General features: G+C 49.8%; 1 protein-coding gene and 1 long non-coding RNA gene across 32 annotated transcripts; both read left to right on the top strand.

Moving 5' to 3' along the window:
• Window positions 1–12,758: 12,758 nt before the first annotated feature.
• LOC135969976 (uncharacterized) lies at window positions 12,759–23,439 on the top strand. Its single transcript, XM_065541226.2, has 4 exons — window positions 12,759–18,564; window positions 18,668–18,736; window positions 19,449–19,523; window positions 22,576–23,439. Exons 1-4 carry the CDS (start codon window positions 18,335–18,337, stop codon window positions 23,051–23,053), a joined length of 852 nt encoding a protein of 283 aa, XP_065397298.1. The 5' UTR covers window positions 12,759–18,334; the 3' UTR covers window positions 23,054–23,439.
• A 535-nt stretch (window positions 23,440–23,974) lies between these two features.
• On the top strand, window positions 23,975–69,159 carry LOC107128705 (uncharacterized). 31 transcript variants are annotated; one of them, XR_012433115.1, is made up of 11 exons: window positions 23,975–26,758; window positions 27,054–27,246; window positions 34,584–34,775; window positions 36,235–36,597; window positions 40,093–40,196; window positions 40,446–40,779; window positions 47,558–55,258; window positions 57,062–57,210; window positions 57,891–58,619; window positions 59,404–59,619; window positions 68,527–69,159. It is a non-coding gene; the product is annotated as an uncharacterized lncRNA (long non-coding RNA). The 31 variants fall into 31 exon arrangements; XR_012433129.1 differs by adding an exon at window positions 37,695–37,773 and having other exon boundaries at window positions 27,054–36,597; window positions 47,558–47,742; window positions 50,538–55,258; window positions 57,894–58,619; XR_012433123.1 differs by adding an exon at window positions 37,695–37,773 and having other exon boundaries at window positions 27,054–36,597; window positions 47,558–47,742; window positions 50,538–55,258.
• Window positions 69,160–70,566: the final 1,407 nt, after the last annotated feature.

Below are 70,566 nucleotides of genomic sequence, written 5' to 3'. Positions count from 1 at the left end.
AACAACAGTTCCCTCCTCATTCTCTAACCCCAGCTTTGTATCAAGTCTAAAGTAGACAAAATTTTACATCAGCCTCTTCCAGCAGAAAATAGAATGGATCCAATTCAGCCTTCCACTGCTAAGTGCAAACCCAGCACTTTGGGTTGAAATTCTTCTGGATGTAAAGTTTTGATTTCTCTCATAGGAAAGTTACGAATGAGGTCACAATGGAGCCAGCTCTGGTGTCTACCGCAGCTCCTGTCCCCGTTCCTGTTGGTGGAGGCTCTGATCTCAGCCTGGGTAGAAAGATGAGAGGCCAGGGTTGGGGGTGGTGGAGATGTCATGAGATGAGGCATCAGGAGACCAGGCTGGGTCCTGATCTGCTGTCCTTTGCTGTGTGACTACAGAGAAACCCTTTTCCCCTCTGGCCAAGTTGCCTGTATTAGTCCGTTCTCACACATTTAATAAAGACATACCCAAGACTGGGTAATTTATAAAGGAAAGAGGTTTAATTGACATGTCTGGGGAGGCCTCACAATCATGGCAGAAGGCAAAGGAGAAGCAGGACCACCAGAAAGGAGTACTGGCTTCCTGGAAAGGAGCATGTCCACGCCTGGTTTGGCCAAGGAGAAAGCTGGACACTAGCCTCATGTTTCTCCAACCTCCAGCTGCCCCTCCCAGCTTCTGCTGTGACTGAACCCACCTAGAGGCCAGAGGATAGGGAAGCCCATATATGCCAGCCATAGAGGTCCGGGCCTTGGGGCACAGAGCTGGTGGAGGTGAGTGGACAGTGGAGCGGAGGGCAGTGGAGTGCACGCAGCCTCTGCCGCCACCAGCCAGGTTGCTTTCCTCCTGACACCTGTCCGTCACCTCATGCTTTCAACAGGGCTGCTGAACTCCAGCCATCAAGCACATGTTCCAGCCAGTGACAGGAGGGGAAGGCAGGGAGACAAAGGCCGCCAACAGACTTCCACTTCCAACTCACAAGCCAGAAATGGGTCCATAGCTTTTCCTCTTAGGGCAACAGCATGGGAGGCCATTGATTCCCAGGGATGTTTCCAATGTTAGGCCATCCACCAAGGGTCTAAGAAGCGAAAAGTTGGTCAGTCCTGCTCAGAGGAAGTGGATAATAAATCAACAATAAGGGAGTCTAAGCACGGGAACCTAGGCTTGTGTTGCTGTATTAGACACCACGAACATCGCAAAGTGAAACACAGAGACAACTTACAATCTTCAACTGCAGTCCAAACTGGATTTTACAAAGAGGAGGTTGTGATCGGTTGTCCTTGTTATTCCATAGGATCTGATAAGGAGACCGTTTGCGTTCAGAATCTGTCAAAGGACCATTTTTAAAGTAGAGCTTTAAGCGGCATCACTAGCAGGTCTCACGCAACACAGAAGTTCTGGGGTGGAGGCCTGGGCACAGTCTCTGCTCTCCATGAATTCAGTCGGCGAGGCTTTGCCTGCTCTTACCAGTGCCCTGGGGAGATGCAGCGGAACGGGCTGTCTCTCCTCGGTCTGTGGGAGCTCACAACCGTGTTTTGCACACGCAGGTCAGCCAGGGTGAAGGGTGAAGTGTGATCGGGAGGAGGAACACACCGAGGGCTGCAGGAGGAAGAAGAGGGCGGTCACTGAAAGGGCCATGGAGCTGTGCCCCAAGGTCCTGTCGGTTCTGAGTTCAGGCACTGCTGGCAACCAGTAGGGCGTACAGCCCTGGGGCACAGGGGCGAGGCAGCAATGTGACTGCCTGGCAGGTGCCTTGGGTGGAGACGAGTGCCCTCGTCTCAGTCATCACGACTTCTTTATTCACGAGTTCCAAATATTATTTTCCTGGCCAACCACAACTCCTGGTCAGGTTGGGGGTCCTTAACTTTCTTTTGCCTCATTTAAACGCACAGTGCTACTCTCCAAGCCAACAACCTCTCTTCAGACTCTGCAGTGAGTTTAAGGGGCATGTATGTGTGTGTGTGTGTGTGTGTGTGTGTGTGTGCAGAAGTGTATGCATGTATATGCGCGTGCTCACAGGTGTGTGCATGTTTACGCGTGTGTGCATGCACATGTGGGTGTGTGCATGTGTATATGTGTATGCATGTGGGGGTGTGTGCATGTAATGCTTGCATATACATATGTGTGCACACATAGCGTGTGTGTATGCATGCACATGTGGGTGTGTGCAAGTGTGTATATACATGTGGGGGTGTGTGCATGTAATGCTTGTATATACTTATGTGTGCACACATGGCATGTGCACACATGGCATGTGTGTGTGCATGTGTGAATGGATGTGTCCTGGACCGAGATGATTATCGTGCTTAGGTAATTGTACCTGAGCACAGAGTGACTAGAATTGGGAGATTTCTATGATCCCAATTGTATTCTGACTTATGATCCTAACACTAACTCCCATCCAGGGGAGCTGAGAAGGAAACTCAGAAGTCAGCTGCGTATTTAACCTGCCCCTACCCTGTGCCCCACCACTGCTGCGTTTAAAGCTGCCTCACCATCTTCCCAGCCCACACAGCTTTTCTGATTCTTTCCTGTGAACCTGCTGTTTCTCTCTGCTTGAAAAGCCTCCAGAGCCACAGAGAATGCATCTTTCTTCTTGCAGTGTGAGGTTCTTGAATAGCCAAAATGCCCAAGCATGATGCAGAGCCCTTTTAAGAGTTATTTATCATTAAACCTCACCTTGACCTTAAGAAACGGGAAGATATAGTTGTAGATACACGCTCAGAAAGGTTACGTGATTTGCCCAAGGTCACATGAAGGACTCGAATCAAGGTTTTCTGGCTCCAAATTCAGAGCATTCTGTTACACTCTCCTAGTTTTATTGATCACGGTACCGTGCAAGACTTTTCAGGAGAGTTTGGTCATCTCCCATGATGCCAACTCCAGGAGATTAGGAGTGGACCCCTGTGCGAACGGGAGATTTTTCCGGGTCCACGAGAGGCGGTCACACTTCCTGACACTTTCAGCCGACGCTGGTGCAAATAGGACAGAGGAGGGGCTCTCACCCCAAACATTCCAGTCGGGGGATGGAACTTGGTGTAAGTGAGGGGATGTGGGGGCAGCAGGGAGCCCAGCCTTGCCAGGAGAGCTCAGAAGAGGTCTCATGGTGCGTGTGTGTGTGTGTGTGTGTGTGTGTGTGAGCGATAGAGAGAGAGAGAAGAAAGTTGAAGAATGAAAGCCCATAGTTGCTTAAGGCAGCAGGAGAACTGAGAGAACTGAGATAACTGATTGGTGAACTTTGCTATTATTTGCTACACTCTGGGAAAGTATTTTATTCCTAGCCCATGCCTCTTCCCAGGGTGCACACACTCACACTCATATACTCACACACTAACATACACACACTCAGACACACCCTCACACTAACACTCAAACACCCACTCACACTCTCACGCACACACACAGTGAAACACACACACTAACCCTCAGACACACAATGCAGATACACACACACACACTCAGACACACTAACCCTCAGACACACAATGCAGATACACACACACACACTCAGACACACATACGCAGTCACACATACTCAGACACATACTCACACTCAGACACACAGACACATGCTAACACGCAGACACACACACTCACACTAACACTCAGACACCCACTCACACTCAGTCACATATACTCAAACTCAGACACACATACTTACACTCAGAAACACACACTCCCACACACTCACACTCACACACACACATACACTCAGACACACACACACTGACAGTCATACACCCACACACTCACACTCACACACTTGCTCACTTATACCCACTTCCCTCCCCGCTCTCACCTGCCTGGTTGAGGGGCACACAGCCACACAAGACCGCCCCACGCCACTGCAGGGTGCCAGGCCTCAGGTCAGCTTTCCCAGCCCTGAGTGGGGTCCTTCTTCTCCCCTCTGGCTTTTGGGCTTTGGTCCTAGAAATTTTCGGGGGCTGATGGGGGCCATCCTGTACCCTCCTCCTGGTCTGTTCACCAAGCTCAAGAGGGAAGACAAGTGATCAGAAATCAGCAGACGGTGGGCAACAGCGGGCAAGAACTCACCAGGAAGGAGATGGGAAGAAAAGCAGTGAGTGGGGAGGCCACACATGCCTGGGCGCACCCTGAGGGAAGGGCTCACCCCGAGGGAAGGGAGCACCCCGAGGGAAGGACGCACCCCGAGGGAAGGGCTCACCCCGAGGGAAGGGAGCACCCCAAGGGAAGGGCACACCCCGAGGGAAGGGAGCACCCCGAGGGAAGGGCACACCCCGAGGGAAGGGAGCACCCCGAGGGAAGGGCACACCCCGAGGGAAGGGAGCACCCCGAGGGAAGGGCTCACCCTGAGGAAGGGCGTGGCTGTGTGGCCCAGTCACCACCTTGATTAGAGGCCCCTCATCTGGACCTCTGCAGAGAAGGGGCACCGACGGTAAGCATTTTATTTCATTTATGATTTTTGTTTGTTTTGAGATAGGGTCCTTCTCTGCTGCCCAGGCTGGAGTGCGGTGGTGCAATCTTGGCTCACTGCAGTTTCAACCTCCCAGGTTCAAGCAATCCTCCCACCTCAACCTCGCAAGTAGCTGGGACCAGAGGCACACACCACCATGTTCAGCTAATTTTTTAATTTTTTTGTGGAGACAGGGTTTCACCGTGTTGCCAAGGCTGGTTTCGAACTCCTGAAATCAAACTGTCCACCTGCCTCAGCCTCCCAAAGTGCTGGGATTACAGGCGTGAGCCACCACACCAAGCTAAATTGTAAACATTTCAAGTGTGAGGAGATTCGTTTACGTTAAAGATGTTTCCTATGGTTGGCGATTTTGGAGGGTGATTTGGGCTAAGGCTGATGGGAAGGGAGGGCCATGAAAGCGGCACCTCCATTGACAGTCGGTGTTGGGAGGCTGGTGTGCAGGTCTTCTGGTTTCTGTCAAACACCCGCAGACAAGACAGAGCCGCATGGAGAGGTCGAGGCCCACATGGAGATGCATTTATCTAGCATTTTCTCCTTAAGCAGAAAAGATGAGCTTGAAAAAAAAAAAAAAAACCAAAACAGCACGTCATTGATCTTGAAATTCCATCATTATTGTAATTGATCACAGGTCAGCTGATCACTAGGCAACTCTGCTTTCATCACCGACGGTGTGAGGCCAGGAAATCCGCACGTGCCCTCCTTGTGTGGTAGACGGGTGCTGAGATCGCATTCTTTAGATCACGCAGAAAAATCTGTCGACATTTTCATGTCGAACAGGAGCGTGTACTGATGGAGGAAAGAACCACTTAAGGTTCTCAGTGGGAGGCGGCAGAACACAGCCCTGGGTAATTGAAGCAGAAAAGGAATTGTTAAAGGAATATTTAAATATTCCTTTAAATTATTAAAGGGATTATTAAAAGAATTACATATTGTCTAGCTCAAGGAATGGAGGCGGCGTAGGGAGAACGAGTTTCCTAGGCTACCCAAGTGAGAAAGATGCTGGGAAAAAAGACATTGGGACCCGTTCCAGAATTCTCTACCGCCAGCACCACTGGCTGCACACACAGATGGGACCTCAGGCTGGAGGCTGGAGGCTGCCACTGGACCTGCTGACACCTCTGCCCATGGGAATGGCATGGTCATCCAGGACGGTGTCTGAGTCATCTGTGTTCTGGGAGTCACTAGCTTCCCGGCAGGGCGGGCTTGCAGCTGGGTTCATGGGTGCAAGTGCCCCTGTGGGCAAAGCGAGGGCCAGCCTCTGCACTTTCTGAATGTAGTGTAGCTACATTCAGATCCTGTGTCCCGAGTTGGGGGATTCACCAAACACTGGGAAGGTTTTCAGATGCCTGGTGGCCAAAGAAAGGATGGTAATGTCCACTGTGGCAGAAAAGCTCTCTGAAAGTCCAAGAACCACTGCTGGAAAGCTGCTGCTTGGGAGCCGGGTCAGTGCAAGAATGGGAGGGTGCCCTGTGTGGCTGCAAGTGGCAAATTCAGGGCACAGCCAGGGAACACAGTTCAGCCAGATCAAGTGGCCTGGCCCAGAGCACCATTAAGTTCTACTATGGGATGGTGCTTGTGAAGTAAAGGGCATTCTAGACCATGTAGGGAATATGCATTGAACACAGAAGAATATGCTAAACTGAAATACTGTCGGCTGCTGTGACAAACCTGCCACATTGCATTCTGGGAATGTACAGAATGTACAGAACTTGAGACCTTAAAATGAGGGCCACTGATGCTCTCATCATCCTGGAAGCCAGAGTTTGAAGTCAAGGTGTTGGCAGGGCTGGCTCCCTCCGAGCGTGGGAGGGAGAGTCTATTCCAGGCCTCTCTCCTGGCATCCCGTGGTGGCTTGGCATCCTTGGTGTTCCTTGGCGGTGGATATGTCACCCCAAGCCCTGCCTCTGTCCTCTGGGGTCTTCTCCCTGAGAGTCTTTGTCTTCACAGTGTGTGGCGTCTTCTCTCTGGAAAACAGGTTATCTGCTTCCCAAATGCAATGGTGAGACAGGCAGAAGAAAGCCAGTCCCCTTCCAAAGGGGAGAAATTGGAGGGGAGATGCTGTCTCGGGTCCTAAGCAACACCCCAGCCCCACAGGGCAGGTTCTGTTGGGTTCAGGGCCTGCGGTGACTGTGTGGCGTGTGCTCTGTGCCCTGCGCCCCTGCACCAGGCTGGAGTCGAGGCTGAGATTCAAAGCAGGGCACAGCCTGAAAGAGCCACTAAGCCTTCTGCAAAGACACAGTGGTAAACAGTGGAACGGTCCGGGCCCGTCTCTGAGGAATAGAGACCGCAGCCTCCAGCCAGGAGGTGGGAGACTTGTTAACTCTGGCTCCTGCCACCGCATCCAGGGAAAAGGAGGCCGGCGGAAAGGATTCATCCCAATATTCTACAATCAAACTTTCTGACCACTCATGCATAGAGACGATGATGACACTTATGGTTTAGGCTGTGGCCGAGAGGACACAGGTCCTCACGATTTAGGGGAGTGGAGAGTAGGGACAGCAGATGAGTGTCCTGAGTGCCGAGCATCGGTCAGGATAAAGCTAAGTTGCTGCAACCTGAAATCATGGGTGCTGCTCTCTGAGAGGACAGCTCCTGGGGGCTGACCTGGGTCAGGGGTGCAGGCTGCCGTCCAGGGACCCAGGTCCTCCTGGGCTGAGATCTGTCACTTTCAGGGCAGAGTCCTCCTTGTGGCCCATTGTGGCTCCTGCTGGCTGGAGAGGGAGAGCAGAAGGAGGTGTAACTGCATGCAGGCTGCCCCTAACCTCATCTCCATGGGAGAGGGCAGGAGTCCGAGTGGAGAGCTCACAACCACTGTCATGCAAACCCTGCTGGCTGCCCTGCTGGTCCCACAGTAGGTGCTTGGTGAACACATGATTGCTCACAAATCAATGCACAGCAGAGGCCAGCCCTCAAGATGGAGCGGGCGGCCTCCTCCAGCCCACGCTCCACTTACTGCCTCTGGGAGGCTCTGTCCTGTGCTTCTGTGGAGCGGCAGTCGGCAGCTCAGCACTTCCTGCACTGGGCTTGCTGACCATGTGTCCCAAAAGCAGGGGCCCAAGCGTGTGAGCAGGAAGGACATTGAGGAAAATGCAAGGGACGTGAGAACAGGCTGGGGACACGGGTCACTGGGTGATTGCATTATCCTGAACCCAGTCCAGCGATGCTTCTTTTAGGTCAGAGAAGGTTCCCCAGGGCCAGGGAGCGTTTACGAGAAAACTCCCTTGGCAATGAGCCTGTACTGTAACTTGGGGATATGATTTTGGCACAGTGAACCCAAACCAAGCTACGAGTAGATGGGGATGTGGCAGGGCCCCACCGTTCACCTGACGGTTCAGATGAGCTCCTTGGTCATCATCCTGTAGATTGACGGCCTGGAAACAGATGGTGTTTCATCACTGAGAAAAATTAGCCTGGTTCTCATGAGGACCCAGGTCCATATGTATCACCAGTTGAGAGAACGGCTGATGGCCCTCGGACAGGGTGCCCATCCCCATGTGTCCTCACCCATCTCTCAGCCTCCACACGGCCCAGGTGTGACACCCTGAGTTTGCAATGAAACAAGCAAAGGAAAATCAAACAGTGACCTGGACACTCAGCTCTTGGAATATTGTCCTTTTAGTAGCTATATCTACACATACGTGTGCTGCGTGCATCTCCAGAGCTCTGTTGTGTGAGTACACACACATACACACACACACACACAGCGGGGAGAGAGAGAGAGAGAGAGAGAAAGAGAGAAAGAAGGAGGAGGAGGAGGAGGATGAGGAGAAGGAGGAGGAAGAAAAAGAAGTCCAGAAGCATATTCATGTAAATTTAGGCTGTATTTCTTCCTGGAGGTATATTGAAAGAACAAGTCTACAGAAATTATATATATATAGCTTTAATCCCTTACAATGCCACTGCATTACTTTTGTAATCAGAAAAAATATAATCGTGATATAAATCAAAGTTCAGGTTGAAATATTCATGTCATTGGGATGATTTTCCAGCTTGAATTTATCCACATGATTTCTTCCACTGGATCTTCACTCTCTGCAGGGCCAGTGTTACTCATGCGTGTGGTTGGAAGGAGCCCAAGGAATGTGCCTACTCTGAAATAGTTGCTACCACCAGGCCTGGTAAGGGCCTTAGGGACATTCACAGCCTTAGGGACTGTCCTTGAGATTAGGGCATAGTGTCTCCCTCCAAGATCATGACTGCAAAGCAAAGCCATGCCACATTTCCCCTGCAGGGACTGTTCCCTGGGGAGGCCTTGGGGGGACAGTGGCACAGTGAGATTGAGACAGACCTGGGGGTGACCTTGGGAGGGCAGGGGCTCGAGCCAGCGGGAGACTGTGGGGGTGGGTAGGAGAAAAGATGGGGACAGCCTGAGGCCAGATGGCCTCGAGTGCTCAGGCCAAGTGAGGACACGTCGGGAGGGAGGATCCAAGGAGGGCCTCATAGGACAAACTTCCTGTGTGTGGCTGAGTGTGGATGGCCCAGTCCCTTGGCCACCAGGCATGTGTGGGATCGGCCCAGCTGGCCGCTGGGTCTTGTCTGTGCATCTCAGTAGATCATTGCTGGGAGCTTTCTGGGGAGGCAAATGGGCTTTTCCGGGACAGCTCCGCCAGATTCCCCTACCGCCGAACAGCATCCCGTGGCTCGGCCTGCTCCTTCCAGCCTCACCCCAGCCCTGTGGCTGGATCCATGCTTGTGGCTAAGCCTCTTGGCAGCTCCCCCTGGATCACTTTCAAGTCTTCGCTGCCGCTCCTCGCCTCTGAGTCTGTGAACTTCTCAGGGGACCTTCCACACAGTTTATAATATTGTCCCTCCTCTAGGCTTACCCTGGTTGACTTTCCCCAAGTTGGCATGTGCCTACTTCCCCCAGAAGTTTACAGAAGCCGGAAGTCCCATCAGCATATTGGGAGGAAGCCTGCATGTGGTGGATTTAGCCTCCTGGCCTCCTTGCCCATGGTCAGGATCAGGTTTCCCATCTCCTGTGCCAAGGAAAATACAGGCTTTGGATATGAGAGATTTTAGATTGTGCTCAGCTTAGTCCCAGGCTTCTTTTTACTCAAAGACGTTTCCTGATACTTTGACCTTGCCAGGCACTTCCAATTACTTTGTTTAATCGTTTTCTTCTATTTTTCTGGGTCTAGGAGCATGGGAGTTCTTTGATGTGGCTTAACCTGGTCTGTACAAGCCACTGGTGCAATGGCTGATGATGCTTATTTGAGGCAAGTGTTTGCTAAATTCTCTAGGTTTCCTTTTTTCCACGCAAAATTCTGACCTTGAGGAAGTTGGGGACTTTTGTGTCATTTAGGCCAACACTGAGCAATTAACTTTTTAACAATCCCAGGGCTTTGCATCTTTGTTTTTTCACTTTGATTCTTTTATGTCTGACAGTGGGAAAAGGTAGCATCTGGAACAAATTAATATGTGGCCCAGGGGCAATTCGAAACAATTTGGGCAAAAGTAAAATCATATTAGCTGCAACATCAGAAGCCGGAGTGACCCTTGACTATGGACACAATTCCTGTTTGTACTGGGAGAGGCCTTTAAAAAAAAAAACCCTGAACCTTTTAGGTTTTCAGGAGTAGATAACAGTAGCAGTGGATTCTTTCCACCCTACTCCAAAGTCATTCCATTTCCATCTGGAATCCTTAGCACTTGTCTCCATCTCTTGGATACACGGGTGCTTTTTTGTGCTTTCTTGTCATTTTCCATGCACACAGAAAGTGGGTAAAGCAGTAACGCAGGCATAAACTGGAGTTATTGTCTTGTCCCTCATGACATGATAAGCCTCATGAACTCGGAGACTGTGGACATTTAATCTCTGCACACAACACCAAGCATAACAGCTCACCCAGAAACCCTGTGATGCTGGATATGGGGTCTGCTTGGGCTTCAGGGCTTCTCAGCCTCCTCCCCCTTGCCCCAGGTCTGCTAGGGACAGTTTGGCTTTGCTGGATCATCTGCAGGCTCTCGCCATGCAGAGCCAGTGTCTTAGTTCAGGCTGCCATGGAAAATACCACAAAACTGGGAGTTTCTACAACAGACAGTCATGTCCCCCAGTTCTGGAGTCTGAGATCGGGGTCCCAGCAGGTCAGGGTCTTCCTGGGCTGCAGACAGCCACCCTCTCGCTGTGTCCTCACATGGTCGGAGAGCAAGTCCTCTGGCCTCTTCTCATGAGGGCATTCATCCCAGCATGAGTGTCCCATCACCAGGATCGCACTGAACCCCGATTACCTCCCAATGTTCTTGTGTCCAAGCCCATCACACTGTGGGCGAGGACTTCAACATGCAAATTTGTGGGGGGGGGCGGCACTAACACTGAACTCATAACAACCAGTAGAATGGACTGGAGTTGTGTGGCCTTCGAGGTAGTCCTCAGCCACAGGTGGCTTTTGGGAATGTGGCCAGTCCAAACTGAGATATGCTTTCGAGTGGAAAAGGCACACTGCATTTCAAAGGCTTCTTAGAAAACAAAATGTAATATATCTTATAAGTAATTCATTGATATTTTGGATATACTGGGTTAAAGCATAATATTAAATTTCATCCTTCTTTTGCTTTTTACAAATGTGTCTATGAGATAATTTCAACTCATACATGAGGCTGGTGATGCATTTCTTTTTTAAGAAATGCATGTGTTTAAGGTGTGCACATGATTTTGAACATTTATGACCTGCTGTTTTGTTTTCCATAGACATGGTGATTACGACAGTCAGGCAAGTTCTCATATCCATCATCTCCTGGTCCTCCTCCTCCTCCTCTTCTTCCTCTTCCTCCCCTTCTCCCTCTCCCTCTCCTTCTCTTTCTCCTTCTTCTTCATTTTGGTGGTAAGAGAGTCTAAAACCTACTCTCCTGGTGAATTCCCGGGGTGTGCTGCAGTGCTATGAACTGGGATCCTCCTGCAAGCTGGCCTCTGGACTGATTCCTCCTACCTCACTGCGACTCTCTCCCCTTGACCTGCATCTCCCCATTTCTCTTTAGCCTCCCTGGTAACCCCCTTTCCATCTGCTTCTATATAGCTGGGAATGTTTTCCACTGGATGGGGAGGTAGAAGAGCCCAGAGGGACGGGGCTGGGGAGGAGCTGGGGGCCTTGCTTATGACTGGTTCAAGCAGGGTCACTGTGGGCACAGGGCGCTGGAAAGGTCGAGGCAGGGGTCCTAGAGAAATGCAGCTCCTGGTTAGAAGCACCAGAGGTTAGGATTCCTTTTCAATGATGTTTAGTTTCTGGACTTTGAGTCTATGAACGTGACCTGATGCAGAGAATGAGCCACAAGGAGCCGCTTTAACTTGGCTCCCACACGGGATTCTTGAAGATCTTCATACAGCACAGCATCCCTGCAGGAACAGGAAAACAAGGTTATCACAAAGGTGAAGGCACTGATGGTAAATTCAGTCCTTGCAGGCATAGAACTTTCTCAATCCATTGAGGCTCCCCAAAGATCGTGTTATGGAATAGAGGAGAGGAAGTTAAAATGAGACGTGACCTTCCAGGTCTCACGTTAACCCTGTAGAGCATCCAACTGTTGTCGAGGTCTGAGCGTTGGCCAGGGTTGGGGAGCGGAACCTCAGACCCACCATATTCTTGAGCCTGGCAGCTGGGAAAAGGGAATAGGAAGTCACAGCTGTCTCATCCTGCTCAATTTTACTGCCCTTTGTATTGGAGAAGGTGCAAATCATTTCAGAGCAGTCACTATCTTGCTTCTCTTCTTCATTTCTTTTCTGTCCTTTTCTTTCCATTTTTCTCCTTTTCTTTTTCCCCAAGGGAAGAGAAGAAAACTAAACAAAAGGGTTTGGGCCAGATAGTTCAAAATAGAAACAAGATGGCAGGGAACACATTCTTACAACTTTATTGCACTAGTGCAATGCATGAGGCCAGGATGAAACCACTGAGGTGTTAGGGTTAGACTAAGGAACCCTGCAACCAGCAACAGTGTTTCCTCAGGCGCTGGAGAGCAGAGGCGTGGCCTGTCTTTTCGGGAGCACAGCATGGATTGAAAACCCTGAACCTAGGCCAGGGCGGGCAGGACATTCAGCACAGGTGAGCGACTGACTCTTATATGAACCCCGAGAGGAAGCAGCATGATCCTCGTGTTTCCGGTGAGGAGACTGTGAGGAGACGTAGTCACCTCCTCAGGCCACCGTGCTAGTTGGCATTGAGGACAGGCTGGGCGCCTCCCGCCTCTGTCCGGCAGGTGTGCTCAGCCTTGCCAGGTGTGCTCAGCCTTGCCAGGTTGTTACACTCTTTCCAAGACATTGCAACATTATTGCTATCAAGTAACAGTGAGATAAAGAAGACAGCACTGCAAGCTACCACAACCAGGGGCTAGGTTCCTTCTAAATAATTCGGGAGCGAGAAGCTTGTGGGCCATGGAGCTCTGGGAAGCTTCCAGAGCGTCAGGCTTGAGGTGGGTCTCCATCAGCGTTGAGTGGGTGGGGAAGAGCCATGGGGAATGGCACAGACAAGGTATGGGGTGGGGGAGGCACAGGTGTTTTTGAGGGCTGAGGGTCTGTTCACATGGTGGAGACGTGGGGGATGTGGCTGGAAAGTGAGGCGCCAGGAACTTAGTCTGGCGGGAGGCAGTTTTCTGCAAGCAGAGGGGAGGGAGCCAGCGAAGGTTTCAGAAGGATGGTGAAAGCAGAGCAGGTGGCTTCCACACTCCAGTCGGGAAGTACAGACTGGGGGCTCCAGGGATGCCCCTGTCCAACCTCTCAGCCTCAGAGGAGGATGGAGCCGGAAAGGAGGAATGCTTCTCCAGGTCCCACAGCCAGGGAAGTGCTGTGGGCCCCATGCTCTCTTCAGCTCCCCACCAGGGGCCACTAGCCCTTTGTGGCTTTTTTGATTAACATTAATTAAAATGAAATGAAAATGTCTGTTTCTCAGTCACCCTGGCCACATTCACTTGTTCCACCATCACTTGTGCTGGTGACTACTGTCAGGATGTGCCAGGTCTAGGACATTCCCATCACTGCCGAAAGCTGCGCTGCTTCTCCTGTGGCTGCTTCTGCCACGTGGCCTTAAAGGAAACCCACGCTACAGGGAGGCTGGGCATTGCCTGCCCCAGGACCCTGGTCGGAGTCCCCCCTGGTGGCTCCCTGGGCCTCAGTCACGGCCCCTGAGCAGCTTCCAGCATCCCAAAGGCTCTGCCCTGGGTCCAAGGTCATTCCTCGGTTGCTCCCTGCTTCCTTTCCTCCTCTGCTCCCTGCCCCCTGCTTGTGCCCTTGGCAATGCCCTGCCCCAGTTCCTGCCCCGGAGCTGCTGGCCAGAAATGGCTGAGGCTTGCAGCTGGAGGAAGTGGGCCTGGGCTGATGAGGTGGCACCACTTTGTCCTGGAACGTCCCGCCCCTTGGCCTGGGTCCCTCTTGGGAAACAGGCGAGGTTCGAAAGGTGAGTTTTTAGAACTGTCCAATGGCAAGCTGTCACAGTTGTGTGTACCCTGGAGCTCATCCCACCATGGAAACCTCTGGAATGTCTGTCTCCGCAGTCCTCGGCGAGTGGCCCCAATAGTGGCGATGTTTCAAACTTTTGGAATATTGTTTTTGGGAAATAAAGTGACTGCTGCTCACTTAGCTGTGCCAAGTTACTTGTTTGTCTTATTCTTTTTGCTCAGCAGGTGGCATTTTTGTTCAGTGATTTTATTTGTATCCGCCTGTGTTCATCAACTATGACATATTAATCATGCAAATTAGGATATGATTAATGAAGGAAAAATTAATTCCGCCACCGCGTCTGGGTCTGCTGTGACAGCTTAGTGAATGCCCTCAATCTCTAATGCCATCAGCGACTTCTCCAGGGCTGCTGCCGATTGATACATTAATGTTCAGGGTAAAGGTTAGGGACTGCAACCCAAAGAGACTTTCCTCTCCAGGGTTGGTGATACAAGCACATATTTATTTGAGAGTGCACATTTTTGAGACAGTATATATTGCGAAACCCCGTCCTCCTTCGCACTGTGTTAGCAGTTTGTAGGAGGAGGGAGTTCGCTCTGTCTTTCAGTGTCTTCTAGACTGAAGCCCACTGTGACCAGGGCAAGCTCCCCGACCAACTCCGACTCTTTCTGTTTCCAAGGTTCCGGCTTCTTGTTTTCCAGATGCTATGTGCAGACCACGCAGTGACCCATTCGTCCTTGGTAAGTGCTCCTTCTCTTCAGGACTCTACTCTGGAAACATGAGCTAGGGCTACAATAAGTTTATCTTCATGATACAGAGTCCTACAGATAATTTAAATGAGCGCCCCACGTTGTTTTCTCCCATCGCCCTCTGGTTAACCCTGACTTCCACCCAGCACCTGTAGCTGAGCCGTGATCTGCTTACTCCTATTGGCTTTCACTCGTGTGCTCCGGTGAGCCAGGTCCACAAACAGAATGTTTTCTTGGAACTTGGATAACCTTGCCCTGTGCACCGTGGGAACACCCCCTGGGACAGATTGTGCCATTCTGGAGACTCTCTAGGTCACACCACCTCTGTCACAGGACTTGGCTGAACCTGAGAGAGTGAGTGGGCAGTGAAGGTAGGATACCAGGTGCCCCATCGGGGAGGGGACCGGGAGGGCATCTGGCCACCAGAGAACTTGGAATCGCAGCCTGTGTTCACCCTGGGCCAACTGTGGATCCAAGCCTGTCCAGGGACCGCAGTTTACCTCTGCCCCACCCTGAGGCCATGGAAGGGAGAGGCACAAGACCGGCAACTGAGAGTTTGCTAAATGACCTGCCTTCTCAAATCTCTTCACCCTTCCTTTGCTTGTTTTGTTTTTGTTTTTTCGAGATGGAGTCTCACTCTGTCACTTGGGCTGGAATGCAGTGTTATGATCTCGGCTCACGGCAACCTCCGCCTCCCAGGTTCAAGCGATTCTCTGCCTCAGCCTCCTGAGTAGCTGGGACTACAGGCCTGTGCCACCCACCATGCCCAGCTAATTTTTGTATTTTTAGTAGGTTTCACTATATTGGCCAGGCTGGTCTTGAACTCCTGACCTCAAGTGATCTACCCACCTCAGCCTCCAAAAATGCTGGGATTACAGGTGTGAGCCACCATGCCCAGCTTCTTCACCCTCCTTTTGATATTTTTGTGACTTCTATTGCTGAGATGCTCCGAGCCTGGGTCCCCACCTTGTGACCTCCCTCCTGTATAGACTCACCCTAATTCTTTCTTTCCCACTAGCATCCCACCCCTTCCCTCCCATTTCTATTTGTCCTGTGTCACCTGCCTTCAGGTGCCCCGAGACCTAACCCCAGACTGGGAGAGGGAGAGGATGCTGGGAGCTTGTCGTGGGCGCCGCAAAGCACCACAGACCAGCAGGTTAAACAACAGGAAGGACAACCCCACAGTTCTGGAGGCTGGAAGTCCGAGACGAGGTCAAGATCCGCAGTGTTGACTCCTTCGGAGGCGGTGAGGGAGAATTGGCCCCAGGCCTCTCTCCCTGGCAGACTGCTGGCCATCTTTGGTCCTTTGGCTTAGCAATGACCTTTTTCCGTGTCTTGTTCTTGGTCTTCCCTCCATAAGCACACCTTTCTCTCCACAGGGTATTCTTTTCATAAGGAGCAGTCAGATTAGGGGATGCATTCCTCCAGGATGACCTCTTCTTAGCTAATTACACCTGCATGGCCCTGTTTCCAAATAAGGTCACCTCCCGAGGTGCTGGAGGCCAGGGTTTCCTCATAAGAATGTGGAGAGGAGGAGACGCAATTCAGCCCCAAACAGGGCAAAGGTCAACAGGGGACAGCACCTGGTGACAGCAGCCCTCTGGCTCTGACAGCCCCCATTCCGCCCACCTGTAAGGGGCTCCTTCCATTGCGGGGTTGTGACTCTCGTGGCAGCCCCTCCTCCTGCTGGAAAAAACTGTACTTATGGGGCCTGCGGTGTCTCTGACTCATGACACCTCCCACTGCACTTCTTTATTGTTTGTTTGTTTGTTTGAGACAGAGTCTCGCTGTGTCACCCAGCCCGGAGTGCAGTGGCAGGATCTCCGCTCACTGCAACCTCACACAACCTCCACCTCCTGGGCTCAAGTGATCCTCCTGCCTCAGCTTCCCAAGTAGCTGGGATTACAGGCACCCGCCACCATGCCCAGCTAATTTTTGTATTTTTAGTAAAAACAGGGTTTCACTATGTTGACCAATTGGTCTCAAACTCCTGACCTCAGGTGATCTGCCCACCTTGGCCTTCAAAGTGCTGGGATTACAGGCGTGAGCCACCGTGCCCGGCCACCTCCCTGCTGCAGTTCTAAGGAGCTGGAAGGTTGGGTAGGGGTGGCCCCAGCTGCTACCCCCTCCCTGGAGAGTTTTGAGACTCTGGAAGACACAGGCCGTGGCTGCACAATGGAAATAAACCATGTCACAGTCATCTTACCTTTGTTACCTGGGAAAAGCGTGCATCAGCGAGTGTCCCTTCTTGGGTGTAAATAGAAGAAATCCAACCCAATTCATGTTGGTAGCAGGGGAAATTTATTGGAAAATTGATGCAACTCCAGGGAAGGCAGGGACACAGCTGCCTTCAGAAACAGCAGGGCCTCTCTTCCCCTCCCTATCCTTGCTGTCACCAGAGGTGGCTGGGGGACTCTTTAAGGAATCTTGAATCTTCAGGTTGAGTTCCTTCCATGTTCTTTAGGATAGAGACTGGAACAGCACCGAATTACCCCCCGGGTGTTAGAACAACACCCCGATATTTGCATCCATCTTGAGTGGAGGGGGCCTCTGCTGATCAACCTGCCCACTCAAGTTTTTCAGCTAGCCTCTCATGGAGCCGGACAGTGTTGCTAATGGGATCCTGACACCTGTTATGGATTGAATGTTTGTGTCCTCCCAAAGTTCTTTTGAAACCCACGGTGGTGGTGCTAGGAGGTGGGAACTCTGGGAAGTGATTGGGTCAAGAGGGTGGAGCTCTCACATTCTCCTCAGCACCTGGGAGACACTGAACGACCGGCTCCCAGGGCCCTTTACTCACCGCCTTTCAGGTTACTGCCGGGACATTCCAGCTGCTCTGGACGTGGAAGGAAAAGGTGTCATTAGGGAATCAGAGGTGACTCGGCCACTTCTGGCTGAGGGAATTAGGGTAAGATGCATCCCCTTCGACCCCTGGAGAGTCAAGCTTGAAGGTTTTGCAGGGTTTGTGGGTGGATTAAAACCATGTAACACCTGTTATGGGCTGAATCGCATCTCCTCAAATCCATCTGTGGAAATCCTAATCCCCAGGACCTCAGAATGTATTTGGAGATGGGGTCTTTCAAGAGGCAACTGAGTTAAGTTGGGGTCATACAGGTGGACCTTAGTGCAATATGGGAAGGGCAGGTTAGACACGGACACATGCAGTGGGAAGACCTGTGAGGAGGTAGGGAGAGGATGCCATCTACCAGCTGAAGAAGGAGGGGATACGGTTTGGCTGTATTGCCACCCAAATCTCCCCTTGAATTCTAAGAATCCCCACGTGTCAAGGGTGGGGCCAGGTGGAGGTAATTGAATCACTGGGGCAGTTTCCCCCATACTGTTCTCCTGGTAGTGAATAAGTCTGTCGAGATCTGATGGTTTTATAAAGGGGCGTTCCCCTGCACAAGCTCTCTCGCCTACCATCATGGAAGACATGACTTTGCCCCTCGTTCACCTTCTGCCATGATTGGGAGGCCTCCCCAGTCATGTGGAACTGTGAGTTCATTAAACCTCTTTCTTTTATAAATTACCCAGTCTCAGGAATGTCTTTATTGGCAGTGTGAAAACAGACTAATGAATACAGGAGGCCTCAGAGGGCAGCAACCCTGCTAGCCTTGGTCTTGAACTTCCAGCCTCCAGAACATGAGAGAATGAATTTCTTGTGTGAGTCCCCAGTCTGTGGGACATTGTTATGGAGACTGAGCTGATCTGTGCGACCCCCGAAGCCCTGTCCTCACCCCGAGCAGCACACGACAGGCTCGGGAGATGTCCACAGTAGGCCGGCCGTCCTCACGGAGCACCGCGCCTTGGGCATGGACACTGTGTCCCTGCTCCACCAGGTCTGCGAGAGACACAGAGCAGCTGTGCTCAGCGTCTCCAGCCTCATCGCTCACCACCTCTTCCAACCCCGGGCTCTGGTCAATTCGTCATCCTGGCCTAGATTCAATCATGTCCCCTCAGAGAAGCTGCCCCACGCACAGGGCCTCCAGAGCCAGGTGAGATGCCCTCAGGGACGCACATTCTCACTATGTCCGCAGTTCTGAGGCCTCACTGTGTGTTTCTTTTCTTTTCTGGTCTGTCTTCCCGCTACATGAGAAGCTGCCTGAAGGCAGGACCCTTCCCGACTGTCCTGTCCAGAGGATCCCCCATAAAGATGGCCCCGGGCAGGTAAGAGGAGCCAGGACATGCTTATGGATGGACACAGAGCCCAGGCCTGAGCTGAGGACATGTGGGGCCCTGGACTGCCAGTCACTTCTCTGGGTCTCCGATCCCTCCATCTGGAAACACGGAGTTCTTGGGGAGCTCTGTGAGGCCCCATGGGACAGAGATGTTGATGTCATCAGGCAGCACACGCTGCTGAGCCCCGAGAGTGAGCAGGTGAATGGTACCTGGGCCAGCCTGTGGGAGAGCCCCAGCATGGGGCAGCAGGCCAGGGGACCGCTGAGGAGACGGAGAGGAAGGGCCCCTGTCTAGGAGCCTTACCCCAGATTGGAGCTGGGCCTGGGGAGGGGTCCTGAGCCCCTCAGCCCCTCTCTGGGTGGCTGAGAAATCCACCGCTCATCTTTGGTTTCTGAGCAATTTACAGAGAATTGCTAATGGTTTTATGAATCATGGGAAACAGAGAATGCTGTTTTATTTTTCTCCTTCTGACCTCTCAAAAGAGATTTCCAGATGCCTCATACAAGTTGATTCCGTATAATCGAGTCAAGAATTTCATGACGTGACTCAGCATTTAAATCTCCTAAAGGCAGATATGTCACCCGAAGACAGAGAGTTACCGAACTCTGATTTTGCCATAGTTTGCGTACAGGTGAAACAGAAAAGAAGTGGTGCGTTGGGCGGGAAAGCTTTGAAACAACTTGACTCTTTCTTCTCCCAGTTCCCCTCTTTCCTGGAGACCTGGATCCTCGGGAGTCTGGAGGTGCTCCCTGCTGCATAGCCACATGGGCAGCGGGTGAGTGGGTGGGGAGAAGGGTTCGGGCAGGCTGGGCCCTCGAGAGGCTGGGCCGCAGGTGTGTCCCAGTAGGTCCAGAGCCCCTGCATCCTCAGTGCCCTTTAGGAAGCACTCAGCTGGCTTGGACGATTAGCAATTTGGAGTGTGTGAAGCTGGGAGTTCAGAAATGGGGGGCGTTTCGAAGCGGGCTCATCAAGCGCCTGACCTCCTTCATCTCCTCTTGAGGACCTGGGCCTGCCTGTCCCCCACTCTGTCCACAGCCTCAGCCTCCCTGCAGCCAGCTCCCTCTCCCTGGGAGAATGGCTCTGGTTTCCTTGTGGCAGACAGGATTTGCTTCCAGGAGAATGCCGTGTGCACAGGGGTCTAAATCCGGACTCTCCAACTAATCGTTGATGACAAAGAAGGCACCTCCACACTGGCTGAGAGTAGACTCAGGCCTAGAACTGGTCAGTCCCCTAAATGTCATTGCTAGTAAAGGACAGGGCAGGGAGGGAGAGGACGGACACTGAGCTTTCAGCCGTGCTGTGCACTGGAGTCACAGACGGGCCACTACGGCCACCACCAGCATCTCCTCCTGCATTTGGAAGGAATGCTGCCCGGGTTTACCGATGTGGTGAGTGCTGTGGGAGTGCTGAGCCCTTCTGTGCACAGTGGGCGTTTGAAGGATGTCAGAAATGTGGTCAGAAATGTGGTTTTGCACAAAAGTAAGGTACCCCTGGGAAGGCCCAGCAATTACAGGGGAGGAAACTGAGGCAAGGTCCTTGGCTAGGAGGTGGGGGCTGAGGAGCCAGGGAGCTCTGGATGGAGCTGTGGCATCGTATTGCTCCCCCACACTGGTGAGGCCTTGGATATTTGGGTCACGCTTGTATTAGTGGAGGTGCATTTTTCTCCTCTGTCCCACTCGGGTACAAGAGTGGGGACTCCTCTTCACACATACTATGGTTCCTTAGGTGTCTGGGCCCCACCCTTCCTCTGGGCTGGGGCAGGGGCAGGGTGGAGCCCTGAGGCAGCTCCTTGGGCAGACAGAGCCCATAACGTGATCCACCTGCCCACTCGGACGTTTCAGCTAGCCTCTCATGGAGCCAGACAGGATTGCTAATGGGATCCTGATACCTGTTATGGACCGAGTGTTTGTGTCCTCCCAGAGTTTTGATGTTGAAACCCACGGTGATGGTGCTAGGAGGTGGGGCCTCTGGGAAGTGACTGGGTCAAGAGGGTGGAGCCCTCAGGGATGGGATTAGTGCTCTTATGAAAGAGGCTGGGAGAGCTCCTTCATGCTACTGCCACTTGAGGACAAGCGGGAAGTCCTCTGTCCGCCAGCCTGGAGGAGGCCCTCACCAGAGCCTGAGCAGGTCGGCACCCTGTGTTGAGGCTTCAGTCTCCAGAACCGTGAGAAATAAACATGTGGTTTATAAACTGCACAGTCAATGGTATTTTGCAATAGCAGCCTGCTGCACAGGCTAAGATAGTCTCCTAGAATGCGAGATTCAGAAGGCGACTGTGTCGATGGGGAAAATGCCCTGGGGTGCACAGAGGGCAGCGGGGCCAGGGCAGCAAGACAGGCCCCACTTCTTGCTGCCTCGAACTTATCCTGAGGACGTGGGATGCGGCATGTGGGGATCGGGAGAATGTGTTCGGTGCCTGGGGTGATGCTGGTGAGGCCAGGCAGAGGCTGAACATCCCAGGGCCTTGCGGGGCACGAGGCTTTCCAGTGCTGAACTGGGATGGGAGCAGGATCTGCTTTGGGGCTCCCATGGGCCTGTCCCGGGGGGACTGCTCCCAGGGAACATGGCGTCTGCAGGAGCTCCATCCGCGCACCCTCTTCTGGCCTCTTCCCCGCTTCCTGCATTCTGTCTAGTCAGTAGCTTGAGTCGGTGGACGTAGGTGCACGTGGGCTGAAGTGGGATGACACAAAAACCCACTGCGCATTAATGAGAGCTGCAGCCCATGTCAGAGGCCGAGGGAGCCCCAGCTTCTCAGGGGAGTCCTGAAAACCCTGGGGACCTGTATCGTATCCTGAGATCTGCCCCTCAGTCCCCTCCGCTGGGTCATCGCAGGAGCTAGATGGTGTGTGCTGCTATGATGTAGATAAGGAGGGTGAAGAGTTCCTCATCCTGGCAGGAGTGGGAGGCCTGAGCCCCAAAGCTGAATGAGAACCCATGCCACTGATGGCTCCACAGTGACCAGGAATGCTGGTCACCAAAGCAGGCCTGGACTCAGGGACAGATGCCAAGCCACAGACACACCCTCAGTTCCATTTCATTTCAGAATCTAAATGTCACACCCGAGACCTGTCAAAGTACCGGGTAATTAGAAGTGAACAAGAGGCAGACGTGGACTACAGGTTAGAGACCGCGCGGTTCTGGGTGTGACACTGTATATAGCAGCTGAAGTCAGGGGCAGGCCACATTCAAGGCACTGTGTGGCACTCCTCTTGGGTTCTTTCCCTCTGTCTTTCCTGGGAGGCATAGGGCATCGTAACCCCATTTCACCCCTGAGGCACGGTGTGGGGAGAAACGTCACATTATTGGTCATAGGTGACGGAGCTGGGAGTGGAACCTGGTGCCTTGGAACCTAGAGTCTGGGCCCGGAGCCATCCACCACACAGGTCTGGTGTGTCCATGCTCACAAAGTGCTGCCCGTGTTTCACAGGATTTACACTATGCTGAAGATTCTGGGGTGTGTGGTACCTGTACTTGTGTGCATTCCTCTTTGAGCAAGAGTCAACATGTAACCGGCAATATTTGAACAAGATGCTAACAGGTCCACTACGTTCTTGTGTCAATTAAGAAACAAAACCAAAGATGTCCACTGGCTATGGAATCAAGGTGACACTCCCCAGGGTGGCATAAATCCCTTAGGTCTCTCCAGAACATTCCATTCCTGATAAGCTTCCAGATATTTTACACGTGGAGTATACATCTTATTCTTCCTCTCTCCGCTTAGCCTTCCATCTGCCTGCAGCACCCTGTCGCTCCTCCACTTCTAAAGATCTTGTGTTCTTCTCGACCCAGTTCCAATACTGTCGTTTCTGTGCATCTCCGACTGCCAGGGCCTGTGTTCCTCCGCCCTGTGGAAGGGTGCCCAGCGATCACACTCCCTCCACACGCTCTTGTCTCTTCCGAGCCTTCAATGCCATCTTTCGCAGCTTCTGCAGTCTACAAGCCTGGAACTCCGGACTTGACTGTGTAACTAATGGTGCATCTCCACTCGATATCCAAAGGCCTCTTCAACTGTACAGAACAGAAGCTCGACTTTCTCTAGGTTCTCACATCCAAGTAAATGGCACTGCCTTTTGCCCAGTTGTTCAGGCAGCACCTGAAAAGCATCCTTTATTCTTCAATGCCTCCCATGCTGCGTATCCACACCAAGCAGCAGGACTGTCTTTTTCTCCAAAACACACCTGGATGGGGCCTCTCCTGGCCGCACTAAGCCCCTGGGCATCACTGTCGCCTGGAGTGTGTGGACAGCCTCTGGTGGGCTCCCTGCTGCAGCTGTTCCCGTCCTCTATTGCACAGAGCAGCCAGTGAGCTTTGGAACACAAATCAGGGCCTGACACTGCCCTGCTCTAAGCCCCAAGCTCTCTCTTGGCCTCCCAGCTTCCCCAGAACAAATCCCAAAGTCTCGGCGTGGGCGACAGGCCCACACCGCACAGCCCCACCTACTCCCAGCAGGCCACATCTCTTCCTGCTCCCCAAATGTGACAAGGTTGGCATCGCCCATGCGTGTGGGTTTCCCTCTGCCTAGAGCCCTCGTTCCCTGCCATTAAAAATGCCTTTATCCACATCACTTGGTTCCAGCTCCAAAGCCATTTACTCAGTGAGGGTCTCCCACCCACTCACCCACTCACCTCACCTTATTTTTTTCTTCCACACCACTGGTTACCATCTGCAATTGAATGAAATTATTTACCGAATCTTATTTTTTTTTTTTTTTTTTTTTGAGACGGAGTCTCACGCTGTTGCCCAGGCTGCCGAATCTTATTTTATATTGTCCTATTTCCTTAGCGGACAAAAACTCAAAATTACGAAAGTAAGGACTTTGCCTCGAGTGTTGTTCTACACCCAGGTGATCAGAACACAGAAACCTTTGATAACCTTGTGCTGAAACAAGAAAGGCTGTTTCCCTTGTTGGATCATTTGTACCTGAAATCAGGAAACTGCCTGCCGGAGCCTCTGTTCCTGGCGTACACTTGGTGCTTAACACATGCTCGTTAAATACACGAACAGATACCTAAATAACATCATTCAATTTTTCCCTTCTCATTGATTGAGATGGTTTAGCGGAGTCCCCACCCAAATCTCATCTTGACCTCTAGTTCCCATAATCCCCATGCACGGTGGGAAGGACCCACTGGAAGGTAATTGATACCCCCATGCTGTTCTCATGATACTGAGTGAGTTCTCACGAGATCTGATGGTTTTATAAGGGGCTTTCCCCCCATTCGCTCTGCACTTCTTGCTGCCACCACGTGAAAGAAGGATGTGTTTGCTTCCCCTTCCGTCATGATCATGATCGTGTTTCCTGAGGCCTTCCCAGCCCTGCAGAACCATGAGTCAGTTAAGCCTCTCTCCTTTATAAACTACCCGATCTTGGGTATTTCTTCTTAGCAGTGTGAGAACGGACTAATGCATCAAGGTTTTCAAAAGAGCTCTACCCACAGATCTTTTAAATTCCATTCTTTTCCTTTGGCTTCATAAATGAGTGAGCTTTCTTAAGGCTTATTATCAAGAGTGGCTTTCAAGTTTTAGGAGCACATTAGGTCTCTGAAGCCTTGTAAATTTCTTTTAAGTCACATGAAAAAGATCTTTACTTCCAAGGAGACACCTGGCTATGCCGGGGCCTTTGGGTTTGCAGGGCTCATCCTGCACTTTTGGGGTGAGTGAGAAAATGATGCTCACCTCCTGGCTGCTTCAGCCTCCAAGTGTCCAATGCTTAAATGAACAGACAGGGTCCTCCCTCTCAGGCCTCATTATTGAGGGCAAACTAGCCCCGTGACAGAGGAGGGCAAAGGACATTATGAGCTATTCAGCCCTGCAGAGGCGACAGGCTGGGGATGTTCTCTTCCTAAGGCCAGAGATGCTTCTGAGGATGATGAGCTGATGCAGGCAGGGGTGGCTACTTTGCGCAGAGGGCAGAATAGTGCCAGCCCCCGGGATGGGCGAGAGGAGGGAGCATCCAGGAGCTGGGCCTGTAGAGGGAGGGACGGAGAGGCCCTGGGCCATGCTGAGGGTTTGAACTTGATCCTGAGGCCATCGGGGGCTGCAGGAGGGCTTTACACAGAACATAATTATATGGTAAGATGTAACCGTCAGAAAGTTATAGACGGCTGGGGCAACTACACGGATGGCAACAGACAAGAAGCTGGAAGCTGCTGGGAAGCTTTTGGGTGATCTGGGTGAGGAGGGAAGGGTGCTGTGCCAAGGATGGGGGAGGACAGCCGCCACTGGGGTGGAGATGCAGGACTTGGGACCGGCTGAGGGGCAGTGAGTCAGGATGGCCCACCCCTGGCCTGGCCACCAGGAGCACGGGGGTGCCATCCAGGAGTGAGACATGCAGACAAGGGGCAAGCCTGGAGGGAGAGATGAGTGCAGCTTTGTTTTTAAACATTTTTTGTAAAATACACGTAAGAAAATTTACCATCTGAATCATTTTTAGCTCCACAGTTGAGTCTACTCGCATTGTTCTGCACCGGCTCTCTAGGGCTTTCTTGTCGCGAAAGTAAGCCCTGTCCTCCTTCAACACTAACTCCCCATTCCCCTCTGCCAGCCCTGACACCCACCCTGACACCCACCCTTCTACTTCCTGTCTCCGTGGGTTTACTGTTCGGGGGGTATGCAGTGGGATCGCACAGTGCTTGTCCTGTGGCTGGGTCCCCCCACCCGGCGTAATAACTCCAAGCCTCTTCCGTGTTGTGACGTGCGTCCGAATTGCCTTCCTTTTTAAGGCTGAATAATCTGTTGTCCTGCATGGGTGGGGCACACTGCGTTTATCCCTCATTGGCTGACGGACACGTGGGTTGCCTCCACCCTTGGCTGTTGTGGGGTGCTGCTGTGATGTGGCTGTGCAAACTCCTCGAGTCCTTGCTTTCAGTCCTTTGGGGGAGAGACCCACAGTGGAACTGAGGGGTCACGTGGCACTTCTGTTTCTAAGTTTTGGGAAACCACCGCCCTGGGCCTAGTTTCTGACGTGTGAAGCTGAGGTCTCTGTGGATGCCATGTATGAATGTGGAGCTGAGAGACTGGCATGAGCAGGAAGAATGGGGGCAGGGCCTGGGTGATGTCACTGTTTATGGGGAGATCCCCCCTTGGCCCTGCCCTGGGCCCTTTCAGCCTTCACTTGTCTCCTGGACTCTTGGCCCCCCAAGTCACCCCAGACACCACCGAGGTGATCTGGTCTTGGGACCTCTGGGGCACAGCACACAGCTTGTGCCTCAGGCCCCAGGTGCTGGCTGCTTCTGCCCTGGGCTCGCTGCTGCTGCTGTGGATTTGGGACGCACCCAGCACCTAGTGCTGCTACAGAAGAGTCCTAGGAGCGGGCCTTGGACTGAGGATGGTGAGGAGCTCTCCTCCCTTTGTCCTCTTGATGGGCCACCTTGGGCCTCAGTAGCTCAGGGGCACTCTCAGCCCTGCGAGAGAGCACAGCCAACTGTGTTTGGAGCCCTCAGTGGCCAGGTGGGGACCTCGACTCTGCGTACTTGCCTAATCAGCCTCCTGGCCTTCCCCACCCCTCCTTGGGACTTCCCAGTAAGCAGCAGAGACAAGCTCGGGCTCAGGCTCTGCTTTCAGGGAACCAGTGAGGACAGAGCCAGGAGGAGAGCAGGTGGCAAAACAGGACAAGAAACCAGAGAGACTTGGTCACAGAGGAGACCGCCCTCACGGAGGGTGCCTGGCTGTGTCTCGTGCCACCGAGAAGGCACATTAGAGAGGTGCCCGGCAGCACCCTGGCTCCCTTGGGGGGAAGATTTGCAGGGTCAGGAAACCAGACACGGGAGGAAGCCAGCCCTCGGGGACAGTTTCTGGAGGATTGGCTGCCTGCTCTGGGAGGGAGTCACGGGGCCACGTTCAGGGTGATGCATTTCTAGGTTAGAATTTTTTCTTTTATTTTATTTTTAAGATTAGAGTCTTGGGAATATTTCTCTGCTTATTAAAAATAATAAATTGAAAGGGATAGGCTGGAGTTAAAAGAGAATCAATGGACCAAGGACCTGGAGGAAATGGGACAGGACCCAGCAGGTAGGAGGGGCTGGCTACAAACAGAAGAAGAGTGGGGCGCTGGGCCACTGAGGGGTGAGGGGCACAGATAGGGTGGGGTGGAGGGGTGTGTGTCAGAGACAGAAACAGAGAAACAGACACAAAGAGAGGCAGAGACAGAAACAGACACAGAGACAGAGAGACAGAGCAAGCAAGAGAGACAGAGACAGAGAGGGACAGACAGAGATAGAGACAGAGAGACAGAGGTAGACAAAGGGACAGAGAGACAGAGGCGTAGGAAGGCTGAATGCGGGCTTCACTCTGGCTTTCTCATTAGCTCTGTGCACCAGGGGAAGCCCTGTTGCTCCAACTGAAGAGGGCAGAGGCCTGGCAGCCTAGAGCAGGAGGACAGAACAACTCTCTGAGGATGGCAGCAGCACTGCTAGGCGCCGTGAGCCCTGGGCTGGAGCAGGGATGGCAGTGGCACCCATGTGACTGAAGCTTTCTCTAGGAGTTCTGGGAACACCAGGGTAAGGCGGTGGCAAACGGGCAAGTGCCGGAACAGACCTGCGTGGCAAGGAGGTGTGCACAGGGCAGGGTGCGGGAGAGCCCTCGGTGCTGGGCTGGGGACTCTGGGAGAGGCTGGAAAGGAAGCAAGGCTGGAGCGGGCTGAGGGGGTGCTGGGTGCCTCAGTGGGTCTAGAAGCACAGAGGTGAAGTTAGAGCTGATGGCTTCAGAGGTGGGATCGTTTGAGGTGGTGGTAGTCTGGGTGTCACCGCAGGAGTCACACTTGTGGGGATCCTCAGTGATGCTAGGCCCGGAGGTGATGGGGTGCAGTCGCTTTGCCTCCTTCAGAGGCTTGCATGGTGGCCTGGCATTCTCCATGCACAGTGCAATACCGAGCACGTGCCCACTGACGGTGGACAGGGAGCCTGATCTCAGTGCCCAATGCGTTTACTGTCCCTGCTGGGCTACCTAGCACGGCTGTTGAGAGAGACAGTGGGTACATTTGCAAAAGGCGTTGAGTTTGTGAAGTGCCTTCATCTCCAGTGACTCAGCTTACATGACAGGTGCCTCCTACATGGCTGACGAATGGAATTATGGTGGAGAAAAGGAATCCTGGGAACCTGCCCCGGTGGACCTCTTCCCATCACCACCCCGGGATCTCTTGCTCCTGCAGCGGCATCCTGATTTTCTCTCCTGTTCCCCAGCCTCGGCTGACAGAAGAGGGCACAGGCAAGGTGTGTCTGTCAGAATGAGTTATGACAGCAAGCAAAGAATAATTCCAACTAACAGCAGTGTGAAAAGGATAGAAGACTTCTCTGTCATAATCAGGACGCCCGGAAACATTCAATCCTCGGCTGAGACGTGCCCCTGGGGCGGGGACCTGGGTTCCTCCTTAGCCCTCTGTTCCACTGTGCTTGGCTTCTGTTCCTAAGGTTGCTTCATAGCCCAGGAGAGCTGCCAGGGTGCCAGCTCTTACATTCCTGCTCAAGCCAGCAGGGAGGAAGAAAGATTATGCCCTTCTCTTCTGGAGCCCTTCCAAGAAGGTACCCAGGCCAAGCTGACTTCCATCCCATGTTCTGAACTTTGACGTGGCCACAGTTCACTGCATGAGGGTCTGGGACACAGAATCTTGATTCCAGATGGCCACAGAGAGAGCTCAAACTTGGTGTTTCCTGACTGAGGAGGACAGGCAGAATGGATACTGGACACGGTTGACTGTGCCCCAAAGAGAGACTAAAGAGCTGCCTCTTAGGATGATAAAAGGTGACTCAGATGTGCTGTTGCTTCTTATTCTTTCAGGAAACAGGGTAATAATAAAAAGGAGAGTGCGGGACTTTGACCCTTAAAAGAATCAGCCTACTGGAGCCAACTGATGCAGGGGAAAAGCGTTTGCACTCATGGGGAAGAAGAACAGTAGCCTGATCTCTGGCCTTTGAGTTTTAATCCACAGCTGATAGTAAACCCTCTTCTGATGTTTATGACGGGCACGAGTCCAGTCCCTGACCAGATCAGCCAACGCCATTCCTCCAATGACACAAAGGAACGTCTTCCGAAAGCATGGCCGGCGCCCTCCCGCGACCTTCCACTGAAGCTCGCTCGTGTCAGCCTCAGGCTATGCTGTTGCCCTAGTTTAATCATTAATCACCTCGCTTTTGCTCTCTAAAGTTTCCAGGCTTTGAGAGTAGTCTGAACCACCTGCATCAGAAGTGCCTAGAAGCTTGCTAAAATGTGGATTTCAAGGTTTCATCTCAGAAATAGTCATCAAAACCCCTGGACGACCGGGTGCAGTGGCTCACGCCTGTAATCCCAGCACTTTGGGAGGCTGAGGCGGGCGGATCACAAGGTCAGGAGATCGAGACCATCCTGGCTAACACAATGAAACCCCATCTCCACTAAAAAATACAAAAAAATTAACCGGGCGTAGTGGCGTAGTGGCGGGAGCCTGTAGTCCCAGCTACTTGGGAGGCTGAGGCAGGAGAATGGCATGAACCTGGGAGGCAGAGCTTGCAGTAAGCTGAGATCGCGCCACTGCACTCCAGCCTGGGCGACAGAGCGAGACTCCGTCAAAAAACAAACAAGAAACAAAAAAACAAAACCCTGGACATAGGGTCTGGAGCGTTGCCTTTTAAAAAACATGCCATAAAACTTGAGAAGCAGTGTTCTCATGCTGTGTCTGCATCACCGCAGGCCCTCCGTGTATTTTACAGATAGGAGAACCCAGGTCTGGGGATGAAGGGACAGAGCAGGGACTTGGATTGAAGTCTCCCAGCTGTCATCCTCGTGTCATCCTACGGCCACCTTGCTGGAAGGTTGAGGCTCTGGCCTTGGTTCCTTGTGGTTCAGTGCCCTCCAGTGGAGCCCTGACTGATGCCCATGCCACAGCTGCCTCCTGGAATTGTTCTAAAAATCAAATGGGGTAACAGCTGCAAAAGGGCTCTCAGTCAAAAGGCCGTTCGGCTGAGAGCGCATTTGCCACGATTACCTTCTGGGTGTTTTGGGGTGAGGCCGTGTTTTTGTATACTTACATTTTTGTTTAAGGATCTAATTTACGACCAGGACGTACCACACTAGGCATCTGGTGGGCGCATGGTGCTGCTGCATTGGCTGAAGCTGCGCGTCTCTGTTGAGTGAGAAGTTGAGCACATGGGAGGGTGGAGGCCTGTCCTGGGTCAGGCTGAATGGTGGCTGAGAGGTCGTCGGGCTCAGAGACGCCAGCCCACCAGAACCCCAGCATTCCCAGCCTCCTTAATGTGCTGGTCATTTCCTCAAATTATCCACAATCCAGCACCACCCAGAGTCCAAACTGACGCAGCTGCGTGTCTCTGAGGGCCCAGGCAGAGCTGTCCTTTTGAAGCTTGGCTCTGGGCTGTGTCTGCACCAGAAACCGGCTCAGCTTGCCTGCCCTGCCCTGTCCTTGCTAACAGCTCCTATTTTCTTTGTTTAAGAAAGAGCATAAATATTATTAGTTGGCAATTTAGTTACAGAACCTAACAGGGATGTCTGGAGACAGATTTAGTGCAGAAGCCAACGAATTTGGATCTGTCTAGTGCCAAGTTTAAAGCTCCTTAAAGAAAGCTTTTTTGTTGTTTGTTTTCCTTTCTCTCTTCATTTGGTGACATGTCCAGGAAGTGTATGGCTGGCAGGTTGAAAAAGTCCTGGGAGAAAATAACTCGTGTTGGACGGCAGCAAAGTCCTTCCTACTGGAACTTCCTAGACAAGTCCTTTGGGTCACACATTACTTTTACTAGACAAATCTCTTTTCACTGGACGTCTCCAATTTCAGGATGTGTGATAACTCAGACACCAGTTTGTTGATCTGAAGTTGCCTTCATCACATTCCGTGATGGAGGATTTACCAAGCAAATGTCTGAATTATCAATGCTTTGAAGTTCTGTAAGGCCCATTTTGAACTGTGGGAACTGAACTGTTGGTTGATTAGAGGCACTGACGCTCTGGGTACGGCGTGACAGAGTATGAGAGCCATGTGCAGGGCCTGGGTTTGGAGCCTGGCTCTGCCCCTTGCAGGCCTTGGTCATGGGGTCCCTGTGAGCTGCTTATTCACCTGCCAGGGGAATGAGCGAGTCCTTCAAAGGAGGTATTGAGAGCTGATGACACAAAAGTACCTTAATATACCTTTGAAGATACTGCCTCGGACTCAACTCTACCACGAAGACTAAGGCATCTCCGTTTGTCTGCCCTGTGAAAGCATTTAAGGACATTGCTAATTTCTGCCATCAATAAATTTACTGGTCTTATTCTATTGGGTCACTATAAAACTGGCAAGAAGCAAACAGTCTTCAGAAAAGCACTTTGATGCTCATATTACCTTAAATCACTGTGATCGATAAGGATAGAAATCAACAAGGAACAATGAAATGTGCAGGCCCTAAAACAGAAAAGACGGAGGGTGCGAAGCCTCCTGCCTCCTTCCTCTCCCCAGCTTTGCAGAAGGTCCTCAAGTGAGGGAGGGCTGTGGGAGTTTTCTTTTGCTGCTATTACAGTAAATTACCACAAACTTAATGGCTGCAGACAACATAAATTTATCATCCGAGAGTTCTATAGTTCAAAAGTCCACTACAGGTCTCACTGGGCTACGACCAGGTGTCAGGACGCTGGATCCTTCTGGGGACTCCAGGAGAGCCCTGTTTTCTTGCCTTTTCCAGGTTGGAGTACTCCCACCTCCCTGGGCTCGGGCCTCTTTTGTCTTGCAGCCTGCAGCAGCATCTCTCTGACTGCGCCTTGCAGCACGGCCCTTCCTCCAACTCCTCTCCCGCCCTCCTCACCAGAAGCACCTGGGATGACATTCACCCACTGGATGATCCAGGAGAATCTCTGGTCTCAAGGACACCAATGAGCAACTGTCATCCTCTGCCATGGAACCTGACACATGCTCGCGTTCCAGGGATCCAGACGTGAATGTCTCTGGGGCCATCGTTCCCTCTGCCACGGGATGGTTTCCACTGGTCGAGGCAGAAATGCCGCATGGCTTTGGCCGAAGCAGCGGCAGTGGGTAGCCAGGGGTGGAGGCCTCTGTCCTCCACTTTTAGGCTCTGGTCAGGCATTTAATTCCTTGCTCTGGAGATATTCCCGGTGAGTCGGCTCTCGTTAAATCTCAGAAAATTCGGTGCTGTGAAGTGGACAAGACTGGTGTATCATTGTTTAGGCCTCATCTGAGCCCAAGGATTCTGTCTCAGCGATGGGGACCAGCCCAGGTTGCTGTTTCCACAAAAGAATGACTCTAACAGCAGAAACGCAGAAATGCGTGTGGAGTGAGAGACCTCTGGCCTGGCATGTTGGGGAGCTCACCGGCTCCAGCAGTGTTTCTTGGGCAGTCGCTAGGCCACCTGCGTCTGAATCCCAGGGAACTTGTTCAGGAAGAAACCTGCTCCCAGTCCGGTCCCTCGGAATCAGAGTCCCTGGTAGCAGGGGGCCAGGGAAGCTGCATTTTTCCCCTGTGATTTTTTACACACAATGAAGCTTCAGAACCACCAGTGCAGGGACATAGACACGGACGGACCAGCCAGACGGACGGCCGCTGCCAAGACAGACACCTGGGAGGCCTGGTCGGTCCGTCTCCTTCAGGGAGTGCTCAGGAGAGTCGAACGCACCTCATTCCTCGTGGCACTGATGGCCGCGCTCACCCTGAAACTTGAGCCAATGTGAGAAAGAGCAGCGCGTGGTGATCCGTGGGGCACTGCAGGCCACAGACCCCGAATGCAGTTTTTGTGATGGGAGTCCGAGGCGGAATAGCTGTTCTACAGCCATGAAGGCAGCCAGCACATTTCCAAAGCCCCTACTCTGCATAATGACCTTATAAAGTCCACGTTTTCTTTCTTTTGCTGGCAGATAGGATCTTTTCTAACCTTTTTCCCCTAAGATTCATATTCATACATATTTCCCTTCCTCGGCGTGATTTGTAATGGTTGCACAGTGGGCCGTCCCGTGGGAGGGCCATCATTCACTTCAACAGGCCCCTTTCTTGGGCCTGTAGGTAAATCTACATATTCTTTTTGACTGAGGCTTTTTGGCAAGCACACATGAAAGTGATGGTCTGGGCCGGGCGCGGTGGCTCACGCCTGTAATCCCAGCACTTTGGGAGACCGAGGTGTGTGGATCACCTGAGGTTAGGGGTTCGAGATCAGCCTGGACAACATGGCAAAACCCCGTCTTTAATAAAAATATGAAAATTAGCTGGGCGTGCTGGCGCATGTCTGTAATTCCAACTACTCGGGAGGCTGAGGCGGGAGAATTGCTTGAACCCAGGAGGCGGAGGTTGCAGTGAGCTAAGATTGTACCACTGCACTCCAGCCTGGGCCACACAAAGCAAGACTCCGTCTCAAAAAAAAAAAAAAAAAAAAAAAAAAAAAGAAAGTGATGGTCTGTAGCTGATGCAGTTATGTAACATGCCACACCTTCCATTTTATCATTTTTAATACGGAATAAAATCCGTCCACCAGCTTCTAGGAGACAACGTTCAAGGCTGATGTGGTGCAGGTTGTGTTTCTGCCTGGTGCAGGTACTGCCAAGATAACAAGAGTTTGACTGTTTTTATGAAGATCAATGACTCTGACCCCCACAAAGGATTCCTCTGTGAGTGAGGGATCAGATGACAGCCCGTGGACAGCTGGCATTCCTCAGCCTGTTGGTCAGATGATGCTCCCTCCTCTGAGAATGGCAGGGTTCCCTCAGGGGAGGAGGTGAGCTGATTGGGTCAGCTGGGAGCTAAGTGAGGTCACAGGGAGGGACGTCTACCCCGTGGAATCATGTCTTATTAAGGAGTGAAAGAGACACCATCTATCGCTGCCCAGGAATCAGCTCCGCGTGGCGGCGGGTTTGGGGCAGGGGCAGGTAAACGTCAGGAACGGACCAGACAGTGAACATTTTAGGATTTGTGACTGTGTAACTCTGCTGTTGTAGTGCAGAAGCAGCCGTGGGTGATACCTGGGCAAATGGGCCTGGCGTGTTCCCACGACAATGCGTTTACTGTAACAGATGCCAAGAGGATTAGGCCACCGACTTTTGCATGTGCTCTTCGGGCCTGCCGCCTGAGCAGAATGAGGATTCCAGTGGTGTTCACATCATCAGGCGTCTCGTGTTCTGCGTATAAAACAAGCTCTTGAAGTCAGGAGACAACGTGCAAGCTTAGCAGGCAGGTAGCTCGTGAAGCATCTCACCTCCCAGCATAACAAGTGCTTCTCCATCCGTGCGTACAGAATTCCACTCTGCAGGCGGCAATGTTGTGATGGAATATGCTCTGAGAGAGAGAGGAGTTGACTTCTGCCAGGAGTGATCAGGAGGACTTCTTGGAGGAGGCAGCACTTGAACTGGTCTTGAAAGATGATGAGATTTTAATGGGAAAAGAGACGATCGAGAAGAACCTTCCAGCAGGAGGGAGCTGCCTTAGCAAAGATAGGGAGGCTGGAAAACGTGAGAAGTGGGACAGGAAGATCAACACAGGACCTCTCCCTTCTGAGCCAAACTGACACTTACCTCTTGCCATGAAAGGTCGCTCTTCCGGAGATTATAAGCTGTTTATTTTTAATAGAGAAACTGCCTTAGTTTGAGTTCTGGCTGCCACTTATTTAGGTAAGAAACAACTTTTTGGGCCTCAGGTCCTCATCTGTAAAATGGGCTGAATAATAGGATTGTGCCTCTCTCCAGTGGGCTGTTAGAGGTTGGGCTGCGTACCCCCAGTACTCACATGCTGAGGCCTAACCCGGTGTGACTGTACATGGAGACAGGTGTATAGGGAGGGGATAAAGGCTAAGTGAGGCCACAGGGGAGGGGCCTCTACCCTCTAGAGTCGTGTCTTTATAAGGAGTGAAAGAGAAGCCATCGCTTGCTTCTCTCCTGTGTTCAGAGGAAAGGCCAGGTCAGGACACAGTGAGGAGGCGCCCCGCAGCCCCAGGCAGAGCCCTCACCACGCCAGCCCTGCTGACGCCTCGATCTCGGACTCCCGGGCATCTGCTGCATAAACCACCCCGTCCGATGTATTTTCCCATGGCAGCTTGAGCAGAATGAGGCTGGGGCTTTGGAAGAAGGAACTTCACATGTGAGGAACTTGGAGAGTGGGACGTGCCGTGTGTGCACATGTGCTGCTGGTGGCTGTTGTTATTGTTATGATCAGGAGTGGCGTATTCCCAGCCTCTGGAAGCTAACCTCATGGTTTTCTTTCTTCTTCCACTTTTCCTTTTTCAGATCATGTCTGCCCTTAGCCTGAATCCCCGCCATGTAGGGCTCCAGGACTGCTGTGGCCTCAGCAATTCTGGGCTCCCGGAGGCCCTGGTTCATCGTTCTGCCCTTTCCCCTTGGCTGGCCTAGATGCCATGTCCTCTTTCTTGGGATGGTCCTCACTGACGGGTCCCATGGGAGGAGGGAGACAGGGCCAGCTGCCATGTGGGCACAGCTGTCATGGCATCCCCTCCTCCAGACATTGCTCACCAGCCCTGGCTTCCCTGAGCTTCTCGTCAGCCCTGGTGGAAGTGAGCAGACATGATGACTTAGTCTTGTTTTCCCCATCAGGAGGCCAGGGCAGGGGAAAGGCAGTGTGCCGCTGAGTGGTTGGTCGTCTGACTTAGTGCCAGTCACGCGCATGTGATCTAGGGTCTCGGGGCACGGTGCTGGGACAGCTCAGCTGGCAGACCTAGGACAGGGCTGGAGGGTGGGGGGCAGGACTGGGGCCAGAACTCTTCTCCCTCCCTCCCTCCGGACTCAGGGGGGTCCCTTGGGCGAATTCCTTGTCCAGACAGAGATGTGCGGGGCGAGAGACCCCCAGTCTCCCTAGGAGAAGTGAGCAGGTGGGGCCCAAGACAACAGCCCCCTGTGGCAACCTCCAGCCCTGGGACAGTGGCCTGAACCCTGGGTCACCACGCTTACTCCACCCAGTGCAGAATTCTCCAGCGCCCAGCCTTGCAGAGGCAACGCGGCTCTGACAGGACCTGTAGCCTCTTCCTGCCACTTCTTTGTCATGCAACCAGCCCTTGCCTTCAAATCTCTCAAAATCCTCTTCCCCAGAGGTCGCTGCCCTGGTCCTCGGAGCAGGCTGTGGACATGGACTCACTCTGCCGAGCTCTTCCTCCTCTGTGTACCGAGGCCACAGCCCCCACTCCCATCCCCAATGCAGGCTCTGCCTGTGCTACTGTCCCTTGTCCTTCCCCTTATCAAGCCCAGGGGACCCCGTAACCACACGCCCTCCTCAGGGCCTTTTCATTGGAATTCCCACACTCTGCATTTCTAAAGGACTGGTGGAAACCGCAGGGTTCTTCTGAGCAGTGAGCTACTCGAGTGAATCGAAATCACACTTGCTTCCTCCAAATCCCACCTGCAGCCACATTTGTCAGGAGCGCAGCTGCTGCAGAAAGCGTCTCTGGAGCTTGGGAAGCAGGCGCGGGGCCGCTCTGAACTCCCCTGTGCTAATCACACCCCATTTCTGCATCCTGCGGGCACTTTGGTCGGACCCTTTCGATATCAAACACTGATCAATTGTAATGAACGGCACTGTTCCCACACAGGACCTCTAATGACTACTGAGTTCTTATGAGGAGTGCCTCGTGCTTTGCAGCATCTAACGTCTCGACAGTGACCTGCTAGTTCCTATCCAGCCCGTCAGCAGATCACGGTCACACACCCTGGGAGAGGTGGGCTTGCCATGCCGCTGCCCCTGCTGATTCTCCATCCAGCTGCCGCCTCCTACTGCAGGGCACCGCCGCTCCTTTCTTGGGTCCTGGCATGGCTCGTGGCAATTATCTCCCCTACCCCACCCCCACAACTGACGACATGTTTCCTGTGTGAGACTCTTTGTCTCCCGAGAAGCAGACACCAAGACAGGATGAGAGACGGATTTTATTGGGAAAAACACCTGCAGGAGAAAACGGGTGAGCACTGGCGGCAGCTGGGAGCACACACTGCCCCGCGGTCCGGTCTGAGCCTGCAGGAGGCGGGTGCATCCTGGGGGCTGCAGGTGGGGGCATCAGCTGGGAGGTGCTGGGGCCACTCGGGTGGCTCACACAGCTCAGCAGGGCAGGCCTGCAAACGGTCCACGTGTGAGCCACTGGTGACGTGAGGTCGGCTGTGCTGCCCCCCATGGAAGCTGGCCAGCCCAGGCGGGGGGGCACTTTACTTCCCAGAACCGGCCACCGTTACTCCTGCCAAACCAGCCCTCAGCAGGCTCCCATGCCTCCCAGGACAGGGCCTGCCTTGGTGCCCCCTGCACCCAGGACTGGTAGGAAGTCTGTGGGAAGCGTGGGTGATTCCCGCAGCAGCAGCAGGGCCGTCGATGAGGCTGCCATGGTGGCTGGGGGTGCGTGAGGCTCAGTTTCATGGCCTCCACTCACACTCTCAAAACAAAGCCCCAGTTCCTCCCCTAGGTGCCCTCTGTGGCGGGGCCCCACCACCTCTGACCTTGTCTCCTGAGCTTCCGTCCCCTGCACAGGGCTGTCCTGGCCGTGCCATGCACCTTGTCACCCCAGGCCTGATGCCAGCTGACTGTGTCACCGGCTCCCATCTGCAGCTTCCTCAGTCCTCGCTGCAGGTGTGAGGGGCACTGTGGCTCCCAGGAGGTGATGCTCAGCACATGGCTTGGCGGAGACGGCCCGTGATGGGAGAAGGGCTCTCTGGGCACCGGGGGCAAGACTGCAGCCAGGCCTGGCACTGGGCGGGATGGCGGCCTGGGAGACACACGTGTCTCTATTTCTGTCTCTGTCTCTTTGTCTCTCTCTCTTTCTCTTTCTGGGTCTCTGCCTTGGTCTCTCTGTCTCACTCTGATTCTGTCTCTGTCTCTGTATTTTTTTCTCTCTTGGTCTGTCTCTGCTTCTATCTCTGTCTCTCTGTATTTTTTTTCTCTCTCTCTCTATTGGTCTGTCTGTCTCTGCTTCTCTCTGTTTCTCTGTGTCTCTGTTTCTCTTGGACTCTGTCTGTCTGTCTGACAGGGTCATCAGAGCCTGAACAAGCCCCTCTCCCAATGACTTTCCAGGTGGTGAAAGGCCTGCAGCAGGCACCCTGGATGGGATCAGCTGCTCCGCTCCATGAGGCTCCCAGTGCCATCTCAGCAGGTAGCTGATGTGGCCTCTCTGTCACCTCCAGGGCAGCCAGTGCCCCTCACTGGAGGCCTCTGGATGCGAGAGAATTCCCTGCTCTTTGTTCCTGGCGTTCTTCTTGCGGGGACACGCCTCCTCTGTGCTTCTGGATGGCAGGGAGGTCCCACGTGCTCCACAAACGCCCTGGACGAGGCTCGAGTGGATCATAGCGTCGGCTGCGGAGTTCACTTTGTCTTCCGTAGTCGCTCATACTTACGCAGTGGCACAGGCTTCTGGCAGGCTATGTGTGTGAATCCTGTTTTTCTGAGAATTTATTCCTTCAGAGAGGCTGGAGATGAAGGCCCCCAAGGTCTAGGAAGAAGGAAATCCCTGGGAGGGAAATCCATGCACTTAAATGGTGCTTGTGGAAACTCTGACTTCCAAACGCCACTGCTCCCCATCCCGCTCCTTCCTTCCTGCAGCAGCTGTGGAGCAGCCCGTGGAGCATCACACGGCATCCAGCCAGGGGTCCGAGCCCAAGGTCCAGGCCAGGGTCTGCTGCCCACCAGCTGTGGGCCTGGGCAAGAGCGCGGTCCCTGCCCGTCTGTGTGCTCTCAGGTTCCTCCTCTCTTTCTGGGAGCTGCCCTGCTGTGGGAAGCCTGACTGAACCCTGATGCCTCTAAGCCCCTCACACAGGTTCCATGGGAAAATGAGGCTAACCTGGTTTATTTGTTTTATAGCCTGTAAATACTGACTGGTCCTTGTGTCTCAGGAATTCTTTTTAAAAATGCAGTGCACTTTTATTTTTTAAGAAAAACCACAGCAAAATTTAGGGTGGGCCTCAGGGGCCTACAGTTGCCTTCAATTTATGGCTGTGGGGACAGCAGGAGGGGCTTGACTCTTACTGAATTAAGGCAGAAGAGAGAGGTTCTTCATAAACCCCAAAGAATTCATCTTCTTAGGAGGAGGCACAGGCACCCCAGAGCAGTGGGACGGGGCTCCCTGCCTCCCAGCCCCTCCCTGGATGGCCTCCTGCTCCTGTCTGCCCAGCAGCCCTCCGCCTTCTCAGGCGATGTTTATTCATGGCCACGCTTGCCTCCGCACAGGCTTATTCCTGCAAACCCTGCCAGGGTTGTTAAGGAACATCTAAAAGGCGTGAGGCCCTGAGCTTTGATCCGGCTGCTTAATTGCCTTTACTAATCACACCAAGATCAAGAGGATAAAAATAGCCTCCAGGGTCGGGCGGAGAGAGTCACCTTGATGGGGTTTTGAAGAACAGCGAGGAGACAGTTCTGATTCACTCCCGGTGGCGGCCTGAAATCATCACTTTAATTAAATAAACTCACCTTAGCTACTAGAGCTATGCAAACAACTTGACATGAGGCTTTAGATTATTTACTTAGAGAGAAGCAGAAAGAAAATAGGAAGGCACTTCCTGGACAGATTTCAATTGTTTTCATAAGTGCTCTGTCCCCAAGCAAAATGAAGCATTTCTCCCTCCTCTTCTCTCTCCCTGCTTGCTCTTACTCTCCCTATCTTTTCTCCTCCTTTCTGCTCTCCTCTGTGTCTATTTCTCTCCCTTCCTCTCCCCCTCCCTTTCTTTCTGTCCCTCTCTGGTTCTGTCTCTCTGTCCCCCTCCACCAGCGTTTTATCTTAAAACAGAATTTTTGATTGAGAGGCTTGTGTTTTCTGAGTATTTGCCTTCTCGTTTAGGGATATTCTCCTGGTCACCTCTCATGGTCTTTAAAGCCTGGCTTGAGTATCCCCCACTGCAGGAAGGCTTCCAGAATGACTACCATGGCTTTCCAATAAATTTCTTGTCATTTATCTCAGCCCTTGTGCAGTCACCCTTTATAGTTGTAAACCAAAAAGTGCCGGAGACAGGCCTCAATCAACTCCGGGGTTTATTCTGCCAGCATTCAGGATGTGCCTGGGGAAAAGGAACATGAAACCTTAGGAACAACCTGAGATCTGATTTTTCCAAAGAGGATTTTGATTTAGTACTGAAAGGGGAAAAGCAGGCAGGAGGGGAAGGGGAGGGGGTGTGGTCACATGTCTGAATCCACACGTCGCCTTGGAAAGCAGGGGTACAGGAATCATCCATCATGTATTTGTCTGGTGCTCAGCACATCTTTGCATAAGATAAAGTCAGCAGAAGAGCAGCTCCCCGTGGAGACCCCCGGCCTGTTCTCTGCAGCGATTTGCTCTGGAGCAGAAGGAAAGGCAGAGGCTTGCATGCCTCAGCTCCCAGCTTAGCTTTTCCCTTTGGCAGAATGAACTGGGTCCTGAGATTTTATTTTCCTTTCACCTGACTGATTTTAGGGCTTCATCTGTGTATTTCCTCTTTCCAAATAGGTCTGCGCTGCCTCAGGTCTGAAATGATGTCTTCTCTCTCCTGTTTTGTGAGCGGCTCGTTCTGCTGTCAAATAGGCCCTTTCCCCAGGACCCTTGGGGTCCAGGTGAGTGGAGCAGCCTCCCACACGGGAAGCCCTGAGTTTTCCCCATCTGGGCCTTTCTTTCTGTCCCTGACATCCAGCTGGTCACCAGATCCTGGCGGCTGAAAGTCATTCTCAAGTCCAGCCTCCTTGACCCACCGCTGCACCTCGGTCCACGTTCCTGGATGTCAGTCTCTCACTGAGCGTGACGTGTGGCTTGCGTCTGCGGCTGAGAAATCCTTTCAAACGCATGCCTTCCCCTGTTATATCCAGCATAGGATCTGACCCGGCAGGACCTCAGCAAAGACTCGTGGCTGCTTTCAGAGTGGACACCTGCCGTCACGTTTTCCTGAGCATTTCCCTATGCTGCCGGCGCACTGGGGAGCTCTACTCAACCCACAACGGACTGCAGATCTTTTGGCCGCTGCATTCACAACTTTGTCCCGAGCCGCTCCGTGGGAGGCATCCTGGAAGCCTATCGGTCTTCCCACGAGCGTTCCAGACTCCCAGATCCCCACGGGCCCTGATACCATCTCTGTCTGAGCAGCTGCCCGTGTGTGCGGGAGCACCCTGCCTGAGGCGGAGGGAGCACAGCATCCGTTCGGAGGTGGGTGAGCCTTACGTGTTCTGCACAGGGCTTGAGGTAGCTCTTGGAGAGCAGCCCTGGCCCCTCACCAGGGGACAGTAGGTGGCGTTCTAAATTCTGAGTCATTCATCTCCTCTTCATATGTCTGAATTATTCATATATTCCTTGTGGTTTGGATGCTAGTCTATGAATATGTAGGCAAATTGTTTATTATGGCATTTACAGGGATTTTGCAAAAAAGTTATCCAGAAACCCTTTAGATTCAGTGGTTGAATTTAACAAATATCTACTGTGCACCCACTCTGTGACAAAAATTGTGATTGGTGTTAAGGATATAATGATGAATAAGATAATAAGCACCTGCCTTCAGTGTGCTCTGGGGTTAGCAGGGAGAATACACAATCCAGCTGGTCTACAGAGACTGACTTATTATCAACGTTTATCACAGCGTGTGGGAAATATGAGCTAATCGTATGTCAGATAATAACATGACCACGCCAAAACCAAACCAAATCAAAACAGGTCAAGAAGCCAAACCAACAAACCAACCCCAGCACCACAACAGAAACTAACTCAAGTAACATTGAACGTGGAACCTTGACCACAACCCTTGACCTGCAGACAAAATACCTGCAAACAAATATCTGCAAACTCGACTTGTGGATTTGCTTTCACTTTGGTGCAGGGCAGCAATTCTGTAATGATTTTCTGTCTTGTAGGATTGAGCAAATACAAGATTCCATCAGTGCTGTTGGAAGCCAGGATTCTCGTTTTTGGAAAAGGGAGATTTTCTTTCTTTCTTTTTTTCCTTTTTCCCTCCCTCCCCCTCTGCCTTCCTCCCTCCCTCCTTCCCTTCTTTCCTTCTTTCCTTCCTTCCTTCCTTCCTTCCTTCCTTCCTTCCTTCCTTCCTTCCTTCCTTCCTTCCCTCCTCCCTTCCTTCCCTCCTCCCTTCCTTCTTCTTTTCTGTCGAAGCACTTACAATCTCCTCACATACTATATAATTTACTTGTTTATCATGTTCCCCATTTGGTGTCTGTCTTCCCCCCGGGGGCAGGGCTGTTTGCTGCTTCATCCAATATGTGCTCATGATCTGAGTACCTGCAATCGTAGGCGTGTGCATATCTAGTGAATGATGGGCAATGATGGTGGAGATGCAGATTAGGACCAGGTCACGGGGAGTACTGGATCATGAGAGTGACCACATTTGGATTTCAGCCTGTTGGAAAATGAGATGATGCTGAAAGTGGTGAATGGGCTGCAAGGTGATGAGAGCTGTAGGCTGGGGCAGTGCACAGGACCTGAGGCAGGGGTGTGGTCGGAGGCTTGGGAATCCAGGGGATTTGTTACAAGTGATGGGAACCTGACTCAAACCAGCCTGAGCAATGAAGACAGTGACCTGTCCAAGGGCACCTTTGGTTTGGGTGTGGCTGTGCCCAGGACCTGCTCACCTGGGAGGAAAGGAGAGGGAGAGCGTTAGGACAAATACCTAATGTATGTCATGTTGGCGACTCCGTGAACTCGAGGGCCAAGCCCAGGTCTCCTTGTCTCTAAGAAGGGGTTCAGAAGCTTGACCTTGGTGGGGGTGAGCAGCGAGAGAGCGGGCGTGTGCTGGGCCCAACACATGACTAGTGAGAGGGTTGGTGTGCCCTTGAGCTCACATGTGCCTCCTGCCCTGCACAGGACACTCCCTCCTAGAGCCCAGCCAGCCCGGCAGGAGGGCAGGGCATGTTCAGAGAGACAGGGGCTGAGTGGATTGAGGGCTGGCCCAAGTCACAGCCAGGGGTGCTCACTGAGGCCTGGTGGGCTGGACTTGGGGCAGAGCACCTAGCCGCTGTCCCTTCCTGGGGTTTGCAAAGCCCATCGGCCCACAGTGCATCACGCTGTGCTCTGCACCATGTGTGTCTGCACTCAGCTGTGGCCAACACTCAGCCGTGTCCTGGCATCCCCCGGGCAGCACCCAGCAAGACCCAGGCTCTGGGTGGATCTGGATAACCCAAGGGCACACTGGGGAAAGGCTGCCTTCCTTGCTATGGTTCCAAAGCCCAGAGGATGAGTGAGCTCAGCTGTGATTACACAGGACAGGCCACAAAGCCAGTAGAATTTTCAATCAAAAAATTAACATCAATGTATGCTTACCATGGAAAATTTGGAAAACACAGGAAAGAAGAAAAAAAAATGAAAATCACCTTTAGTCTTACCAGAGATAACCGCTATTAACACATTGGCATATTTCCTTCTCATCATTTCTCAGAAGCCTATGTATGCCTGTGTGTTTTCGAAAATCGGGGATATGCTGTAGATGCTTTCGGGGTTTGCATTTTAGACGTTTTTATATTTCAGGTATTATTCCATCATTTTAAATGGCTGCATTATATTTTGTCACACATCAGGGTCTATCAGAATTGATTTCACCTTCACCTACGGGCTTTCCAATCTTTCATTGTTTTTCACATTACTAAATGTGGGAGTGTTTGGGGGAATGGAATGCGTGGCTCAGAGAGGAAGGCAATGAGAAAACATTCTCTGTGTTCTTTTAGCAAAATTCCTGTCAGCTTAAGCAAGAGTTCTAAATATGGCACACAGCAAGAGGCAGAGATTCGTCAGTAAGATGGCTTCCTATCACTCTTTTGAGGGTTTCTGAGACTCCCTTGGAGCGGAGTGAACAGAGGGCAGTTGGCGCAGGGCTCAGGAATGTTCTCTGGAGGGGCCTAGAGTCCTCACCTGAAGGTTGCCTGAACCTTCTCCGGGGCAGCGCGCGGCAGTGCACACACGTTCTGGGCTTCAGGGGATTAGGACACCTGCTGTCACTTCCCCAAATTTTCTCATCCACAGACCTGTCTTTGGTCTTGGGATTCTATGGGGGCTCCCTAAATCCCGAATTTTTATGCAAATTGTAGCTCTTATGTTCATTTTTCTGTGTAGGCAGCACAATAACAGTCAGCAGATTCTGAAATCAGCCCATGACCCCCGCATAGAAGAACCCCCATTCAGGCCCTCTTTTACCATGGAGGCAGGGTCACTGGGATGGTGGGTCCAAGCGCTCACATCATGGGGGTAAGTGGGGTGGGGCTGGAGAAGCTTCGAGAAGCATTAAGCTGCTTCTCCCTGAAGCAGTGGAGTTGGGGAGCCGTTCCCAAGAGGGACCCATGGGTGAGCCAAGGAATGCAGGAGGGGGTGCTGTGGGGAGGGGTTATGAGCCAGGGCATCCAGTACGGGACGTGGGCAGAGCCAGCAGGCCGAGACCCCAGTGGCTTCGAGGACAACCACTGTACTACATCCAGGGACAGATGGGGACCTTGGGGTCCTCACGGGGTATGGGCATTGCGGGAGTTCCGTGCCACGCTGTTCCACACCTGTGTGGCTTCACAAGGGCCTCCTTGTTTCTGGAATTTTCCTCCTGTGCCTTCATGGGTAGGTAGGTACTGGGGTGCCGGATCTCCACTGCAGCCTTTGTAGGGACTGACCAAGCTCCTCCTCCACTGGCTGAGAGACAGGACACAGGGCTGTGCCCAGCTCCTTCCCTCAGCTGGGGGTGCTCGGAGGCTGTCTGGCTCCAGAGCTCCCTGCGGGGTGGCTCCAGGCCTGGCAGGCCCAGGGCAGCTTTATTCCTCCCTCCCTGCACACCTGTTTCCTACTCTTCCCTTTATGGGCTGACTTGACTTCCATGGACCAACATTTATTAAGAACCTACTGTGTGCGTTGAGGTAGGTGGTTCCCTGACCTCCATGGATTAGGCGAGTGGAGGAACAGGAATTCAGACAAAATCCCCGTGAGACGCGCTCACTGCTACAGACACCCCAGCGTTTGGTGTGGTGGCGCCGCCCTTTTATTACATTTTATGCACCAAGCACTGGACCGAGGATGCTCCGGGAATGGCATAGCTGGAGAAAGTTAGATGAGGTCAAATTTTGAAAATTGCAGCTCATTTTTATACTCCGACTACAGCAAAAACCCCCTTTCTCTGGCTCGTTGGCCGATGAATAGAAAAGTTGTAAAGGTTGGAATGATTTAATAAAAATACATCTCTCTTACTTAAATTTCAAACATAAAAAGCACAGTTTCACTTTTCTTTTGAGCGTAGGGTGATTTTGGAGTTGGGGTCACTACTGACTAGGGCTTTCTGCCCCTTCTTGTGTAAATCTCACTCCTGATTATGATCTGGGACTTCTGCCAGGGTCTCTAAGTGGAATGACTGTGCCAGGGGAGTCCAAATGACTGTGACATCCTTGGGGTTGACAGACACCAACCGACGAGGGCACTAGGATGCTTTCTGAGTGCTGGAATGTTCTCTGTGTTGAACTGTATGGCCACAGGATCAGAATTCATCAAGTTGTACAATAAAGACTAGTCGTATGTCTTTTATGGCTCATTAAAAGATTTTAAAACAAGGTAGATTGAGAGTTAAAGATAATCTTAGGTGGAATTCCGCCTGACTTTTATGATTGTTTCCATCTTTTACTGGTGTCTCGCCCACACATAATACTGTATCTGGATGTGCATATTTTACGTATTTTTTAGAGACAGAGTCTTGCTCTGTCACCCAGGGTGGCACAATTGCAGCTCGCTGCAGCCTTGAACTCCTGGGCTGGAGTGATCCTCTCATCTCAGCTTCCAGAGCAGCTGGGACCATAGGCAGGTGCCGTCACACCCAACTGATTTTTTTTTTTTTTTTTTTTTTTGTAGAGACAGGGTCTTGCTATGTTGCCCAGGCTGGTTTCAACTTCCTGGCCTCAAACCACCTTCCCACCTTAGCCTCCCAAAGCACTGGGGTGACAGGTTTGAACCACTGCTCCTAGCCCCAGTATATATATTTAGGCATGCTCTTTATTGAATCTTTCCAAAGTAGTTCATCTAAGTTTTCATAGAAACAGTCACTCATTCTTTTTGCACTGTTTCTGCAGTTGCTGTGTTGTTTAATTAGATTCCTCGATTGCAATAGGTTTTAGGAGCAAACATGACTAACTCCTGGGAAACACGTGGGACATGCTGCTCCCAGCCCCTAGCGCTCAGAATCCCCTGCGTATGGGTCAGCCAGCTCTAGGGGGAGCAAGAAGTTCTCTCCCCAGGCCCTGCTGGTCAGTAGCATCTCAGCCCCAAGTGAAGAACCACTGGGGGAGATCTGTTGACTGGTAAATAGCCCCTCATGCTCACTTCTGTAAATCTGGATCTTTACTGTGTGTGTGTTTTAATTTTATGAAACAGTTTTATGGAAGGGACCAGCATGTCACCTCCTCACCGTTGACATGGGTCTCTGACGTCCTCTGCCACCAGAGTGTAGATCACAGACATAGAAGCCGCCAGCTCTCATCCTGGCTTCCCCATTAAACTGCGGTGTGGCCTCAGCTGAGTCACTATATCTTGCCTCAGTTTATTCATCTATTAAATGGGAATATGAGCATTACACTCCCACAAATGATTGTGGTGAATATTGATAATAAAACAGGCCTCACCCAGATGGAGCCTGGGCCCGAGGGCTGCCCACTCTGGGCTCCTTAGCATCAGGAGGTCACAGGTGTCTCCAGTGGACCACTGGAGAGCATGAGGGTGCTGACGGAAATAGGCTCCTCTTGTCACTGCACTGCTCCCACCGGGGCCTTCCCCAGGAATGAGCGTCAAGGTCAACCAAAGCGGAGAAAGAGGAGAGGGAATGAGGAAGAACGTAGAGGACTGTGAGGCAGATCCAGGGACCAATGAGGCACCCAATGCGTCCTCCCCACTGACTGCCTTGGGTGGCGTTGTCCAGTTTCTGAAGGATTCTCTGCAAGGCCTGGCCCCAAAAGGAGGCTTTCTGAATACATTCACAGATGCTTTCACTGGAAAAAACAGTACTACAGGCAGAGACGCAGCTGTCATATGCGGTATTGTCAGGAGCTGGATTACGTCCCCTCCAATTCGGGTGTTGCAGCCCTAACTACCAGGACCTCAGAATGTAACTGTATTTGAAGATAAGGTCTTTGCAGAGATGATCAAGTTAAAATCTCTGAGTCTGGTGGGGAGGAGAACCTGGGGAAATGAACGGTGATATCTGGATGAGGAAGTTTGTACTGGACAGATGAGGGGGCCCTAGGCCTTGAGAAGTCCCCGTCCAGGAGCTGGGAGCCCCCTTAGGAGGCTCATATGAGAGCGGGGATCCAAGGTCCCAGCTTCACAGGGCCACTTGGGGCAGAAACAGCCCAGCAACATCATTCCTCACCTGTCAATGCTGGGGGGCAAATGAATATTTAAGGGAACATTTACATTAATCTGTAAAGGACAGCTGTGAGGTGGGTAGCGGCTGCCAGGGAAAGTAGGGGATTTGGAGGCTGCTGAGTCAGATGTGATGATGGAGGTCACAGGATCGTTTCTACAAGGCAGTTTGCCTCTGATAAATATTATATAATAAATAATATAAATATATGTATATATTATATTTATAATATGATAAAATATAATGTATAATATAATAATATATATTACAAAATATAATATATACTATATTATACTATATATTATATATAATATATATTATCTCTATAAAATATAATATATACAATATAATATAGAATATAGAATATGTTATATATAATATATGTATTATGTATTAGAGATGATCAAGTTAAAATCTATTATATATGTATTATATAAGATATACCTATATAAATATATTATTATAAGTAATATATAATATATTATATAATACATTATAACAACATATTATATTATATATTATGTTATATTATATTATGTTATATATAAATAATATATTATGTATAATTATTAATATTCTCATCCGCGGTATATTCTTTCTTATCTCCCTCAGATGTTTGAGGACAATACATAAAAATGCACGATTTCAAACCACTGCTGCATTTTTTTTTTTGAGACGATGTCCTGCTCTGTCGCCCAGGCTGGAATGTAGTGGCACAATCTCGGCTCATTGCAACCTCCTCCTCCCAGGTTTAAGTGATTCTCCCGCCTCAGCCTCCCAAGTAGCTGGGATTACAGGTACGCACCACCATGCCCAGCTAATTTTTTTTATTTTTAGTAGAGACGGAGTTTTGCCATGTTGGCCAGGCTGGTCTCGAACTCCTGACCTCAGGTGATCTGCTCGCCTTGTCCTCCGAACACTGCTACTTTTAAAATCTTTTCTATTTTCAAGCAGCAGCAGCTGCTGGCAGGTTTTTCTCCAAATGACCTTTATTTTGCGTCTAACAAAGTGGATGACTTTCTGGGAAAATTCCTGACGTGGGTGCGGGGGAACCAGTCGGGCAGGTCCCTTCTTCCCGCAGGGTCCTTGTTTCTCCCTGCAGTTTGGACTCCGCCTGGGAACCAGGCAGTGCCCCCACTGGACACCAGATCCACTTTTCTTGGAAGCCCTTGGGCTTACAGCCTGAACTTGATTTTGTCAGTATTACGCTGGCAAAGCTGTTTTATTGACTGACAACGTGGAATGCAATAAATGTTCAAGACATCCGCACCCAGTAATCGTTTCCTCTGTAGGCAGGTTCCCAGGAAGCCCATGACCGCTCAAGGTCCTCTCGTGACGAGGACGCCACCTGAAACAGTCGGCTGCAGTCGCCGCCGTCCTCCGGCTCCCACTCTGCTGGGGTCTCTCTGCTGACCCGGCTTCCCCAGCACCTCTGGTTCTTCCGGTGTCTCTCCACTGCCTCTCCCTGTCTCTCCACCGTCGTCCTCAGTGCCAGCCTGTCTCCCACGCCAGCTTGTAAACTCCAGGGTGGCGACTTTGTCTCATTTTCTTTTGTGTTCTCAGCACCTGACCTGGGCAGCCCGGGAGGCAGCTGTGTGAGGGTGAGGTCTGCTCACGTGCCTACCCTGTGATGAGGTGTCCTGCTCACCTGTGGGGTCATGCAGGGCCGCTGCTCCCCTAATGGGATCCCATAAACGGTGCAGAGGTTGTCTCGGGGCCCTCGCAGCCGCAATGTGGTGCCTCCGCTGAGCGTCACCCAGAGGGCAGCAGTGAAGGAGGGGCCGAGCTCTCTACCTCCTGCTCCCACTCCTCGCTCTCTAACTTTTCCTGCTGCCGTTCTCTTCCTGGGGCTGGGCCTGAAGCCTGAAACCCCGGCATCATTATCCCTGCAAACTCATCTCTGTAAACGCCCAGGCAGGCGTTCTCCCTCCTCCCACCCACGGACTCCCACTTAGTCCAGCTCTTACCTGGGTTCTTGCAGAAACTTCCTAACCAGTGTGTCCAGGAAGCACTTCAGATGTTTTCTCTGCTGCTTCCGGTTATCTTTTAGATCAGAGATAGGGGGAGTCAGGCCCCATTTAAACATCTCCTGGAGCCGAGTGGGAGGGCAGCTCTTGGGCGTTGCCCGGGCTGTTGGCTGAGGGAGCAGGGAGGGGCAGAGACACGAGCTGGAGCCCGGGACTCAAACATTGGGTCTAAAGAGCTATGGAGGCCCTGACGGAGCATGTGTTTATGGGGGTTGAATGCAGCCACGATGCCACATTAGAAATCACCAACGAGAAACACTAGACATTAGAAATCACCAACGAGAAACACTAGACATCAAAACTAAGAGCATTTAAAATACCCATTAATTCATTAAAACAATCATAAACCTGTTATATGTCAACGTAAATACCTTATGACAAACAGCTGTATTTTCCAAAACAAAAAGCATTTAGGGGGCGGCGTGGCATTGTCTTCGTGTCTGCAGAGCTCTCGAGTGTCTGACTCGGAAGAGTTGGATTTTCCTGCCTGCTCCTGCATTCCACCTGCTTGCAGAGCAAGGAGACAGTTCCGTGCGACACAGACATGCAGCTGGCAAAGTGGGTCCCTCAGGGGGTTTCGGGGATGCCAGGGTCCAGGAGCCTCGCTGAGAGCTTCCAATATGGTCTCGAAGGTGCTCAGCAGAGCCAGGGCAGTCAGGGAGCTGGGGAGCCGGACTTGGGGGCTGGGTGCCCCCTCCCTCATCCAGAACAGCCCCATTTGTATCAGATACATGTCTCGGGCTCCGAGTCAAACGCTGTGTGTACAATAAGGTGGACACGCCTGCTCTAGGGCCTGGGGCTACACTGGAAAGGTGAAGCTTTGGGATGGGATGGTGGAGGGGAACCACTAGGGCCCTGGGAGATAAGGGCAAGAGGCCTCAGGTGTGCCCAGGTGGGTGAGCCAGGGCGTCTGCAATGCTGCTGGTCCAGTCCCAAAGCCAGCACAGAGGCCCTGCTACCTCCACCTGCTGACCCCAGCTGGACTCCAGGAATCGCTCCTGGCAGCAGCAGGGAGTCCTGTGGAGCCAGGGCACAGAGCCACGTGGTGCAAGGGTGGCTGCTGCCAGGAGTGGAGAGGTGGCATGCACACGGGTGACCTTGGGTGCACAGGTGCCGTGTGCACACACAAGAGATGGTTGGCCCACGGGATGTTGCTATTCCTCCACCTCCCCAGCGCACTTGGTCCACATACCTGCCCTGCTGCACCTGGTGCCACACCCTTGGGAGCACTGCCGAGGCCCAGAAGTCCTGGGCATGAGTGTGGCCTCCTGACAGGTGGGGCTCTGGCTCTCATCTGGGAGCACAGCAGAAGCTCTTGTCTGGGAGCATGGCTGTCCAAGCCTGTGGAGAGTTGTCCTCCAGAGCCACCTCTTGCTGGAGGCAGAGCGCCTGCAGCAGGATGTGGGCCTCACATCTCAGGGCCTTGGCCTCCCTCGTGCTTACCCCTCCCACAGGCTCCTCTGCCCTTGCCGTCCTCACCTGGACCCTCTCCGAGATCCCCGAGTGTGCATCCCTTCAGGAGCCACTGGCACAGTGTCTGTTTCTTGCCTTGCTTTCCTCTCCAGGGTATCCCCTGCTGCCCTGCATGAGGCTTCTTTACCTGCTGTCTGTTCACCCCAAGGCGGGAGCTTCCTGAAAGCTGGAGCACCGATGGCGCGGTCCCTGCAGAGTCCCCAGCACCCAGTCAAGCCGCTGCGAGGAGGACTTGGGCCTCAGGATGCACGTGCAGCCATGGAGACCCCACGGGGCGGCCACTCGGATGATCCTGGCCTTCTGGGTGGTCCCTGAGGGTTTGTTTCTTTCTGGGACTTTCTAACAGGAGGCCTTGTTCCTTGCCTCCGACTCAGCTGTGCCTGTGGCTTCCCCAGTGGGTCGGAAGTCACCGCTCATCCGATGCTGGGCGTCCTCCTCCCCCACCTGCACAGCCCCCGGGGCTCCAGAAAATTCCACCTCAGCCTGACAGGGCTCTCCCTCCCCCACCTGCACAGCCCCCAGGGCTCAGCCTGACAGGGCTCTCTCCAGGCTGGTGCGGGTGGGGATAGGCCTGAGAAAGTCTTTTCCGGGTCACAGGCAGCCCTGAGCACACGCTGCGCAATGCACCCACCCCACCCACTGACCTCAACCCTTGACCCCCGACCCCTGACTCTGGGGACACGGGACCCTCCCTTCAGGAGGTCTGGCCTCACCTCACTGGCTAGTGGCCCCCAAAAGCAGGAGGAGCCAATGTTCACTCCACAAAGCCCTAGGCCAGAGGCCAGGAAAGGCACCCATAGGGCCTGGGGTGAGCAGGGAGAGGGGGAACTCCATGGTGAGTTTGGGGATTAACCACCCTCTCCGTGGTGGGTGTGGTGGCTGCCACAGTCCAAGCACAGGAAAGCAGGAGAGGGAAGCCCGGCCCCTCATCTGAGTGAGGCAGCCAGGGCCCGAACTGGGCTGAGCCAGCAGCAGGATCGCCCACCAACAGCAGAACCCTGATCCCAGACTTGGACACCAAACCTCAAGGGCAACCCCCAGCCTTCCACCCTGTGTCTCCTCCCCACTCCGCTGGGCGGTCCCCCTTCCCTCCTTATCCCTTCCCCTCCCCTCCCTGTCCCTTCCCCTCCCCCTCTCCCCCCAAATCCCCTCCTCTGTCTCCTGCTCCTCCCAGAAGCCTCTTCTCACCCGAGGGCCCTCCTTCAGGCTCTCAGCCCCACAGCCCTCACCCGAAGACCATCCCTGGTTCAAGGCCAGCGCTGGAACACTGGGGTGCTCAAGGGCCCTGGGCCCTGGTGAGGGTGGTATGTGCCAGCACACCCGGAGCCACCTGTGCAGAATCCCCCCAACCTCTGGCCACTGAGTCTACCTGGCGTCCTCTGGGGAAGGTGATGCTGCGTTCCACGGGGTGCTGAGAGAGGGGAAGCCTCCGGGGCCCTCTGCCATCAAGGGGCACATGCAGATTCCCTTAGTTGCACTGACTCCAACCTGAGCACCTACCCTCCCTCACCTGTACCATGAGGTCCCGGAGGGCGGGGGCTGAGGGTCATCCCTGTCCCTCCAGGATCTGCGCTCAGTGCTGCGTGCTCGGCTGTGACTCCTCAGCCATACTCACCGTGCCCAGCTCACCGGACAGACAGGACCCTGGGCTGGGCTTCTTTGCAGCCCTTGTGCTTTGAGCCTAGAGCACAGCCCGCAGGGGAAGCTGCCTGCGTACATAACACCCTGGATACCCCGACCTTTGCAGCCATCTGAGAGCCTCAGGCTCACACTCACCCAGGAGATGTCACCACTGTATCTTCTGCAGAGCTGGAGTCAGCAGCAGTAGCAGCTTAGAGCTTTAGACCAGCGAGCCACAGTCAGTCCTCCTCAAGGGCCTCTCACCTTGCGTGTTGTTCTAGGGGTCCCCAGAGAAATAGAACCGAAAGGATATATAGGATATATGCATAGAGAGATTGATGATGAGGAATTTTTCATGCTGCTGTGGAGGTGGAGGCTGTCAAGTCCAAAAATCAGCAGTCGGCAAGCTGGAGGCCTGGGCGAGCCACTGGTGTAAGTTCCAGTCTGAGTGCAGAAGACCGACAGCCCGGCTTGAAAACAGGCCGAGAGAGCCTTCTCCCTCGCCAATGCTTTTTGTTCTCTTCAGGCCCCCAACTGCTTGGAAGAGGCCCAGCCACACAGGGAGGGCCATCTGCTTTGCTCAGTCCACTGATTCAAACGCTAATCTCATCCAGACACACCCAGAATAATGTTTAACCAAATATCTGGGCACCCTGTGGCCCAGTCGAGCTGACATGTTAGAATGAACGCACACGCTGGTAAAGGCTGCCTGGGCTCCTCCCATTCCCGGGCATCAGGCCTCGTGTACTCGGTTTTACTGACTCCATTTCACTGATTTTACTGTCTCGAGGACAGTCCTCCGTGGAAGTTCTGTCACTGTGGGTTCTCCGTGAAATTGCCAGCATTTGGCCTGAGTGACCTCCTAGCTCTCTGCTAGCCAATGCTGGTCCCACGGTGCCTCTGAGCATGGCAGGCATGGTGGGGCTGTCCCTCTGCAGCTGCCGGCCAGAGTGTCGGGTCTGAGAGGCCTTGGGCTGCAGGCTGGGAGACGTTGCAGGGAGCTTACCTCCGCTGAGCCTCACCCACAGGATTCTTTGATGGGACCCCACCTCCATGGTCCCAGTTTTAAGGTCATCTGATTGTTTTTATGACTTTACTTTCCCCAGAAATTTGCTTCCAAGCAGGTCCAGCTGAAATCAGCACCTTTTAAAAAGTCAATCCGAATGAAAAACGGTGTTTTATTTTTTAGGTTTTACCACTTGCAAACCTGAGGCCACCCCCTGCTCTGTCCTTCCGGATATGCAACAGCGGAGCCATGAGATGGCCGCAGCAAAGGGGTCTCCGAAACGACCTAGGGATCCAGGAGTTAAGAAGGAATTACTTAGGCAGATAGCAAGGGTATGGGAGTCCTCCGTCAGGCCTTCCTTTTTAATGAAAAGCAGCCCCAAATCATTTTCTAACAAAGAGCAGCCTGCGAGCTGGGAGCTTGCATGGGTGAACAGCGGCCGGAACTAAAGACTAGACATTTTCATTTATTTATTTTTTTATTTAGAGACAGAGTCTCACTCTGTTGCCCAGGCTGGAGTTCAGTGGTGTGATCTTGGCTCACTGCGACCTCCACCTCCTGGGTTCAAGCAATTCTCCTGCCTCAGCCTCCTGAGTAGCTGGGATTACAGGCATCTGCCACCACGCCCTGCTAAATTTTGTATTTTTAGTAGAGATGGGGTTTCACCATGTTGGCCAGGCTGGTCTTGAACTGCTGACCTCAGGTGATCCACCCGCCTCAGCCTCCCAAAGTGCTGGGATTACAGGCATGAGCCACCGAGCCCAGCCAGGGCTAGATATTTTCCAGATGGCAGTTCCATCTTCACTTCTCTGCCAGCCATGTGTTCTGTAAGGAGCAGACAAGATGGCCCCGATCAACTGGAAAACCCATTTGCATAATAGGAGCAGCCTTCTCCACGCACTGTGTAAACCTCACACCTGATCGAACCAATCTGTGATCCCTACGTAACTCAGACGCTGCCTCCTCAAATGACTGTACAACACAGTACATTCACCAGCAGTGGGTCCTTTCTGCTTGGAGACCCCTTCCTCCACAGAGGAAGCTCTTGCTCTTTCTCTCTTCTACCTATTAAACCTCCACTCCTATACTCCTCCTGTGTGTCCCTGTCCTAAATTTTCCTGGCAGGTGACAACAAATCCCAGGGGATCTACCCCAGACGATGTAGCTGCTTCATTAGGATACTGAGGCCCAGAGAGGAAATGAGAGTCTCAGGACTCATTCCACACCAGCGGGTCCATGGGCCATTCCCTCCGACCCGCCCAACACAAGCTCTTCCCCAGCTGTTTGAAGAAGGGAAGGAAGTGAGAAATAAACTTTAAGCAGATATCAATGTCAATTGAGATAAACATCAAGCTTTATTGACTTAAGAGGTAAATATTGACAGAACTGAAATGCCAAATCAATATTTACCTCCAGGGATGCTATAGCCTGAATTTGAAGTTGGGTTATGTGCACGTCAACGCATCTCCAAGTCCCAACGTCTTCATCAGCAGTATGTGATCATTTCAGCAACGGGCTAAAATTGAAAGGTGTGGTGAGAGATTTCCAGAGGGTCCTCTCATGGAGGGCTGGGGAGAAGTTCATGATCACCATGAGGGGTCATCAGCACAGACCCGGAGGGTCAGCGTCTGAAAACTGCATCACTGGCACAGAATGACCGTGACCAAATTTGCTTCACTTTTTGCTGAGCACTCACCTGACAGAGCATAAGATTCCAGCCAGAAAGGCACTGAGCACCTGTTTGCCAGGCCTTGTCAGCATCTAGCTGTGCAGAGCCTGCACCAGCCCTGAGATCAGGAAGCAGAGAACCCATGCCTCTGGCCCGCTTGGCCTCTCAGCCACGGGAAAGACAGCCTTCACTGGGACAATGGCAGTGTTGTTCGTCGTTGGCTTACAAAGAGGAGTTTTAGAAGATGCCAAGGCCAAGAAAAGACTATGAGAGAAAAGAAACCAAAAGTTAAAATCAGGCAATTCTATCCACTAACTTCCCCTGCTGTGAATTGGGAAAAGTTGGCCCTGGGCCGTCGTCAAGGGGTGGGCCCGTACCCAGCCTCCAGCAACCTGGAGCCTGTCTGTGAATCTGCTTTGTTCCATCAACTATCCCTGATGGATAAAGACACTCAGGCTAAGGAAGCTGTCCTGCTCCCTCAGATTCCCAGACAGCCTTGTTTTCTGCTTCTATGCCTGGTAAGTTTTCCACTAGAGCAGTGATTCCCAACCTGGCTGTACATTAATCAACTGGAGATGCTTAAAAAAAAAAAAAAAAAAGATGCCTCCATCCCACCATCTATTGCATGTGAATGTCAGTGGGGAATTTCCTGGGTGATTCAGTACACAGCCTTGGTTGAGATGAGATCTGACTCTCAGGCGCCCTTATCGTGGGATTGGCTGGAGAAGGGGCTCTTTTTCAATGCTCCCGAGCTGTATTTGCAAAGTGTTTTGTGGAAGGTCCTAAAACTCAAAGGGTCTTGAGCTAAAACCAGTCAGCACTGAGAGTTATCTGACACTTATGGAAGAGTTCCAGGGTGAGGACTTGGGTCAGCTGCAGGATGCTTGTATTGGAGGTCACGCCCAAAGAGGGGTCACCTGTGCCTTGTTCAATTCAGTGACCGCCAGGTTAAAGTGAGCATCCTGGGGGCTGCGGTGAACACTGGGGTGTGGGGCCCTCATCGCCTCATGGCAAGAGAGCTGCTCTGCCCAAGGCCATGTGCCCCTCAAGGAGAGGGTCCCACGTGGGGCAGCGCTGCAGACCAGCTGCATGCAGAACTCAGGCAATGGTGGCTAGTTTGATCCTGGTGGCCAGCACTGAGGATCATCGTTAACGGTGATGAATATAACCACACCTTTCTTGGCTTCCATGTCCCGGTCTGTGACATGTTGGGTGACTCCTAATGATCTCCAGTTCCCTTCCTGCTCTGCTGTCACTAGGACTGATCACACCAGTTTCCAGAGAGCGTGGTGACACGGTTGCTGTTGGAAGCAGCCCTGAGTGTCTTGGCCACCATTTCTGAGGGTGGGTCAGGCCTCTGGCCCATAGCGATCCTCTGCCCTCCTGCATAGTCATGCCTGTACATTCACGGAAAAATGTCTGGATGACACGTGACACAGCACTGGGCAATTAGGAGTGAGCCCTGGGGAAGGAGAAGATGGGGAAGGTGGTTTGGGGATTTTCACTCTTCTCCCTACATCTATCTGAGCCTAAGTTTTCTTATCTGTGAAAGAGTTCTGAGATTTTTCGTCACCAGATGTCTTTATAAAGAGTAAATGAGATCACATACAGGCCGGCCTTGGAGATATTGTGGGTTGGGTTCTAGACCATCTCAATAAAGTGAATACAGCAATATAGTGAGTCACACAAAATTTTTAGTTTCCCAGTGCAAATAAAAGTTATGCTTATACTACCTGTAGTCTCTTAAGTATGTGATAACAAGATGCCACTCCAATGTCTCTGGACATTGTCAAATGTCCACAAAGAGTCTGTGTCCAGCAAGGCCGTGGAAGTCAGACCTAGGACAGGAAGTAAGGTGTGCAGTGTTGGTAAATATCTATGCCTGAAATGGATATTTAAGTCTATGAACTGCTTTATTTATATTCTCAACTCTAATATTTAATGTTTGCACTATTGTTGATTCCCCGAAATTCTGTAATTCACTTTGTATTTCCCTCTGACTCAAAAGTTGATTAATAAGGAATCATACAATGTATAGGTCGAGGGCCTTTTAGTTTTGTGACTTTCTTGTCAATTTCTAGTTTTATTGCATTGTGATTAGAAAATGTTTTCTGCATTATCTCTCCACTTTAGAATTATTGGAAGTTATTTGTGTGGTTTATTATTTAGTTAATTTTGCAAGTGTCCCATGGTCACTTGGAAAGACAATATAGTCTATGTTTTTAGGATTTAAAGTTTAGCATATATCCCTCAGGCATACTAAATTGATCATGTCATTTTTGTCTTTTATATTGTTACTCCCTTTTGTACATTTGCTCCAGTCTGGGCTGAGAGAATTTGCATTTTTCTATAACTGACCACTTGTGCCAGCCAAGATGGAATAAGTGCACTGCTGTCTACTGTCCCACTGGAAATGCTGAAAACTTGGGGGGGGGGAACATAAGGAACAACTCCCTGAGCCCTCTAAAAAGTAAGTAATGACAAAAGGATTGGCAACTAATGTCAAAACTTGATAATAACCCCAAATGGGGGTGAGTTTTGCCTTTTCCCTCTTTCTTTGTCTGTTATCTCTGACCTGAGGGTGGGTTGAATCTCAGAACTGTGCAGTGGGCCCAGAAGACAAAAATCTGGGATAAAACCTCTCTTTCCAGCCAAAGCACCAGGAAAAGGGACCCCTGCATGCCAGGGAGTGTGGGGGAAGTGTTCACTACCCCTTTTTTTTCCTCTCTTGATCCTGACCCAAGGGCAGCTCCACCTGTGGAGCTGTACCACTGTGCTGCTGGTCCTGGTGCTGGAAGCCCTGAAACTTTGATGAAAGACCCAACTCTCCAACCAGAGGAACTGGAAAAGGAGTGGGGTGAATCCCTGTTTATTTCTTCCTCTTTACTGTTGCCACTTGGCTCCAAAGATGGCCCCAGTCATGTGGAACTACATAATAGCACAAATAATTAAAAAGCTAAGAAAAACCTGATGTTCCAGACAGAAAAAACTGGAAAAAGGGCTCATTGTTTTAAAGATGTGGGGATAATCCCTGTTAATTTTTTTTGTCCTTTCTTTTGCCACTGTATTCCTAAGGTAGTCCTAGTCATGCAGAGTTGCATGGCAGTGCAGGAAGCTAAATCTTGGAGATAACACTATCTTTCTGTCCAGAAGAACCAGGAAAGGAGGCCCCTGAATGCCAAGAATTGTGAGAGATATCCTGGAAATTGTCAGTGAACTTGAAGGTTAATCAATAGGAATTACACAGCCTGCAGATTGAGAGAAAAATGAAATTAAAAAAAAAAAAAACAAAAACAGAGCCTCAGGCACCTGTGAAACAATATCAAAAAGTCTAATACTCTTATTTTTGGAGTCTTGGAAGAAGAAGAGGAGGATACTGGTGCAGAAAAATATTGAAGAAATAATGGTTGTAAACTTCCTAGACTTGATGAAAAACAGATATGTATAAGTTCAAGAAGGTTAACAAACTCTAAACAAGATAAACTTTAAAAAATGCATTGTAAATGAAAATCAAAGGTAAAGGAAAGACAATTAAAAGCAGCCAGATTAAAACAGTATACTATGTATCAGAGAACAGTACTTTGGATAATTGCAAATTTCTCATCATAAATTATGGAAGCAGGAAGATGGTGGAACAACATCTGTAAATTACTGAAAGAAAATGATTGTCAACCCAGAATTCTATATCTAGCAAAAATATCTTAGAAATGACAGTGAAATAAAGACATACTCAGATTAAGGGAAAGTAAGAGAATGTGTCACTAACAGACCTACAAAAGAAATGCTTAGCCAAGTTCTTCAGGAAGAAGAAAAAATGATCTGGAGGAACACTTGGAACTTCAAGAATGACATTAGAGCAACAGAAATGGTAAATATCAGGTAAATATAATGAATTCTTTTTCTCTTCTTAAAATATTTAAACTGTATCTGACTGTTGAAAGCAAATATTGTAACATTTTCTGGGTATAATTATTATTTAGATGAGGTACATATGACAACTACAACATAAAGAGGGGAGGATAAATGAACCAATAGAGTTGTAAGCCTTCTATAGTTTACTTGAAATGGTAACATATTAATTCTAAGTGGACTATAAAATGTTAAATGTATGTATTGTAATCCCTAGAGAAACTACTAATAAACGAATACAAAAAGATACAGCCAGAAAGGACAATGGATTATTTAAAATGGAATAAAAAATATATTCAAATAACCCAAGGAAGGCAGGACCATGAGAAGAGGGTAACACAAAGCAAAAGAAATGAACAAAATCTCCTGTAAATCATGTATTTTGCGTATTTTCTTTGTCTCCTCTGTAATTTCTGCTTTTTGAAAGCCTCTTTTACAATACTTAGTCTGTTGATATTCATGACTGCTAATTTTTTTTTTTTTGTAAATTATGAGGCAAAATGATTCAAAGTACCTTGATGTTATTTCATTTAATGTTTTTGTTTGGCTGAAAAACTACCTTGATTCATACAAGGACTGAGACCCCTGCTTTTGCTGTGCCTGTGCTTTGAGTTTCAACCTTTTAAAATAACTATGTTTTGGGTGAATCTCTTGAACACAATCATGGAATTTTACTTGATTCCTGATTGTACTAGGCATCCTGCAAAATGGCCCTCAATAATCCTCATCTCCTGGTCTTCACACCCTTATGTAGTCCCCCTATGATGAAGAAGAACTGGTCTGTGTGACCAACAGAATATGACAGAATTGACGGTGTGTTGCTCCTGAGGTGAGGATATTAAAAGCACTGCAGCTTCTCCATGGAACTCTTGGTTTCTTCATTCTGGGGAGAGCAAGATGCCATGTCAATGAGGACACTCCAAAAAACCGTGGAGAGGCTCATGTGGAGAGAAAGCAACCTGCCAACCAGGTGAGTGAGCCACCTTAGAAGTGAGTCCTCCAGTCCAGTCTTTGAGAGTTGCAGGTCCGCGGGGAACTGACTGCAGCCTCAGGAGACACCTGAGCCACAGCCACCTACCAATCCCTTTTAATCCCTTTCTGAGTACCTGACCCGTAGAGACTGTGAGATGCAACATAACGATTGTTGCTTCCAGCCACTAAGTTCAATGCTGGTTTGTTACACAGCAACATATATTTAACACGATAATACAATTTAGAAGTGTCTTCCATTTTAATAGGTGAGTTAAATTCTCAAACATTGGTATCTCTCTAGATTCCTCAAGTCTTTATATTTCTATATAGCTATGTCTCTCTCTCTATATATAAAGAGATTCCTCAAAAAATCATATATTTAAACAGCAGTTTCCACAAATGTATATACATACATATATCCTCATATAGATAGTGTATACCGATTATCTTTTACTATATAGATTATATATATATAATCTGCTATGTGGTCTTTTCCTATAAATCTTTTAAATGTTAATTATTTTGAAATTTAAGAATGTTTGTATTGTGTTCAAGTAGCTTTCTTTAGACTTATACCACTTTGTACATTTTTCTCATTCTTTAGGCAGTATCTGTTGGTTTCCTATGTTGAGTAACAATAAAATAATTCCTCTTCTCCTCTTCCTCCCTTTTCTGCTCCTGCATAACCTAGTGTTAATTTTAATTATCTTTCTTAGTGCGTATTGCTTTTGTACAATTATATATTCTTATGTAATTCTTTTGATTGATTGGTCTGCTTTAATGGAATCTTTTGCTTTCCAGCTATGACAATGAAGAAGAGAGTGTTAATTTATGTTCCGCTGTATTTTTCCTTTTAATTTTTGTTGGCTTATGGTTTCTGCATTGTCAAAGCATGAAACATTTATATTCTGTGCTTTCACTATCACCCTCTCTATTTCTGGCTGACATATGCAATTAAATACATTCAATGTTCTTATTGCTAATTCTTTTGCCTAAGTTTTTCCACTTTGCTCTTGGTTCTTGCTCATCCTCTAGGAGTTCCCTCATGAAAGATTTATGTGCAAAATGTTTTCTGAAGTTCCTTTTTATTCCAAACAATTTGTCTGTGACCTTTATACATCAAAGACAGTTGGACTGGATAGAGAATCATTTACTCCACTGTATCGTGCTATTGAATGTGGTCTCAAGTTCATTGAGGTGAAGAAGTCTGCTGTTAATCTGATTTTTTCCTTCATGAGTAGTTTGATCTTTTTGTCTGGATGCCTAAAGAACTTTTCCTTTCTATTTAAACTCCATTAACTTAAGACATTTCAAAATCAATTTTATTTTTTATATTTGAGGTTTACAGCATAATGCTAGAAATGCATATTGTTAGTAAAATGCTTACTGTAGTGAAGCAAATGCAGGCACATTTCATTTTATTGTGTTTCACCTTTATTGTTCTTCATGGACATTTAATTTTTTACAAATTGAAGGTTTGTGACAACCCTACATTGAGTGAGTCTATCAGCACCATTTTTCCAACAACATGTGCTCACTTCATGTATCTGTCACAATTTGGTATTTCTTGCGATATTTCAAACTCTCTCATTACTCTTATAGTGACCTGTAACTGGTGATCTTTGATGTCATTATTGTAATTGTTTGGTGTCACCACAAACCGTGTCTATCTAAGAGAGTGAACTTAATCAATAAATACTGAGTGTCCTGACCGCTCCACTGACCAGCTTTTCCTCCATCTCTCTCCCTCTCCTTGGTCCTCCCTATTCCTTGACACACAATAATATAGAAATTAGGCCAATTAGTTACCAAACAATGGCCTCTAAGTGTTCAGGTGAAATAAAGAGTCACATGTCTCCCACTTGCAATCAAAAGCTAGAAATGATTTTGCTTAGTGAGAAAGGCATGTCAAAAGTCAAGAGAGGTTGAAAACCAGGCCTCTTGGGCCATCCAGTCAAGTTGTGAATGGAAACAAAAAAATTTTTGAAGGAAAGAAAAAGTGTTCCTTTTGTAACACATGAATAGTAAGAAAGTAAAACTGCCTTACTGCGGATGTGGAGAAAGTTCGAGCGGTCTGGATAGAATATTAAACCAGCCACAACATTCCCTTCAGACAAAACCTAATGCAGAGCAAAGTCTCAACTTTCTTCGGTTCTATGAAGACTGAGAGAGGAGAGGAAGCTTCAGAAGAAAAGTTGGAAACTCCAGAGGTTGGTTCATAATGTTTAAGAAAAGAAGACATCTCCATATTATAATAGTATAACATGAAGCAGCAACTGCTGATGGAGGAGCTGCAGCAAGTTCTCCAGAAGATCTAAGATCATTGATGAAAGGGGCTCCACTAAACAACAGATTTTCAATGCAGACATAATAGCAAGGAAGGACATGCCATCTAGGACTTTCCTGGCTAGAGAGGAGAAGTCAATGCCTGGCTTCAAATCTTCAAAGAACAGGCTGACTCCCTTGTTAGGGGCTGATGCAGCTGGTGACTGTAAGTTGAAGCTGATGCTCATTTACCATTCTGTAAATCCTAAGATTCTCAAGAATTGTGCTTTATCTACTCTGTCTGTGCTCTGTAAATGGAAAAACAAAGATGACAACAGTACATTTGTTTAGAGAACATGGTTTGCTGAATATTTTAAGCCCACTGTTGAGACCTACTGTTCAGAAAAAAGACTCCTTTCAAGATATTACCACTTATTGACAATGCACTGGTCAGCCAAGAGCTCTGCTAGAGATGTACAAGGAGATAACTGTTGTTTTCATGCTGGCTACCACAACACCCATTCTGCAGCCCATGGATCAAGAAATAATTTCAACTTTCAAGTCTTATTATTTAAAAAACACATTTTGTAAGGTTTTAGGTATCATAGATAGTAATTCCTCTGATGGATTTGGGAAAAGTAAATTGAAAACCATCTTGGGCCGGGCTTGGTGGCTCAAGCCTGTAATCCCAGCACTTTGGGAGGCTGAGACAGGCGGATCACGAGGTCAGGAGATCGAGACCATCCTGGCTAACACAGTGAAACCCCATCTCTACTAAAAAATACAAAAAAACTAGCCAGGCGTGGTGGTGGACACCTGTAGTCCCAGCTACTAGGGAGGCTGAGGCAGGAGAATGGCATAAACCCGAGAGGCGGAGCTTGCAGTGAGCTGAGATCACGCCACTGCACTCCAGTCTGGGCAACAGAGCGAGACTCCGTCTCAAAAAAAAAAAAAAAAAAAAAAAAAAAAGAAAACCATCTTGAAAGGATTCACCATCCTAGATGCCATTAAGAACACTCATATTCATGGGAGGAGGTCAAAATATCAACATTACTGGGAACTTGGAAGAAGTTAATTCCAACCCTTATGGATGACCTTGAGGGGTTCAAGTCTTCAGTGAGGAAGTCCTTGCAGATATAGTGGGAAGAGCAAAAGAACTAGAATTAGAAGTAGAGCCTGAAGATGTGACTGAATTGCTGCAATCTTATGATAATACTTGAATGAATGAGGAGTTACTTCTTATGGATGAGCAAAGAAAGTGGTTTATTTATTTTAATTTTTTTTTTTTTTTTTTTTTTTTTTTTTTTTTTTTTTTTTGAGACAGCGTCTCACTCTGTCACCCAGGCTGGAGTGCAGTGGTATGATCTCGGCTCACTGCAAGCTCCACCTCCCGGGTTCACACCATTCTCCTGCCTCAGCCTCCCGAGTAGCTGGGACTGCAGGCGCCCGCCACCACACCTGGCTAATTTTTTTGTATTTTTAGTAGAGACGGGGTTTCACCGTGTTAGCCAGGATGGTCTCGATCTCCTGACCTCGTGATCCACCCGCCTCAGCCTCCCAAAGTGCTGGGATTACAGGCGTGAGCCACCGCACCCTGATAGAAAGTGGTTTCTTGAGATGGAATCTACCCTGGTGAAGAGGCTGTGAATATTGTTGAAATGACAACAAATAATTTAGAATATACCATAAACTTAGCTGATAAGCCAGCGACAGAGTTTGAGAGGATCGACTTCAATTTTGAAGGAAGTTCTGCTGTGGGGAAAATGCTGTCAAATGGCACTGCATGCTACAGAGAGCTCTTCGGTGAAAGGAAGAGCCAAGTAACATGACAGACTTCATCGTGTTATTTTAGGAAATTGCTACAGTTGCCTCAGTCATCAGCAACCCTCACCCTGGTCAGGCAGTAGCCATCAACATCGAGTCAAAACCTTTCACCAGCAAAAAGATTGTGACTCACTGAAGGCTCAGACGATTGTTGGCACTTTTTAGTAATAAAGCATTTTTAAATTAAGTAATGTACTTTTTTTTTTTTTTTTTTTTTTTTGAGGTGGAGTCTGTTTCTGTCACCCAGGCTAGAGTGCAGTGGTGCGATCTTGGCTCACTGCAACCTCCACCTCCCGGGTTCAAGCGATTCTCCTGCCTCAGCCTCCCGAGTAGCTGGGACTACAGGTGTGTGCCGCCATGCCTGGCTAATTTTTTTGTATTTTTAGTAGTGTCAGGGTTTCACCATGTTAGCCAGGATGGTCTCGATCTCCTGACCTTGTGATCTGCCTGCCTCGGCCTCCCAAAGTGCTGGGATTACAGGCGTGAGCCACCACACCTGGCCCTAAGTGATGTACTTTTAAAAGACATAATGCTAACGCACACTTAGTAGAATGCAATACAGTATAAACGTAACTTTTATTAATATATGCACTGAGAAACCAAAAAATTTGTGTGACTTGCTGTATTGTGATATTTGCTTTATTGTGGTGGTCTGGAATGAAACCATATTCCTTATGTCTGCCTGTAAACTTTTCTATCATCTCACATAGTTATTTGTGTGTGTGTGACAAGAACAACTAAAATCTACTTATCTAACAAAAATTCCAGTAACAATATGATTTGATTGTTAGTCCAGTAACAATTTAACTCTAGTCCTCACATTGTACAAGTCCTAGACTTGTTCATCTCACGTATCCACTACTTGGTATTCTTCGATCTATTAACTTTTCTGAGTTGTGTTACTGTTGACTAACCAATTTTCTCTCATATATGCAGATTCTATTTTTTTTCGTTTCAGAAAATTTTATTTTAAAATTTTGTTCTAATATTTAAATAAGCATCAAAATGTTGGTTAAAATATTTGTCTAGGGTTTTGGTTTTCTTCTTCAGAGACTCTGATTATGTATACGTTGGCTCCCTTTTACTGTCTTTTCCAGCTATCATTTTTGTTTCTTGCTGTTTTTTATATGTATCATTTTCATCTTTTCCCTATGTATCTCTGTTTCATTTTGTCCACTTCTTTCATCTCCTATAATTTAGTCATCAGTTAAAAATTGTTGTTTGATTATTTTTCTTTTTTTACTTTATTATTTCAATAGTTTTTGGGGTACACATGGTTTTTGGTAACATGGATGAACTGTATAGTGGTAAAGTCTGAGATTTTAGTGCACCTGTCACCCAAGTAGTGTATAACCAAATATGTGATTTTTTTATTCCTCCCTCCCCACCCTCTCTCCCTCTTCTGAGTCTCCAAAATCCATTACATCACTCTGTATGCCTTCGCATACCCGTATCTTAGCTCCCAATTATGAGTGAGAATATACAGTTTTTTGTGTTCTTTTCCTGAGTTACTTCACTTAGAATAATGGCCTACAGCTCCATCCAATTTGCTGCAAAATATACTATTTTGTTCTTTTTTATGACTGAATAGTATTCCATGGTGAATGTATAACACATTTTCTTTATCCACTCATTGGTCAATGGACACTTAGGTTGGTTCCATAGCTTCGCAATGGTGAATTGTGCTGCAAATAGTCATGCAGGTATCTTTTACATATATTTTTCTTAAAAATATATTTTTTCTTATTTTTCTTGGGGTAGATACCCAGTAGTGGGATTGCTGGGAAAAAAATGGTAGTTCTGTTTTTAGTTCTTTAAGAAATCTCCATAATGTTTTCTTTGAGGTTGTACTAATTTATATTTCTACTAGCAGTATATGATCATTTCACCACATCTACTCCAATATCTGTTGTTTTTTGACTTTTTAATGAAGGCCATTCTTGCAGAAGTAAGGTGGTATCTCATTGTGGTTTTAATTTACATTTCCCTGATGAGCATTTTTTCATGAGTTTTTGGCTATTTGTGTATCTTCTTTTGAAAAATGTCTGTTCATGCCTTTTGCCCACTTTTTAAGGAGATTATTTGCTTTTTTCTTTCTGATTTGTTTGAGTGCCTTGTAGGTTCTGGATATTAGTCATTTGTCAGATGCATAGGTTGGAAATATTTTCTCCCATTCTGTGGGTTGCCTGTTTTCTCTGATAATTATTTCTTTTGCTGCACAGAAGCTTTTCAGTTTAATTAGGTCCCATTTACTTATTTTTGTTTTAGTTGCATTTGACTTTGAGGTCTTCATCATGAATTCTTTGCCCAGGCCAATGTCCAGAAAAGTTAAAAGTTTTTCCTTGGTTATCTTCTAGAATTTTTATGGTTTCAGGTCTTGGATTTAAGTCTTTGTTCCATCTTTAGTTGATTTTTGTAATAAGGTAAGAGGGAACTTGTTTCATTCTTCTATATGTGGCTTGCCAATTATCCCAGCACCGTTTATTAAATAGAATGTCATTTTCTCAATTTATATTTTTGTATGCATTGTCAAAAATCAGTTGGTTGTAGGTGTTGGGTTTTATTTACAGGTTCTCTATTCTGTTCCATTGGTCTATGTGTCTACTTTTATACCAGCATCATGCTGTTTTGGTAATGATAGCTTTGTAGCATAATTTGAAGTCTGATAATGTGATGCCTCTAGATTTGTTCTTTTTGCTTAGGATTGCTTTGGCTACTTGTGCTCTTTGTTAGTTCTATATAAATTTTAGAATTGTTTTTCCTAATTCCGTGAGAAATGATGTTGGTTTTTGATAGACATTGCACTGATTTTGTAGATTGCTTTGGGCAATATGGTCATTTTCATGATGTTGATTTTCATTATTTTTCTTTTTCTACCAGTTTCTTTCTGGTATAATTCCTATTGTCTCACTATCTCTTTGTATATTTGTCTCTGAATTTGTACATTTCTGCTTGTCTCTTACTTCATTCCTTATTTTGTATCAATAATTTTTAAAAACTCGTATAGGAATATTGGGTTACCATTCTCATCTAGTTTGTGTTATCACTTTTTATGTTGAGTTTTTGTTATTTGTAAGAAAAAAATGCTGCTTTATCATCTTTTTTTCTTATAATGTCTTAGAAAAGATGCTCTGTACTTTCTAGTTTTTAAATTCATATTTGAAAGAGCTGGATTTTCCTAGATTGGAAGGAGTAGTTTCCTGTGAGGTAGGAAGTGCCATGGTGGCTTACTGAAGCCACACCTCCTGGACTCCTGCTTCTCTTCCATAATGTTGGTCTCCATGGTTTCCATGAGGGGAGCTTTGAAGATTCAAAACTAAGCTGCCACCGTATTCCCAGGAGAACAAGAGTCCTGTTTATTAAATCTGAAGGTCCCTCTGCATTCCCTTGGGTCTTCCACTTCTTTTTGCATAAAGCATGACAGACAGGTATGGCTGAGCCTTGCCATGGCCTCTGCCCCATCCCTAGCCCATCTTGCTCTCTTTCTAGTTAAAGATTTCTATTTTCTTAAATCAAATTGGAACTTCTCAGGGTTCTCCAAGGGGTTTTTGCTCCAACACCATGACAAGTGGTGGGGGAATGTGCCTTTGGTCATGGATGTCAGCTCTTGCTGGGTGCTCCTGAGTCTCTGGTCACTGGCACTGCTCTCCTGGGCCTTGCCCGGGGTCCATCTCTAGCAAGGCTGGCTGCTGTCATTGAGCATATGTTCTTGTCCCTGACGGCTCACAGGTGTCTTTTTTTCCCCCCTGGAAGATCCCCTTTGCTTTCTGGACCCTGATTACTCTCCAGTTATTCCCCTGTCCATGCACACCTACGACAAGACTCTCATTTGTGAAAGCCAGGAAGGGCAGTTAACTGGCCCGCCACAGACATCCTCTTGGGCAAGCCAGCATGACGCCTGGCTGTGTGCTGGAACTGGAAACATAAAAGGGGAGAAAAAAACTATAAACTAACAGCAAAAATGGTTTTGTCACGTTCTTCTATTTATGTTCAGATTGTGTGTTTCAGTTTACAGATAGCTAATATACGTTATTAAATAATGTAAAAACATAACTGCATTATTTATTTAAAGTCTGTCATGCTCATCAAGTGGTTTAATCTTCATTCTAAGGATGGGGAAATGGTTTTGGAAAAGTCAGTTAGTTGCCTCCTGCATCCTCCAATACTGGAGAAAAGATCAGACGCTGCCTGTAGAAATCCAGAGTTGATAAAAGCTGCCCAGAGACAACACTGATATCAAAGGCAGCCAACAGGAAGTCACCACCCTTCGTGAGAAATCAGAGCTACCCAGGCGAAAGAGAGAAGGAACATTCTAGACAAAGGTGCAGCTCCAGATGTGAGAATTCAAAGAGCGAAAGAACAACCAACCAAAAAACAAACAAAGAAACAAACGAAAAACAAATGAAAACCAGTGCACAGTGTTGTCTTTAATAGTAAGAAGCTGGAAACTAAATGTTAGAGAAGTCATTGACTACATTCATTATTGTTCAGTCATAGGATGGAATTCTATGCAGTATTTAACACAATGCTCTAAGAAAAATGTGGATCACATTGAAAAAGATCATACACATTACATTGTCACATCCTAAAGCATTTATGATTATATGCAGTATGATTCCAAGTAAGTGAATGCCTTATATGTGGAAAGAGAGAAAGAAAGAAAGAGGCGGCGGCAGAGGAGGCAAGGGTTGCAAAATCATGTGAAAAGTCACTTTACAAGGTGACTTTATCCTTTTTAATTTTTGATTGTATGTGCTTTTCTAAATGACTAAAAAGTAAATGTAAACTTATGCTCCTTCAATGTCTCATTCACTAGGATTTAAGGCAGGGATTTCCCTTGGAACCACAGCAGAGCCTCAGGTGTGGACCTTGCTGACGTCTTCCTACATAAGCAGAGTCTGCGGCTTGGAAAGCGTGGCCCCTCCTGCAGGTCCCAGGGCTGGCGACATCCTCCAGGAGTTGACGGCAGGCAGTACACACAGGTGCCAGGCTGAGCACCAGGGAGTGATGCTCCAAACGCCCGCACAACCTCTCCTGGGACTCTGGCCACAAAGAGAAAAACGTGGAATTTGGAACAAAAACCCAGTTTCCAAACCCAGCTCTGCTGTTGCTTTATTCTCTTGGGAAGTCAGCAGGCTTCCCTGAGCCCCATCTATAAAGTGGGCCTAATAATATCTGCCACTTCCTGTCTTAGATGTTACGCTTGATCCAACAAGCAAATGTACATGAAAGTGCTTTGTCAATCCCTATAGCAGACCCAATGTGATTGTTATCTCAATGTAGCTAAGTCTACAGTTCTCCTTTGGTCTTTCCACTAAATTGGCAGCTTTATGGGGTGACTAAGTCTCTGTCATGAGAGCTTTGTTGAGGGAGGCCTTGTGTGTTCTGCACCCAAATGCAGACCTTCACATTTGTCCCTGTAAATTAACACCGTGTTGGTCATAGCCTACTTTAAGTGTCTCTCCAAGCTTTGTTCAGTTTGAAAATGTCATTAATTTTGCCACCAAATTTTTGCCTGGGTTAGTCATAAAATGTTGGCCCCTTCTGGGTCCAGGACAGAGTTCTCCTTGAGCCTCAGGTTAGCCATGGCTAACCTGAGATGATTATTCTGCTTGGGCCACAACCGTGTAACCAATTTCAAGTCAGTGCCGTTGCTTCTGGGGTCTTCCTCGCTGCCCCGCCCGCCTGTCTTGGTTCCTTTTTCTGCTTTACTCCTGTGGTTGTGACACTCACCAAGTGTGTGACGTGGAGGCTGATTGAGGTTTCTATTTTGCATCATCTTCAACTGCAAAATGGGGACTGATCCTGGCATCTGTTTCACATCAGCCAGTGGATTACCATGTTCGTGACAGGTAAAGCCCCTATGCCAGGCTTCCTCAGCCTCTGCCCCATTGACACTTTGGGCCCGGTGATTCCCTGTGGCAGGGGCTGTCCTGCACCTTGCAGGAAGTTTAGTAGCATCCCTGGTCTCCATTCATTCACTGATGCCAGCAGCACCCTCTACACCCCTCCCCAGCTGAGAAAATCCAAACTGTCCCCAGACATGGCCAAGCTTGTCCAGGGGGACGAGACCTCCCTGGATGAGAAGCACTGACCTGGACAGCAAAGCACAGGTTTGTGCTGTGTGTGTGTTCGCTGCCGCCTGCGTGTCCCAGCTCTGTCCTGACGGCATGGAACACGGAGGTGTATCCTCCTCCCGGAGTTCTCAGGATGATTAGGACGCCCCACGTTCCCAGGCTTCTTTCTGCGAGGCTGTCATGACTGCACAAACATCCTGCAAAGTTGCAGGTTTCAGCCCCCGCAGCACCCCGATCCATTGCCCCTCGGACCCTGCTCAGGGGCAATCCCACCCCTAATGAGGGCAGAGGAGGTGGAGGAGGCACTGGATATAAAGCTGCTGTGTAACACACAAAGCACTGTTCAGAAATCAGTGTTACTATCTCACCCTGGATGGCACAGAGTGGATTTAGGAGTAAAGACAAATTGCTTGGCTCTTACGACTCTGACCTCTGGATCATATTTGCTTCCCTGTGAACAATGCAGATTGTCCTCCTGCAAGCTATTTACAGCTGAGAATAAGCAGAGGGCAAAGCAGCCTCCTTCAACCACGGCTGCTGCATCCTTAACCAATGTTAGCACCTTCCTCACAGAGCGCTGAGAAAGAAATTAGGCACTGGTTAAATTGTAAAGCACTGAACAAAGTATAGGCTGGTATACTGATAATGAGGCACAACTCTGTAGCTCTGGGGTTAGTTCTCAAAAAGCACCTTCAAACTTTCTGATTAATAATAGCACTGCCCCACTAAGAACTTAGCCTCCTTACCAGATGCACACTGGAGAAAGTGTGTTCAAAGGA

The sequence above is a fragment of the Macaca fascicularis genome, chromosome 3 (assembly GCF_037993035.2).
Source record: "Macaca fascicularis isolate 582-1 chromosome 3, T2T-MFA8v1.1".
NCBI lineage: Eukaryota > Metazoa > Chordata > Mammalia > Primates > Cercopithecidae > Macaca > Macaca fascicularis.
Note: the sequence above shows the minus strand (reverse complement) of the source record. Positions and strands in the feature narration are given on the sequence as shown.

What these genes read in the sequence shown, in the direction of transcription:
- LOC135969976 (XM_065541226.2), top strand. Translation starts at nt 18,335, where the DNA reads ATGTCCACAGTAGGCCGGCCGTCCTCACGGAGCACCGCGCCTTGGGCA. An exon ending in CACAGGGCCTCCAGAGCCAG is followed by an intron (nt 18,565 to 18,667) that starts GTGAGATGCCCT and finishes CTACATGAGAAG; the next exon opens with CTGCCTGAAGGCAGGACCCT. An exon ending in ATAAAGATGGCCCCGGGCAG is followed by an intron (nt 18,737 to 19,448) that starts GTAAGAGGAGCC and finishes TTCTTCTCCCAG; the next exon opens with TTCCCCTCTTTCCTGGAGAC.